Source organism: Gossypium hirsutum, chromosome A10 (genome assembly GCF_007990345.1).
Source record: "Gossypium hirsutum isolate 1008001.06 chromosome A10, Gossypium_hirsutum_v2.1, whole genome shotgun sequence".
Lineage (NCBI taxonomy): Eukaryota > Viridiplantae > Streptophyta > Magnoliopsida > Malvales > Malvaceae > Gossypium > Gossypium hirsutum.
This window is the reverse complement of record NC_053433.1, coordinates 26765471-26837559: the sequence shown is the minus strand read 5'-3', so window position 1 is coordinate 26837559 and position 72089 is coordinate 26765471. Positions and strand designations below refer to the sequence as shown.

Sequence of the window (72089 nt, the reverse complement as noted above, 5' to 3'; positions counted from 1 at the left end):
GAAACACATTTTTTAATACAAAAATAAGTTTTAAGTAAATGGGTAAGATTAGTACCTGAACTTGTCCACTTCTCCCAAATTGGTACCTATGATTTTTTTGTCCTAGATTGGTACCCAAACTTTTTTTTCGTCCATTGGTTTGGTACCCGAGCCTAACACCGTTTAAATTTTGCTTACGTGGCAGCGTTGGCCAATCACGAGCTACCACGTATCGCAATTTGGGAACCCCATTTGACTCTTTTTTTCATCTGCTTACTCGACCCATTTGAAAAAAAATTAAAAGAAAAAATTAATTAAAATTTGAAAAAATAAGAAAGAATTAAAAGTTTAGCATTGGGCTTTGAATCGTTTGGGTAAAATTTTGTCGATTCTTTATCTGAAAGAAAACAGTTAGTTTTTTTTTGTTGAAGATCAAACGCCAGATAATTATTATTAATAATCCATATTTAAGATTGATTCTTCATCTGAGAAACTATTTCGATTAATTTGTTTGAAAGAAAACCTTCAATTTATTTGAAACCTTCCACAATCTCAAATACCCTTTCGACTACCTACCCATTTGTCTAGAAAAAAGGCCTTGCTTCATCATCGACTAGTCATCCGTTTCGATTACCCAACTATTTGTTGTAGTATTCAATTCAAGATTTCCATATTTTGACCATTGAATACAGGTAATTTCACTTTATTTTTGTGGGTTATTTTTCATCATCAAATTAAGATTGTCATATTTTTAACATACAAAGCTTTTTTCATCTTCAATGGAGTTTTTGTTTTTATGTTTTTTTTTTAAATAAACCCTTTTGTTTGGACTCATTCTCACAAATTGATTGTTTTTGTACAAAATATATCTGACTTCTAATTTTTAATTCGTATTATATCTGCCCTTTTTTTTTGTTTTTGTTGGCATTCACGAGTGACGGGGATTTTCTTCAAGCATTTAAGAGATTGAGGGTGAAAGGTATGTCTATTATGTATGTTTCTTTACTATTTATGTATGTATGTTATGTTTTTAAACTATTATTATGCATATTATGTATGTACGTTATGTATGTTATGTTTACTGTTATGTTTGTATATTATGGATGTCATGTTTAATGTATGTATATTATGTGGTAGATTACTATTATGTGTATGACTATTTATTAATGTTTATGTATGTATATTATGTGGTATATTATTGTTATGTTTAACACTGTTAATAATTTGTATGTATATAATGTATGTATATTACAGATTATATTATGCATGTGTAGTTTGCTATAATGTCTTGGGATAAATGTGTGGTGCATATGCAATTGGGTGGAACTTCTGTTACAAATCCATGTGCCTCCTATGTCGGAAAGGAAGTGCTGCAATGGGACTTTGACCTTGATTTTTTGTGTTATTACATATTGTGTGAGATGGTAGTGGAAGCTAGGTATAGAGCTGTAAGAAAATTTGTATATTGTGAGGGTGGGATAGATTTTAGTAAGGCACTGTGTGTTTTTAATGATAATTCATCATTCGTAGTAATGATTAACCATATTAGACAAAAAGAGTCCATACATGTATATGTTGAATACGAGGTAGACACACTTGATGTTGTTGATGATACCATGTGGTTGCCTGGCAGTAGGGAAAAGGATGTAAATAGTGGCGTTGGGGCTGGGGAAAAAATTGTAATGAGAGAGTTAATGGTGGGGCTGGGGAAACATTTAAAGAGTTAAAGGAGGAATCTAATGTGGGACTAGACTTCATTAGGTGTAGGGATGCAAATTTTGAATGTAAGTAGTCAACCTTTAAACTGTTTATTGTATTTTGATGACATATTTTTTTAATTATGTATTTTATGCATTGTAGCTTGGTATGAGAGGGGAAACCATGATGAATGCACCAACCAAGTGCACCAATAAAAGGAAGGACAAGGAAATTGCTGGTAGGGCTTAGGAAAGTAGGAACACGAAAAAGGTTAAGTCCAAAAACCCACCTAAGCACAATCGTAAGCCATGGAGATACTTGATGTTAATCGAAGTTTAATTTGATGGTCCTATTTTGTTGACATACGAAGGATGGTTTTATTTTGTTGGATCTATTTTGATGATGGACGGTTTAATTGATGGTTGTATTTCGATGGATGCTTTATTGATGTTTGTATTTTAATGGATGGTTCAAATTTTGTTTGTAATGGATGGTTCAATTTATGGACAACAAAAAAATATTTTCCATGCTATTCAATTCATTCATTATTAACAACTAATGCATGAACAACATTTCACCATCTAGAAGCAAGATAACCAAAAAAAACATCATCCATGATACAATTAACAACAACTTATAAGCAACTATTAATTTGTTGTTATTGGACATTTTATCCTTTGTAACACTCCAAATCTGGGCCTAGAAGTATTGAGCCTTGAGTATGGGTCCGTAAGGAGGTTGTATATAAGTATTTAATTGTGCAAGGAAATGACAGAATTAAATGTCTGCTTTGGTGGTTAATGGCTCTGAGAAGTGTTGGAGAAATCTTGGGTTCAAACCTGGGCTTTAGCAAAAAATTTGATTTTAAGTGAATAAAACCCTAGATGCTTGCAAGAAGGCCTTTTAAATTATTGTGTTAAGTAAATGACACAATGATGCATGAGGTCTAGTGGTTGGGGCGTCATTAAGGCTGTAAGGGAGCTTGGGTTCAAGTCTTGGCTCTTGCAATTTATTTTGGTTTTTGTTTTAAAGGAACCTGGACTTTGGCCCGTAGACCTTATAATTAATTGAGGCAAAATGGTGATGCAAAGAGCCTTGTGATGTAGTGGAAAGGTGGCATCACAAGGGTACTAAGGAGGTCTAGGGTTCGAGCGTTGGCATGGGATATTGATGAGTATTTATTTTGCACTTGTAGACGGCAAGTGGTTGAATTAGAGTAAAATTCTATGTGGTGGAAGGTTGATTTGGTCATAAGAATTTGAATTGAATTTGAATGGGAAGTTGGAGTGATTTGTGGAGGAAATCAAGAAGAGGATTATAAATGGATTTTAGGAGAGAAAAAGGGAGTTTGAGAGTGGGTAAGTATGTCCCGAATTTGCTTGGGAGAAAGCTGATAATTTCAGCTTTTGGGGAGGGGAATGTTGATATCGACAATTGAGAGCCTTTAGGGGGATCTTTCGAGTTTTATTTTGTTCTCATTTTCTTCCCGTTTTCTCAGCAAATACTCTTCTTATGTGCTGTGCCTTTTGGTAGGTACTTTTCATTTTTCTCTCTTCTTTGTCCCCTCTTCTCTAAAGTTGAATACTCCTTTTCGGATTTCATTCTTCCCACTCCTCTGTTCGTTGGCTATCACTTCTTATTCTCTGCTCTCCTCTTATTCTCTCAACATAGTCGAATACATACTTCTTTACTCCTTTTCTATTTGTAACTGATTTCTGGATTCTTCTCCCCTCTTTATTCTATTTACGGTTTGGTAGTGGTGAGTTGCTTGATTACTACCTGTTTCTACTGTTCTTGCAATATGTTGAAGTCTATTCCTTCTTATACTTTTCTAAAATCGACTGCCCTTTTTTCCTTGTGTTCTCTTATAGCCGAACCTCTCTCTCTATTTCTGTTCTCGATTTTCCAAGTAATCTCTGTTAATCGAAATCACGATGAGCAAAGGGGGTTCTAGCAATAAAGCGATGACAGTGGTGCCGACTGGGAGTGGACGTGTAGCCTCTGCCCCCAAGTTTAAGCTACATAGGGTGTCTGCAGTTCGGGATTTTTCGCCAGGTTGCGGAAGGGTGTCTGCACCAAACTTTGGACTTAGTAAGCAAATCACAGTTGACCAAGGTAAGTGGTAGTCGATCCTTTGGCTAGGGGGTTTTTGTTAAGATTCTTATAACTGTATTGTTAAGTGATTAACCGATGTTATGTTGAATATAGGTTCTAGTGATTGTGAATTCTTAGTATTCTACGTGATTAGGTGTGTAACTGTGCACCGTAAACCATTACTATCAAAAGCCGGAAAAGGTGTGTAACCACACCCTTCCTTACTATAGATCAGCAAAAGCTGAAAAGCCAAAATGCCGAAACGTCGGCATTCGAGGCCTCACGAGTGTGCGAACGCATGTGGGGCGATCCAAACCCACAAAGCGTGGGCGATAGGCTGTAGAGGCCGCCATAAACGCTCTCGTGGACTTGGGCCTCGATGGGCCTCGATGGACCCGTGGGCCCACTTGTGTAAATTTAACTGTAGGTGAAAAGTAGTTGGTCTTGTCATGTCGTGTACATGGCACAGGCCGTTCTGGGCCATGTTGGGCTGAAGTGGGCCCCACACAGATAAAATCTACTGTAAGTGACAAATTATGAACTGGGCTATGGTGTTCACATAGCCGTGATTGAAATTGGGCTAAATGGGCCACACGAGCATGTGGGCCTACTTGGGTCGAGTAATGGGCATTTGGCCCATTTACACCGTTTTGACCATTTAGGTTACCTGAGTCGCTCGAGGCGACGGTAGACCTTCTATGAGGTCGTAATTTGTACTGGGACCCTAAAAATAGTAAAATTACCAAAATACCCTTGTAGGGTAAATTACTGAAATACCCTTATAGGGTAAATTACCGAAATAATCTTGTAGTGTAAAATGACCAAAATACCCCTAAAGGGTAAAGTGACTGTTTTGCCCCTCGAGGATAAATGACTAATTTGTTTGTGATTTGTATGACTGATTTTGTGCATGACATTCTGCATACATGACATACTGCTTGGGATTGGGATATTGTTATGGAGGAAGAAACCGTATTGATGGTTGTGCCACATATTCTAATATTAACAGCTTTGCTACAATTCTAGTTAGTGCCACAACCGGTGCTAACACTGTAAGTGTAGGGATGGCCTGGGTGATTTATTCCCCATAGGTAGTGCAGGGTTAGACGGAGGCAAATGTAGGGTTGGATGGGTTATCATGCATTATTCATATGGGTTGATTCTAATATGGGCTAGGCTCAACTGATATTGATTCTGAGATGGGCTAGGCCCAATTGAGATTGTGATGGGTTGAGACCCAAATGGTAATAAGTCGGGCTTTGGCCCACATATATTCTGAACTGGACTGTACTATTATTGGATAGGGCTCAAGCCCAGAATGGTTCTAAATTCTACTTTTGACTGACTGTTTGGATGCTAGGGGATTACACACTGAGTTTTCATAAACTCACCCCGTTTATTAACTGTGCAGGTAATCCCCAGCGATAGATGGATCGGTGCTGCGAGAGACTCGGAGATGGCTACACACTGCTTATGTTTTCAGATTTGTTTATTTACTGTTACGTATTTTTCATTTGGGTTGTAATAAGGCCTCTCTCAATTCTGGTTTTTATTTTTAAATTTTGGGATTTTATCTACTATATTTTATAATTGTAGAAGTAGATCGCAATTTTCCAAAACAACAACTGTTTTCAAAACACTACGTTTCCGCAACTTAACTTTTAAACATCATGTTTTCGTAAATTGCTTACTTTTAAAATTAGCTTCTGCAACCCAAAAAGGAATTTTGGGAATAAAATTAATGAGTTTTCAATGTACTACATTTTAAATAAGAAGGGTTTCTAATGAAAACGTGGTTTTCGAAAAACACTTCAATGTGACACGCCAAATTTAGCCATAACGTCTAGGCCGGGTTTGGGGTGTTACATCCTTGGTACAATTTTATCTTCTCTTCCAAACGAGTTACCCACGATCGCATTCTTCGCATTTTGTCAATATTGAGCTCATCGTTATCAAGTCTTAATCTCTTGTTCTCTGTCAATAACATCTTATTTTCTAGCATTATTCCATCAATTGTGCATCTGTAACACCCCTAACTAGTATCCATTTCCGGATTAATTGTTCTCTGTCAATAACATCTTATTTTCTAGCATTATTCCATCAATTGTGCATCTGTAACACCCCTAACCAGTATCCATTTCCAGATTAAGGTTACGAGGCATTACCGGTCATATCACAGTTCAGACAGATAATCATTACATTTCACAACTCGAAATTCAATCACATCAATGCTCGTAACTTAATCAAATATCAAGTCTTAAAATCATAACAGTCATAACATTGCATAATTAAAATATATTCTAGCATATATTTAAAACATATTGTATACAGAACATATAACAAAACAACTATTCCATTAGTTGAATATCAAACCTATTATTATAAGGCTTTTGGACATGTACAAATTAAACATCAAACGAACCATATTTTGCTACAAAAAATTTTCATTCATTTATGCGGCATTGGTGATATAAAAACATGAGCAAATATGCTTTAATTACCATTATACCATGAGCGTATTTCCTAATGTCAAAGCCATATCTAAATATATTTACTGAATCAATAATTCAATACTAATCATGAATTACAAATATTGTATACCTAAAACATGAACCAATCCAAACAATGAATCAAAGAAACATTTTTTTAAAAACAATATGGTCATTAAATCCATGATATTCGAACACTTAAATTAAAACTATGTATGTTTCATTCTATAAACTAAGCACATAAATAACCATACCAATCCGTATCATATGGTTATATAATCATTAACTTATAAAACCTTAACTAACTTTATAACATAATTCTATCTACATTTAACTTTATTGAAATATGCGCAAGTCACCATAAAAACCATAGCTATAATAAACTCCAATGCATAATTATCCATAATAACATTATAGGCTAATCATCATGTCAAAATTTATACACACTTAACAAATTCATTCCTTGCTTATTCGGCTATCATGGTTAACCACATAGATAGTACAAACTATGCCATTCAATCATAAGCTAAAATATGCCATTTCCTAATCATAACAAAGTTGATCATTTCACAACCAATGACTTCATAAGCATAAATTATTAATTAAACCTATTACTAGCCGAATATAAACATGCATTTAATTCACTTATTAACTAATCATATAACCAATACAACATGTGTATAATATAATCATGAAATCAAACCAATTCATCCTAATTCATAAGTACAAATGCTGAATCAAATCATGTTTATTACACATATTATGCATTGTACCAAAATATCACCCAAGACCAACTTGCTTCTTATCAATTCAGCTAGCAAAATTAACCTGAAACACTTTCCTCGATTGTCATTTAACAACCAAACCTATATAGCCAATTCACATTCAATATATACTCATCATATCAACTCATGCCAATCCATATTATAAAACCATACATAATACTTCACATTGCCGAAATAAATATCCATCCACCACACAGTTTATAGCATAAAAAACACTTCCAAAATAATCTTAGACCATGAGCGAATACACACAAGCCATAATATTATAATCAAGCCATTTTTACATGGCTATTGATATACATACAAATTCAAGTTCAAACATATTAAAACTAGCTTATACATATATATACACTTCAAAACCAACAAAAAAAATGCTAGACTATACATGCCATATGTTCATAATTCAAGCTTTTAAAATACCAAAATAGCATTCGATAGTGTGACTAATTTCCTTGACGATCCTTGAGCTCGTAACTAGCTTCCAAAATCTATAAAACAACGAACGAACAAACACACAATAAGCTTAAATAGCTTAGTAAGTCATAAGCAAATAAATTATCAAATGAACATTATCATTATAATTTCAACTTGGCCGAATATGAACAATCTCATGTACATATAAATCACTCTTTTAACATGCATAATTTATATCATCATCTCAAGTACTATACTTACGTTATTTTCATGAACATTTAACTTAGCACATACCTGAACCATTTAGCTTGATTTCACATTTGATCTTAACTCAACATTGCCCGTTGAACCATTCGGAATCAATAAGGATACTCGGATAGCTTGAAAAGCTCGTACAATGCCAACGTTCCAGACGAGGTCTTACATGTAATAAAATATCGATGCCACTGTCCCAGACAGGGTCTTACACGAAATCATATACGATGCCAATGTCTTAGATATGGTTTTACACGCAATTATCAAATCGATGCCAACATCTCAGACATGGTCTTACATGAAATCACGTACCGGAATCCTAGGTCCCTAGCAGCCCATTTCTTTCATTTAATTCTCATTTTGACCCTTCAATTTATAAATTTCTCAATTTAATCCTTAATACACATTTTTACCAAAAAATCACTTAATTAAACTTAATAATCTAACAACAAAAATTTATTTTTCATCATCAAACAACAAAAAAAACAAGCTCTCATCAATGGAAAATCACAAAATCCATAATCAATTCAAAAATTCAAGCATGGGCTAGCTAGTATTCAAAGCAACGATCTCAAAAACGTAAAAATTATAAAAAACCGAGCAAAGAACATACCTAATTTAAAGCTTCAAAGTGGTGAACCTAAAACAAAAAAAATAGCTTCTTTGTTCTTCAAGTTTCGACAAATAAAGATGAATATGCATGTGTTTCTTTAATGTTTTATTTTAGTTAATATACTATAAAAGCTATTTTACCTTTTTAACCTTTATAAATAAACATAAAAATCATATAATTTAAGTCCATTACCATCCATACTAATGTTCAATGGCTTAATTACAACATAAGGGCCCCACATAATAAAAGCCATAGCAATATAGCACTTTAAAAATTAGCAAGTCACTTTTTCATTTTACGCGATTAAGCCCTTTTAGCAAATTAAGCACACAAACAACAAAATTGTCATTCGAAAATTTCACACATTAATCACATACTGTAAACATAAAAAATAATATTAAATTAATTCTACGACTTCAAATTTGTGGTTCCGAAATCATTGTTCCGATTTAGCTAAAATTGGGCTGTTACAATACATTCTTCTTTTACAATTGAGTCTGTCCTCTCATTGTCACTTTCAACCCATCGAAAAAAACCATATCCCTCAACGTTCATTTTTCTCATATAATAAAAAACAAACATGATATTAAAAAATGACAGTATACAATAATTCTTTGCAAATTGCAATAGCAAATCAAAACCCTAAAGCCTAATTTACCTCTTTGAACTTCAAACACCCAAAGAGTTTTCTCCATTTATTCTTTGGAGTATTTGCGTTGCAAATGGGTGCCCTTAAACTGCAATGGTAGTACACAACACATTTCTACGTACTTGATTTTCTGTTTGTAGAAGAAGACATGGTAGAGACGTGAATGAGATAGAAAACGAAGAAGAGGAAAGAAAAAATAGAAAAGGAAGAGGGGAAATTTAAGAGAAAACCAAAGCTGAAAAAAGAGAGAGATGCAAGATACAAGATGTTGAAAACTGTTGAAAAAAGAAAAGAAAAGAAAATGACAAATCAGCCGATGCAGAGAGAAAATGAAAGAAAAGGAAATGTTAAAGAAGATGGTGAAAATGATGGAAAAATAATGAAATATAACTTTAAAGGAAAAGAAAATTAAAATAAAAAAAATCAAAGGGGTCAGTTCAGCAAATGAAAAAAAGGGTCAAATGGGGTCCCCAAATTTTGACATGTGGCGGCATGCAATTGCTTAGCGCTACCACATCAGCAAAATTTAAACGATGTTAGGCTCAGGTACCAAACCAGTGGATGGAAGAAAAGTTCGAGTACCAATCTGGTACAAAAAAAACTATAGGTACCAATCTAGGAGAAGTGGATAAGTTTAGATACTAATCATATATTTTTCCCTAAGTAAATTTCAACTGTATTTGTGTTCCATCAAATATAAAAGGGCAAAATAAATAAAAAAAGATAATAAACAAATAATGAAGCCAATTTTGGTTTTTAGTTGTATTTAAAAATAATATTTTATCATGCAATTTTTTACATTAATAATAAGGATTGAAAGTATAGTTGATCCTTATTCATGAGAATGGAGCATATTTTATGGTTAGTTGTTTACCTCTTTAGAAGGTACTCACAATGAAGAGAACAACTACTGCTATCGACGATAGATACCTTAATTTCCACCAATAAAATATGAATGTGGGGTACATGATTAGACTACTAATGAGGGTAAATTTGATAAAAATGCCAATTTTGAAAGTTAACTAGGGTTTTAGGCTAATTTTTCCAATATTTAAAGAAATAAGCCAATTTTGGAGAGAGAAATAGAAAAAGCATCCTGCAAGAAGCATTTTTTGTTTGTAATTTTTTTTATGTTGGGTGCTAAAAATTTGGGGAGAAAGCTTTATTTGTGTTTATGTTTGAGGTAGACATTGTGATAGTTTTAAGATATGTTTGAGTTCACGATAATGTGATGACGCTTAGAAACCTACACATTTCATCTGCTATGTGAGGATGAAGCCATCACCTTAGAAGCCCATCGTATTGTAACATAGGTTCCCAAATCACAGTGGTTATTGACTGCCTGCACTCGTTCACGTAAAAACAAATGATTTCAAAAAATAACCATTTTAAAGAGCGATTTTAACTGCAAGTGTATAGTGTTAGTTGTAATATTTATAGTTCTGATGGAACATGGAGTATTCAGAGGGGTCAAACCCAATGGAGGAGGCGATTGAATAATTCCTAGCTATGAGCATGCAAAAGAAGGAGTTTAAATGACTAATTACTAAAAACCATATTACAGCGAATCATAAAATGAAAAAAGATTAATCTAATTATTTATTAACTACCTGAAGGACTAAATCGTAAAGAATGTAAAGTTATGAAATTAAAAAATAACTAAAAAATAATTGTTGGTTGACTTTGATGTGGTTTCACTAACCATTTAATTAAGGTTCTAAATTGCTTAAACTCTTAAAATGGTTCTGTTTTACCTTTCGGTCTCAACTTTACCAAATTAGACAAATTAGTCTTATTTATCTCTCGATCTCATTAGCTAACCCGAGACTAAAGAATTGGTGCTCAACAAGATTACCTCTGGGTCTCACTTGCCTAAATCTTCCCTGAGGGTCGTCAATCCTAAGGTTTTATGCTTATTCAATTTAGACTAATTTGTTGCAATTTAGTCTCTTAACCAAAAATTACCTTACACACATCTCCGTCAACCAATCCTCTTAAGATTTTAGTTACTCATGTTAAAAACTAAGCTAACGAACATAAGAATAACAACCATTACAACCATTAAAAAAAAGCTCAAGAAAAAAAAAGTTGAGATTTTTAATGAAGAAAACTTAAAAGAAAAGTAGAGATGTACATTTAACAGTAAAATAAGAAATAAGAAACATTAAAAGGTAAAAGCTTTAACAACTAAAATTAAAGAGAACTGGAAATGCAGTAAGCAAAGATGAAAATGTTATTTCAAGTAAAGAAAATGGACTAAAAGTGCAAATAATCCCTAGCTACAATGATAACTAACTTAGCTAACAAAAAGAATATCAAGAACAAGCATAAAGTGCATGAAAAATAAACACTACACTAAGGATGAAGATGAAAAGAAGAAACCCTAGAAAAATGGATTAGAAAACCTAAAAGAAAACTAAGGAAAAACTAAAGAAAAAACTAAGATAATGTGGCCTCCTTTGTCCTCAACCAATTTTGGCTAATTTAACAAAAAATTTTAACCCAATTTGTTGACCAAAATACCCTTGAATAGGACTCCTTTGATTGGTTCTTTGGTTGGACAAACATTACCCTTGGCATCATATTTTGTCCCATTATGACAGTAATATCGTGATACCTAGGGTTGGATATCGCAATATTATCGTTAGTCTTGAAATGGGGTGTTTCTTGCCACATGGATATTGCGATACCTAAGGAGGATATCGCGATACCACTGTATGATGCCTTAATCTCAGGATTGATGGGGGTATCGCGATTCCAATGCTTCAATGTTGTGATACCCTTTCATTTGGTGATGTTTTTGAATGATTTCAGGTATCCGTCAAGTACCTACAACACTCAATCGAACGTTAGGGCCCCCAATGACACAATTGGCCAATTTGGGTCTAGAAAACGAGTATAATGAGACATTTACACTTATTCAATTGAAAACCTAAAAACTGTTAAAACTACGAAAAATATATGAAATTACCAGAAAACAAGCTCCTTATGTGTAACATGGAAGCCTAATTTGACATATCAAATTATGACAAATCAGTTATATAGTCATAGTTTGAAGTATAACTAGGGACCCCAGTTGACGGTGGTTATGTGGTCATGAGTTAAAGTATAACTCGAGCCCCTAGTTGACAGTGGTTATGTGGTCACAGGTTCAAGTTTCATGATATTAGAAAAGGATACTTTAGAAATCCCATACATAAGTTTGAGACCATAATCATAGGGAAAAACAAAGGGGCTTTCTAGTATAATCAAGTTATTCTTTTTCTCTATCTCTGCCAAAGCAATATCCTTAACCTAATTGTTTGGCTACCAAAAAACTTTCTGGCTGATTGCTTAATAGTTGCTTGCAGATTCCGCTTCAATCGCCAACGCCCACTACCTCTGTAACGACTGATCCATCCACTAATAAACCCAGTTGTAAAGCTACATCCTCATGTATAATTGTACAATCGCTGCACTTAAGATGGAATGTATGTGTCTCGAGTCTCCATCTTTCCACCAAAGCACAGATAAGTGCGGGAAAGAAAAACATTCCAACTTTCCATGTGTAGTTTGTAAGTTATTTATGAATTTAGTGATAAATATTTTAAAAATATATTAATTAAAATTAGATTTTATTATAATAGATATAATTACAATAAAAATGTTATAATGACATATACAAATTCAAAACTTTAATTCCTAAAAATCCAACGGTTATGTTTTTATTTATTTATATTATTTGATAATTTAAATAACTAATGTCTGAGGTGTCGACATTTTAAGAGAACAGTCAAACTTTGATTTCAACTAAATATTGGGTGTCTAAAGGTTTATTAATTTGAAAGAAAGCGATTATAAAATGTTTATTGTTTTGAAAAAAAAAAGACAATGTTTATTATTATTTATTATTTTTAAACAATTTTTTAAATAAAATGTATTTTTTCTTTAAAAAAATGAAAAAAGGTGGTTTACGTAGGACTAGATTGATAGGATGATAAGGAGGAATAATTAAATGAAACTGTGGAAAACGAAGGCCAATATATTTTTTATTAAAAAATTATAGTGTGGAAATAACACAAATATGCTATTAAATTTAATAATGTTTTATTAAAATTTTAAAAATATATAGAGGTGATTATTTTATATCTATACTAGTATTTGAGACACTTATAATAACATTTGAGATTCATATTATATATAATTTTGTTAAAATTTTCAAATTAAAAAATATTAATAATATTTAGATCATATTTTTAATCAAATTTAGAAATATAATTATATTTTTAAAGATTATTTTTATTTAATAAAATGTTATTAATATATTTTTATATAAAATTTAAATATTTTATTAAAATAAATCTTAACTAAAATTTATTATTTTTATTTCAATTATGAATACAACTAATTTTACTAAAATTTAAGATAAAAATGTTGCTATAAAGAACTAATTTACTAAAGTACTTCCACTTAACAATTGTTGTGTCGAAATGTGTGATAGATTATTTCTGTCCCAAATACACCCCACTAATAATGTCTGTTACTAAATTTGTGAAAAAAATTCCATCAGTATAATTTCTGAATCGAGCAACTGTCCATCACCATATTTCATCACAACTTTGTCACTATTCAAGTCACTACTTTTTGTTACAGTTTTTTGTGTGTCTTATAAATTTTGTTACATTTCTGTCACAAAAATCCTGTCACATTTTAAATGTAAAATGAAAACTAAAATATCTATTAATATAAATTTTCAATATAACATAATTAAAATTTATTATTAAATTCAAATATGAACTAAGTTTACATTGTCAATGTCTTGTACAATAATATGTTTAAATAAATTGTTCATGGACATGTAAATAAATAAACTTGATGCCATTTAAGCTAATATACTCCTAAAATAGCTAAAAGCTTCAGATAACTCCAAAGAATCTAAACAATTGGCTCAAGTGTTAAAAGGTACTTATATCTCAAGCATGTATTATTTTAACCTTAAATTACAGTGAACTTAATTTCAATAGATACTAAACTCTGAACTTCCCTTTTATTTGTAAAAAGCAAATTAGAAAATGATCTCAATATTTTCAAACTAGAAAGAAAAAAAAATAGATAGGTGATTGTTGAGTATTTTGTTGTGTGTCTTTAAGGTGAGGAGAATCGAGTATTTATAAGACATGGTTATTGTTCATTGAAGTGATGCCCTAGGTAAGCTCCATGTATGCTGACACGTATGCTGTCCTAGACTTAACATGTGTTCGCTAGTCCACTAGTTTGACTTTGCACCCTCTACCTACGAACACCTAGGGACATGCGAACTAGGCTTGCGAGCCCTCTCGTGAGCCCCTAATGTATGGGTCGCAAGTCGATAATCCGGGTTTCAGGTTATATTCAGGTTTTGGCCCTATGTGGCCACGTGAACCTCTCAGGTTATACCTCAATTATATCAGCTACTTTATTAGTTTCAGTCTATTTCCACCCGTTGGGGATAAGATTTTCTAGGCAGTGTTGGAATACATTTCTCATAGTCAAGACATCCTCCAAATTCAGAAGAGGCCCTTGTGAAGCCTCTCAAATTGCGCCCTACCTTATTATGTCGTAATGGTTTGCTAAGTTAAGCACACATCCTTACTCGACGAGGACCACTCAATGGGAAAATCGAAGCCATCAACAAGTTTACATTTCAACTGAATATACTTGCTCCGATTCAAATGGAGGTTGGAGTGCTTATTGGAAATGATAGATTCTATGTCTTCGTGAGGGGCAAAATAGTATAAACTTGATGACCTCCCTCGATTGTGGGCCTTCAATTGGTACAAGTGTTGAAAAACAATGAGTAATGGCACCTTATTGCGTTGACAACAATCAATAAAATAGGCCATCACAATCCACCAGGAGAACCCAGATAATTGGCCAGGGGTAATCTATAATCCTTGAGTAGGTGGTAGAAGAAACGGTGTAGAGGTAGCTGGAATCTGACCTCTGTTACATGGAGGGGGAGTAGAAAATTTTCGTCGTTGGAATCGCTCAATTGATGCGATCATACAGGAATCGAAAAGTCATATGCAAAATTGAGAATTTTAATTCCTCGCACAACTAGTTGAGGAATTCCATATTTCAGCTTAGTTGTGCAACATCGGTAAGGTGGTTTAGAGTAATGATTTAGATTAGTATACTTTATCAAATTTTGTGTTTTTTGTTGCTATTTTTAGTTTGTAATGCATACTTTGTCTCTGTTAAAGCTCCACATCAAGAGGAAAAATGTGCAAATCGGAATTGAAGCTCAAACTTTCTTGTTTGAACACTTTTTTTTGGCTTAAAGAGCTAAATGTGGAGGTGAGTGATATTAAGGGCAATATGGTAAATTGGCCTAATTATGTGTTAAATAAAGGTTTAATTAGTTTTATTAATGATTTAATTGCATATTGGATTGTTGGGCTTGCAAAAATAGGTTTTATTTTATAAAAGAGCAAAATGGCAATTGGTTTGGTAAGTTGTGTATTATGCTTTTAGCATGATTAAATTGTATGGAATAAATTGATATTTGGAGCATGAATTGCTGATTTATTGAAAATTTGATAAAGCAGTTCTAATTGGTATATGAATATTGGGAAAATGATATTTGCCCTGCTTAATTTTATTGATGTTAAAATTGCTAAGCAACATGCTTTTACTTGCAATTTAACATCCAAAATTTAGTGATTAAATAATAGATTTTATGGCTTGTATGTATGATTATATTGGTAATATTGCATGGTGGATCCATTGGATATAGTTGGCATGCCATAGGATTTGTGAGTACTCACCATTATTTGTGATATTGTGAGCATATGGCTCTTGGTGGACTGATTTATTTGGAGTAGATAAGGGAGTGTTGAGCTTGAGCCTCCACTCATCTGGTTATTTAAGGCGCTATAAAGGAGCGTGTGGCTTGGGGGCGCTCAATTCAGATGACTGTATTTGATTTGCAGTAGTTCAGGGATCCGTTTATCTAATGTAAGATCACATGTTTACTTATTTCCATGGATGTATTATGCCAATATAATTGATTGATTGTGCCGATATATTTGAATGTTTATGTGTTAAAAGATGATTTTACATGCCATGGAAAAATTCACTCTTAATTTTTAAAATAGCATGTGATGTTATGGTGAAATGTTAACATGTTTTGACTGAAAATTTAATGCTTAATTGCTTTGATTTATGCATGATTGTGTACAAATTACTTGATGTTTTTACTATCATTCACTGAGTTTTTTAAGCTCACACATCACATTTTGTGCTGAGAATTTCTGAGTGTAAGGAGTCGAGAAGTGAGTGTAAGAGCGATCCAAGAATAAGGCTCGATAGTGGCTTAAGAAATTTACTTTAGAGACTATATAAGGCGTTGTGATGCTTTTGGGATTAGTGTTATTCTACTTGTAATGGACATTGGACATTAAATTTTGGACTTTAATTTTGGTGATTTTATAATTGTTTTAATACATACTTTTATGTCTAATTGATGCTTGATTTATGGTATGTTGATGAGTGTTTATACGGTGGTTGATAACACGGTGTATGAAGCATGTATTTTATACAAACAATGTTTGATTAAAGCTTACCATGGAGTGGATTGCTTGCAACTAAGGTATGTAGCTTGTGTGAATTAATTGGTGTTTGCTAAGCGTGTAATTGGGTTTGATTAATTGTTACATATTTGTTGTAAATAAATTAAATTGGAGATGTGTGAATGTTTATGGTATTTAATTGTAGCTATTTCAAGTTTAATGTGTAAGTAAAATATGTAAAATCGGATAATTAAAATGAACTTTTGACAAAATAAGTGTAATGATTTGCACACTGGCGCGTGTCTTTTTACACGGGCGTGTAGGTTTTTGGGGGTTTAATTTTTGGTTTTGGAATCTAGTATTTTAATTTGCTTAATTTATAATTTAATCCTAAAACTTGATTAGATTAATTGAAGCCTTTAATGATAGGGAAACTTGGTAATATTTTAGGATTAGACTTGTAATTATTAATATTTGGTAGAAACTCTTAATTTTTAATTTGGAAAATGTACTAAAATTTTTTAAAAGTTATGATTTAGTCCCTAATAATAAAACTTGAATTAGACATAGTAAGTGAAATCGAATTAAGTTGAAATTTCTAGGGCTTGCATAATTTGACTAAAATAAGGTTGGTAGCTATTTAAAAATAAAATCAAGATAGTTTGACCTTAGGTGGTAAAATGACCAAAATACCTTTAGGTTTAAATACTTAAAAGAAGTTTTAAAATAGTTCACAAATGTCTTCCGCATTAATAAATGATAGTTAATTAGTCATAAATAAAGTGTTATAAGGTTGGGGTGTGCGTTGAGTTGTTGTTAGCTGGAGAGTCGCTTCGGTGGCTAATGTAACGCTTCGAATTTAGGCCGATCTGTCCTGGTCGACTATGGGGTGTCACAAGGACAGCATTTGTGCCCGTACGCATGGAGCCTACCTAGAACATCACTTTGATAAATAGTAACCATGTCTTATAAATACCTAATTCTCTTCACCTTAAAGACACACAACAAAATACTTAACAATGATGATGCTTTAGATATCATCTAACTAGTGAGGTTTCCCAGAGCTAAGTTGGAAAAAGAATTAGAATCATATCCAAATTCAGTTCTAGTCCTTTTCGAATCCTTGAGCTTGATATTTGGTTTAGAAATCATTAATGAGATAATAAAAAATTAAGCTGAAATAAGGAAAGGAGAATCTTATCCAAGAAAATATATATCATATAGCAAGCCAAAATGAACACATCTACTTTACCAACTACACTGCTCCATCAAGAAAATACCATTCTAAAAAAGAGAAAATTAAAGAACTCCCATCAATTTCTCAAGAATGTAATGCATAAACCTAACAAAGAGAATACTCTCATCTTTCTAGTCAATTTGAAAATCCCCTTATTTCATTAGCTTAGAATTTTGGCCAAGAAAAATAAATGTACTTATCCAAAAAACTTAAAAAAATAATTCAATCAATTATTTGCACTAATTATTCTGAAAGAAAAAGATTAAAAGTAATGAAGCAAACAAATACAACCATTGCAAGTTTTTGTTGCTAGGATGTGAGTGCATTCAACCACAAATGAAGCAAAAAGCACTAAGGCAGTATATTCTTTACTTTACCTAGCAAATGAATCAAATGTTTAAAGGCTCTTTGCTTTACCTAACATTGTGGAAGGAGAAATGACAAATTCTACTAATTTAAACAATGAAATCAGACAAGAAAAAGTTTGATATTGCAAGATATTCTAATTACACTACAGTAATTGCTTTACTTTAATTAAATTGAGGATCAACAAAGTTAAGTGTTAAGCTCGATAATCATCAAGAAGGGGATGAATTTGTGTTTAGAAAAATTAAGAAAATATGGAAAACAATGGAGACTAAAAAATTTGTAATGGTTTAGCGCCAATTGTCTACTTCCACTACCTTATCTTACCACAACTAAGGATTTCTCGAATTCACTATATTTGAACCATTCAAAGACAAGGTTTAACATTTACAAAATTCTATTTTTTCACCAGGCAAGATAAAGTCACTCCCCTTAAGGATTTCTACCCCAAAACCTTATGCAAACCCTTACAAATATGAGAAATAAGAATAAAGATTAACGACAACTCTCAAAGGAAGTTATTACAATTATAAGGTTCACTCAATGATAATGCAACACTTGAAAAGAATAAAAGAGATGGTCACCCGAGTGTGTGTATGAAGAAACAAAGAAAATATCAATGAAAAGATTGAGTTTTTGTACAATTCACTTTACAAACTTGTTTCCTGTCTTCAATATGGTGCCATTGGCTTGTATTTATTCCTTTTAACAACATTAGAGCCATTCGAAGACATTGAGAGTTAATTAGATCTATTGTTGCAATTAATTCAAACATTAATTGCAAACTGCAGGCCACTTGTATCAATACAAGTAAACTTGTGCCTGTAGAAATATTCAAAATTATGACAATTAAAGCCCGATGTATAGGTATAAAACCACTTGTTTTGATAAAAGTCTGAGGGTTTCAAGGGTTCATACTTGTACCAATAGTTGTATTGGTAGAAGCTGCAGGGGAACCTCAATATTGTTCATTGAATTACTTGTATCGGTAAAAGTCCCCCTAAGTATCAGTAGAAGTCTGGAAGAATGCTCGAAGTGCTCTCTAACTTCTACCGGTAGAAATCTTCTCAAGTATTGATACAACTACAAATGTGTTAGTAGAAAAGCTCCCAAGTATCGGTAGAAGTCTGGAAGAATGCTTGGGGTACTTTCTGACTTGTTTCTACTGGTACTTGTTTACGCTTATATTGGTAAAAGTGTTCCAAAGTTATAAAATTTATTTTGAATCATGATTTTTCAAAGGCATTTATAATTTTTGTCATTTGATGAGTTGGTAAATACTTTAAAAATAATTTTAGAAGTTTATATCAATTGATTGCAAATTTTGACTAAGAGAGAAGTTTTAAAGTTTGACTTTGTTATATTAAAACATTTGAAAAACTAGGGCTAACATTAAGAATTCATACGTATCAACAAGAAAATTAATTAACAAATGAAGTTTCTTAGTATAATTTGTGCAGTTTGTTTAGAGGCTAAAAGTGAATTTATCCTCGAATCATAAAATTGTTTGGTAATGGAAGACTAATAACGACTTTTTTTACATAAATAATATAAAATAAATATATATTTGATGCGAAATTAAATTATGCAATCATAAGAATTTTTTAACTTGAGAATTTGATAAAAGAATTTTTTTGAAAAATAAATTTGGAAAATCTAAGTGATTTTTGGGAAAATTAATTTTGATCAAGTAAAATTAAATTAATCAAATTAATTAAAATTAATATGATATTTTTGAAAATTAATTTTCAAGTCAGATAATTGGCTCAATAGGTAATTGAACTTGAAAATTGGACCTGAGATTGTAAATTGGTCCTAAGAGCCCAAAATCGAGACCAACACCCAAAAACTGGTCAAATCAGGCCTGATATGTGAAACCGGGTTGGAAAAAACTGGTGGCTGCAACGGTGGCCGAAAAATGGTTGGCGAGGGTTGTTCTTCGATGGTTGAGTAGTGGAGGAATTACACTCCTACTTGGACTCTGCCAAAGAATTTAATTTCAAATTAAGTATTTTAAAAATAATATTATTTTAATAGATTTAATATTTAATTAAATTTATTATTTATCTTAATAGTATTTTATTAATTTAATATTAAAATGATTAAGTTTAATCATAGTTGAACTCTCTAAACTCTCCCTATATAAATAGAGTCTTCGATCATTATTTACACACATTTGAAATCAAAAGAAAGTTGTAAATAGAAAATTCTCTGAAAAAGTTATTCCAAAAATTTTCTAAAGATATTTCTTCTTATTTACAACTTTGCCTAAAAGTTTAGAAAAATTATGAAATTACCCCACTAGAAATTTTTGTGAAAAGATTTCTGATTTGAAGTGAGCCCACACTCGATAGACGTGAGGTTGAGGATAATGGAGAAGACTACTCGGTCAAAGCGTTCATTCTAGACGAACTGAAAATGTACAATTTTGATTAAGTGTTTATTACTTTAGATATCACAACCAAGTTCTTGTTTTGGAAAAAAATTAAAACTCTGGTTTTTCTCTAAATTTATTTTTCGATACGTTTTCCAATCATGATTTTCTAATAGTTCATCGCAATACAGGAGACGTAGTAGACGGATCTTCACAGAACATCGGAAAGCCTAATCGCGACAACTAACCCTTTGGTCTATAAAAAATGATGCAAATTGTCTTGTCTAATAACATACCTTCGCAAGTTCATTAGAAAAAATTTCCACGATTCCATGTTCTTCGACTCCATGATGGCAAACGCTATTGGTAGCATGTTCCGATTCCCATCTTGTACAATTGAAACAAGGAGGATTTGCATATATTTCTCATACATCCAGGTCCTATCAACCTGCACAAGCAACTTGCAGTAGGGAAAGGCCTGAACCATAGATCAAATGTCAAGAACATCAAGTGGAAAATTATTCTCCCCGATTGTAGTTGGTCATCTGGGCTGTAAGAAGGTAGCGTCTACAAGTCAACGACAGTCCCTAACATATACTCCTGCATAGTAGCTATCCACCCTTAAAGTTCGTTATACGATGCATCCCAATCTCTATACAACTACTCCATGGCTTCTTGTGTGACACTCGGTACTGGAACCGTTCTTGTATTTCGACAATCAACACCGATATAGGAATTGTAATGTCCCAAAATTATGTCTTTGTTTTATTAGACAATTAACAAGTAAATTGTTATGGTTTGGTGGATAAGTGTTGCAGGAAGAATGTGGAGGGTCTGGGTTGGAGTCTAGGTACGTGCAAGTAGGAGTTATTTTTGTTAACAATAGAAATTGTTGCATGTCAAAGGGAAGTTGAATTAGATTACAATTGTTTTAAACAATCTGTTAGTTAGGGATTAGTTTGGGGTAGTTTTGGTTTGGTTGTATTTAATTAAAAGATATTGCTTTTATAATATTTAATTTTTTAAAAATAATTATTTTAATTTCTTTTTCCCAAAAATCCCATACTCTTACTTTTTTTCCCATTTGACTTCCACGTTCTTTTCTTTTCTCTTCCCTCTCAATTTCTATTCTTCCCCCTTTCTTTCTTTTGTTCAAACGGCATACCTTTCTTGGTGTTTGTGCATCGTGTGGGTTTGTGCGTTTAATTAGTGTACAACAGAATCAATTTGTAAGTCTTGTTTTACCCTTTTCAATTTGAAGAATCCTTTTTCTATGAATTTAGTTTTGTTGATTAAGCGAATGTTGGTTAATGTGTTTAGGATAAGTTCAAGGAACGTCTAATTCAACGGCAAGTTAAGTTTTGAGGGCGTTATTTGTTCAAAGGTAAACAATTCTTGTAGCTGAAACTGTGATATCTTTGTGGTGTGGGTAAGATTTTCGATTGATATTAGAAAATTGGGGGCCTTGTCCATTAAATCAATTGTTTGCGTTTAATTTAGTGTTTCAATCGGTGCATTTAGGTTCTAGTTATCTCGTGGGAGCGTTCACATCAAAATTGAGCCAGGTGTGTAACGAGAAACTCAAAAATCAGCAAACAGAGAAAGCCGAAATTGGGGTCTGTCGATGCCACACGGGCATGTGCCAAGCCATGCAGTAGGCCATGTGTGACATATGACCATATGATAAGCCGTGTACGAGGCCGTGTGTGACATAAGGTCTAGGCCATTTTGGGTTGTGTGGGCTAGACGGATAAGCCATTTTGGGTCGTGTGAGCCATACGGGTGAGCCATTTTAGGCCGTGTAGGCCACACAAGCAAGCCATTTTGGGCCGTGTAGGCTATAAGGGCTCGTGGGCCTAAATTTCAAATTTTTTTCCTATGGTCGTACATGTCGTCCCAATCAACTGTAAGCCTTCTGTGGAGTAAGTATGTGATTTGATAAGCTATTAAACATGAAATCTGTTAATCTGGTAGCACTAAACTTGACATAAATAAGGTTCAATATGTATGATCTGTTATATATAAAACATGTTCTACATCTATTATACGAGCATGTATGATATGTAATTTTAGTATCTGTTATTTCTGCTATATCTGACTTTGGGGTAAGACATGTATTATGTGAAGGAAGTGTTCTTGTAAGGCGATACCTTGCTATTATACTGGCAACACTACTGCAATTATTCTAAAATGTGTCGTATGGGTACTATGCCGTGTATAGGGCTGGGTGGGTGTTTTATACCCCATGTGGTGTGTTAGGATCGTCAGAGCTGGTGTGTAGAGGATGGAGGTAAGGTTATACATATCTATATCTACACTACTCTATCATGATTCTGATTCTGTGATAGATTTATGTCTGTATTTGTTTTTGCCATGTGATTAAATATGAATTTCAATTTACGTATGAGTTACAAACTGAGTTTTAAAAGAAAGTACACTTTTTGTTTGTTTGATAATTTCAGGTAACCCTCAAACTTAGGCGGATCGGTGCAGTAGGAGCTCAGTTGTGTCGACGTTTCTATAAAACTTTATTTACATGAATTTGGCTTATTTAAAATTTCATTTAATCAATTGTTTTAAACATAATTCGTTGCAGAAGCTTTTTAAACTGTTTCGAGTAAATTGTGTGTTTAGAGAGAACTTTTCCTTTTCGAAAACCTAGTTTTCCTACGTCTAGCAATTATAAATCCATAAAAATAAATAAAAACCAAATTTAATCAAAAGTCCCCAAATTACATCCATATAAACCACGATAACTAAAAACATAAATCAATAATTATAAATCGTATAAGTCTAAAAACTGTGGTCACCATCGAGTCCTCTGTCGCCTGACCAGATTAGGTTTGGGGATTACCTGTGCATTAAACAGAGAGGGGTGAGTTTACGTAAATTCAGTGTGTAATCCCACAGAATACAAACAACAGTAAACACAGTGCACCGTTAAAAATAGTCTTGGGCCTAAACCCGTTTTAGTATCAGTATCAGTATGCACAAGGGCCTTAGCCCATCACAGTATCAGTAACAGATATACAGTAACAAATTCCTACCCAACCAGCCTCTACACACCATCTTCATCCAACCCAACACTCCATGTGGGGATTAAATCAACCCACCCATCCTTACACTCCAGGTAGTACCGAATACAGCACCAAACAGTAGTTTGCAGCTGAGCTGGCAGTATATTAGGCTTAAGAGCCTTTCAGTACACTTCCTCCAAATAAAATCAACCCAACCCTATGCAATGCAACATACAATACATGACATGCTATCTCATGATATCAGTACATATAATCAGTGAATGTATACATGCATATTGTCATCATACTCAATATATATATCCATCAATCTATCAATTCACAATTAGAGGTCTAAGTGATACTTACCGACCCTATAGTAGGTTCACAGTCGACTTGGGCGACCCGTGCAACCTTAGCAATCAATTCAGAGAAAATGGGCTTACACGCCCATGTAGCCTGCTCGTGTGGCCCACACGGCTCAAAATTGGCATTGGACGTGTGGATCACACGGCCTAGCCCAAAATTCCACATGCCCGTGCGGACTAGTCGTGTGGACATGCACACCCGTGTGGCCCACATAGCCCAAATTAGTCTAGCCCGTGCATTGAACACGGCCTACTTGGCCATCACACGACCGTATCTTGGACACAAGGCCTGGCCTCGTCGATCACACGCTCGTGTTAGGGCACACGGCTTCCCACATGGGCGATCACACGCCCATGTGGCATCGATAGTGGGGTTTTTCAGCTTTTGCACATGGCCTACATAGCCATCACACGGCCGTGTCTTGCGCACAACCTCATCAACCACACACCCGTGTTAGGGCACACACCCTACCACACGGGCGACCACATACCCGTGTGGTGTCGACAGTGAAGTTTTTTGGCTTCTTGCCTAACCCCGTTTTCTGCGTTACGGGTACACACCTGATATCTTTTGATGCTAAAACGTTCCCTAAGCACTCTGGAACCTAAAATTGACCAGTAACTCATCAATTACTCATTCAACCAGATTCCTAAATGAAAACACAAGATGAAAACCAACTCCCAAACCAATGGAAAGCATTACCTACACTTGAACAATGGAAATTCCACGCACCTACTGCGACGATTCTAGACCTTCAGCCCCTCGAGTATCTTCTAAACACCAAAAAAGACCCTTAGCAAAATGATTCGTCAAACAAATGGAAACCGAACCTTCCAAACTTACCTATCAGGCGTGAATGGAGAGTGGAAGAAAGGTATAGTTTCGGCAACCAAAAAGAGGAAACGAAAAAAAAGAAGAAAAAGGAAAAAGGGATGAAAGGGGATATGATCAATTTTTCTGCAAAGAGAATTTTGGGAAACTGATAATTTCAATCTCACTACCTACTCTATCTCAACCACCCACTACTCAAATTTTCAGTACAACTCAAACTCCCAACCATCAAATCGAGCAAAAGTATTCCCCCTTACCCACGCAGGGATTTGAACACCAGACCTTCAGCATACTAATATTTCACTTAACCACCAGACCAGCAAGCCCATTCTGACATGTACTTACAAATACTTAAACTTAAACCTACTGAGCGGGGTTTACGCTTTATTCAGAAAAATACCAGAACTTTGCCAAAGACATGGCTTGAACTTGGGACCTTACACACACATCTAGAACACTTAATCACTGAATCAGATGCATATTTGTGTCACATTTTCACAATAACAAAAAATAAAAATTTTGGGGCGTTACAACTCTACCCCCAAAATGAAATTTCCGTCCTCAAAATTTACCTGGTCAGAAAAGGTGAGGATACTACTAACGCATCATATCTTCAGGTCCCAATAGCTTCCTCAGTGCTATAATTACATCAAAGAACCTTCACCAATGGAATGGACTTCTTCATAAAAACCTTAACGTCACAATCCAGAACCTGAACTGGCTCCTCCTCAAAGGTCAAGTTTGGCCTAACCTCAATTTGCTCAACAGGGACAATATACGTGGGATTAGAGGGGTAACGCCTTAACATCGAGACGTGGAACACATCATGAATACGGTCTAACTCTAGAGGTAGCTCCAACTAACAAGTGACTAGTCTTAATCATTTTAAAATCTGGTACGGCCCAATAAACCTAGGGCTCAGCTTGTCTTTACGACCGAACCTTAGAATCTTTTTCCATTGCGAGACCTTAAGAAACACGAAGTACCCTATAGAATACTCAATTTCGCGTCTCCTCAGATCCGCATAAGACTTCTTCTATCAGAAGCCGCCTTTAGACGATCCCTGATTAGTCAAACCTTATTCTCAATCTCGGAAACTAATTCAGGTCCTAAAACTTGACATTTACCTAATTCAGTCCAACACAGGGGAGTGCGAAACTTACGACCATACAGGACTTCGTAAGGTGTCATCTGAATGCTAGACTGGAAGTTGCTATTATAGGCGAACTCCGTTAGCAGTAGATACTCCTCCCAACTGCCTCAGAAATTGATAGCACAGCTCCTCAACATATCCTCCAGTATCTAAATCACCCTCTCCGATTGACCATCAGTCTGAGGATAGAATGTAGTACTGAAGTCCAACCTTGAACCTAGATCCTCGTGTAGTTTCTTCTAAAACTGAGACGTGAAGCGAGAATCCCTATCAGAGATAATCGAAACCTGTACTCCATGCAGTCTCACTATCTTAGAAATATAAAGCTTCGCTAACTTCTGCAGAAAATAATCTGTTCTAATCGGTATGAAGTGTGCAGACTTGGTCAATCTATCTACGATGACCCATACTAAATCCTTCTTAGTGGGTGTTAAAGGGAACCCACTAATGAAATCCATCGTTACTCGTTCCTATTTCCATAACAGAATCTTAATCGGCTGTGCAAACCTGAAGGCAATTGATGCTCAGCCTTAACTTGCTGGCATATCAGATATCTAACCACAAAATTAGTAACCTCTTGCTTCAATCATGGCTACCAATGCAATTGTCGAAGATCTCAGTACATCTTATTCCCACCAAGGTGCATAGCGTAAAGGCTTCTATGCGCCTCTCTCAGTATAAACTATCTTAAATCAAAATCATTTGGCACACATATCCGACCTTGGAAACACAAAACACCCTCAGAGTTCAACCCAAAGTCCGTAGTGCTACCACTCTCAATCAGTCAGAACCGAATATCCAAAGACCCATCCTCCAGCTGTTTACCGTTAATCTGCTCGATCTAAGTTAGTTTGAGTTGTAGCTCAACCAACAAACTCTCATCGTCAAATAGGTTAAGTCGAGCAAACATCGCTCTCAGATCTGTCATAGCCCTACTGCTCAATGCATGGGCCACCATATTAGCCTTGCCCGGATTGTACTCAATGGTACAATCGTAATCCTTAAGCAGCTTAACCCATCTACGTTGCCTGAGATTCAGCTCTTTCTGAGTAAAGAGGTATTTAAGGCTCTTGTGATCAGTGTAGATGAAAAACTTCTCATTATACAGATAGTGCCTCCAAATTTTCAGAGCAAAAACTATGGCGGCCAATTCCAAATCGTACATTGGGTAGTTCGCCTCATACGTCTTAAGCTGACATGACATATATGCTACCACCTTACCATCCTACATCAACACACATCCCAAAGTAACATGTGATGTATCACTATAAACCGTAAACTCCTTTCCAGGTTCTAGTTGAATCAGAATAGGAGACTCAGTCAGTACAGTCTTGAGCTTCTCAAAGCTCTCCTATTGCGCATCAGACCAAAAAATGGTACACCCTTATATAGCAGCTTAGTTAAGGGTGTTGCAATCAGTGAAAAGCCTTCCACAAACTGTCGATAATAACTTGCCAGTCTCAAAAAGCTACGGACCTCAAACACATTCTTAGGATGCTTCCAATCCAATATAGCCTCAATCTTTTGAGGATCTACTTGAATCCCCTCAGCAGAAACTACATGACCCAGAAAAGTTACTTCACATAACCAGAACTCGCACTTGCTGAACTTAGCATAGAGCTGCTTTTCCCTTAAAATCTAAAGAATAATCCTAAGGTGCTCGTTATGCTCCTCCTCAGTCCTTGAATAAACTAATAGGTCGTCTATGAACACTACCACAAATCGATCCAAATAGGGCTAAAATACTCAGTTCATCAGATCCATGAAAGATGCCAGTGCATTAGTCAGTCCAATTGGCATCACTAGGAACTCGTAGTGACCATAACTAGTCCTAAACATCGTCTTATATATGTTAGCCTCATTAACCCTCAACTGATGGTACCCTAATCGGAGATTAATCTTAGAGAATACCGAAGCTCCTCGAAAGTGGTCAAACAAGTCATCGATCCTCGGTAATAGATACTTGTTCTTGATGGTCAACTTATTCAGTTGCCGGTAGTCAACACACATCCTCATGGATCCATTCTTATTCTTAACAAATAGTACCGGTACTCTCCACGGAGACACACTAGGGCAGATGAACCCATGATCCAACACCTCCTAAATCTAAGCCTTAAGCTTCGTAAGCTCCTTTGGTGCCACTCGATAGAGAGCGATGAACTCCGGAGCTGTACCCAGAAAAAGCTCAATCCCAAACTCCACTTCCTGATTCGAAGGTAAACCAGGTAGCTTTTTAGGGAAGACGTCTAGAAAATCCCTTACAGTACAGATATCCTTTACAGTAGAGTCCCCACAAGCGAAAACACTTACGTAGGCCAAATACACCTCACATCCCTTGTGAATCAGTTTTTCAGCCACCAATGCAGAAATCACATTAGTCAGATAATTTCGATGTTCTCCAATCACGACTACCTCAACATCCTCCTCAGTTCCCAAGATGACCCTCTTAGTCATACAATCCAAGCTTATACGATGCTTGACCAACCAGTCCATCTCCAGAATCAGATCGAATTCCCCAAACAGAAGCTCCATCAAGTCAGCCACGAATACCGTTCCTTGAACCTCTAGTGGAACATCTCTATACAGTTTGCTAACCCAAACCAATTGCCCTAGTGGACTCAATACAGTCACCTCACTAGAAGTACTCTCAACCAAAATCCCCAGATTTTTGGAAATAGAACAGGCAACATAGGAATGCGTAGATCCTATATCTATCAATGTAGTGTAAGGCACATCATAAATAAGAAACGTACCCTTGATGACTCCTGAGCATCTCTTTCCTCTCGGTGGCGTGCAGTGTAAACAAGAGCAGACTCCATCACCTCAGTCTATCCAACACCTTTGCCCGGTACTCTCTGATCACAACCCATACTGTTACCACCTCTAGCCTAACTAAGGCCTTTCGGTGGCTGCTGTGCTACCCTCTATGACTGTACAGTACCAATACCCTGAGCTTGCATCTAATTAGCCCTCAATGGACACTCTCTAATGTGATAATCCAATGATCCACACCTCAAACACGACCCAATCCTCCTCCAAGACTAGCCCTGATGGCGTCTACCACAACCAACACACAGTTGCAACCCAGTAGGAGCAACAGGGGGCCCAACTCTAACTGGCCCATTAGCTCTGGCCTTTTTCTTAGGCCTCTGTACAGAACTCGAGGGCTTCGAATCCCTCTTTCCCTCTTTTTCTTACCTCTCTTTTTATCTCTATTTTGGCGCTTAGCATTCTTAACATCCTCGGCGATTTTTACCTTCTCAACCAGTGAAGAAAAATCACGCTCCTTCTACAGAGCTATCAGGACTTTCAAGTTATCCTTGAGGCTATCCTCAAGGCAGATACATCGCTTATTCTCAGTCACCATCATACCTCTTGCATAGCGACTCAGTCGTAGAAATTCAGCCTCATACTCGGCCACAGATCGATCTCCCTGAGTAAGGTTCAGGAACTCCCTCTTACAGGTATCTATAGAGCTCGCTCCCACATATTTCCTCTGGAAGGCAGTCTTGAAGAACTCTCAGGTCAGACGTTAGGGCTAAGTGTCCTCTTAACAGTCAGCCACCACTGCTAAGCCTTATCCCACAGCAGTGAGACTGCACCCTTTAATTTCTGCTCAGGGGTGCAATCTAGATCATCCATTATCCTCTCCGTGGCCTCAATCCAGTATTCAGCCACATTAGGGGCAACTCTACTGACACCCTTGAAAAACTCAGCTTCATTGGATAGAAGTCGTTCTGTAACCGACCCACAGCCTTCAGATCCTGTATTAGGCTTAGCGACCCTCTCCAATATCCTTAACATAGCCTAGGGCAATGCATCGTCTCCAGCCATGTGATCTTGAGACTCAGTCTTAGTAGCAAGTGACACTGGCGTCTCACTCATGTCCACATTTAGCATACTGCCTAGAGATGAGGACTCAGCTCGAGCCCCTCTATAGCATCTACCTTGACCTCTAGTACCATGTCCTCGGATATATCGTGCGCTCATGTCTATTCAAAATTATCTGTGTTATGAATTTTATGAATCAGTTACAATTCCAGTATTTATTAACAAATGTTTTATGTAATGCAGGATTATAAATTCAGAGTTTTTTTTCACAAGTACAGTCTCTATCAGTTTCACTACAGTTTCAGTACACACTAACTAGAGTGTTTGCAGAACAGAATAACTTAACAGTTTATCAGAATACTTACATAATTGGCACCGGTGACTCAGTGTACCACATTCTTATTCAAATTATTTCACATCATTTGAAAATCATTTCTTAAAACCAAGTTTTAAAACCCAAAATCCACAGTCGAGTTTTACAACCTGACTCTAATACCACTAAATGTAACACCCCAAACTCGGCCTAGATGTTATGGCTGAATCTGACAGTGTCACATGATAGGGTGTTTGAAAACTAAGTTTTTTACAATAAATCCATTTTCGTTTAATTACTTTTCTTATCTATTATTAATTCTAAAATCCTTACTCGTTTAATCGATTGTTTTAAACATAATTCGTTGCGGAAGCTTTTAGAACCGTTTTGAGTAAATCGTGTGTTTAGAGAGAAGTTTGCCTTTTCAAAAACTGAGTTTTCCTAGGTCTAGCAGTTATGAATCCATAAAAATAAATCCCCAAAAAGTCCCCAAATTACAATTCAAATAAACCACGGTAACTAAAACCATAAATCGATAATTATAAATCGTATAATTCCAAAAACTGTGGTCACCATCGAGTCTTCCGCCACCTGACCCATTTAAGTTTAGGGATTACCTGTGCACATTAAACATAGAGGGGTGAGTTTGTGTAAACTAATGTGTAATCCCACAGAAAACGAACAACAGTAAACACAGTACACCGTTAAAAACAGCCTTGGGCCTAAGCCTATTTCAGTATCAATATCAATATGTACAAGGGCTTTAGTCCATCACAGTATCAATAACAAATATATTGTAACAAAGTCCTACCCAACCAACCTCTACACACCATCTCCGTCTAACCCTACACTCCATGTGGGGATTAAATCAACCCACCCATTCTTACACTTTAGACAGTACCGAATGCGGCAACAAACAGTAGTTTACAGTTGAGCTGGAAGTATATTAGGCTTAAGAGTCTTTCAGTACACTTCCTCCAAATAAAATCAACCCAACCCCATGCAATGCAAAATACAATACATGACATGCTATCTCATGATATCAGTACATATAATCAGTGAATATATACATGCATACTATCATCATACTCAATATATATATCCATCAATTTGTCAGTTCACAATTAGGGGTCTAAATGATGCTTACTGACCCTATAGTAGGTTCACAGTCAACTTGGGCAACTCGTGCAACCTTAGCAATCAATTCAATGAAAATGGGCTCACATGCCCATGTAGCCTACCCGTATGGCCTACATGGCCCAAATTGGCCTTGGTAGTGTGGATCACACGGCCTAACCCAAAATTCCACATGCCAATGTGGATAACCCATGTGGACCCGCACACTTGTGTAGCCCACACGGCTCAAATCAGTCTAGTCCGTGCATTACACACAGCCTACTTGGCCATCACACAGTCATATTTTGCGTACACGACCTGGCCTCGTCGATCACACGCCAGTGTTAGGGCACATGACCTACTACACGGGCAACCACACGCCTGTATGGTGTCGATAGTAGGGTTTTTTGACTTTTTATCAAACCCCATTTTCTACGTTACGAGTACACACCTGGTATTGTTTGATGCTAAAATGTCCCCCGAGCACTCCAGAACCTAAAATTGACTAGTAAATCATCAATTACTCAATCAACCCAATTCCTAAACAAAAACACAAGATAAAAACCAACTCCTAAACCAACAGAAAGCATTACCTTCACTCGAACAATGGAAATTCCATGCACCTACAACCATAATTCCAGACCCTCAACCTCTCAAATATCTCCTAAACACCAAAAGAGACCCTTAGCAAAATAACTTGTTAAAGAAATAGAAACCGAACCTACTAAACTTACTTATCAGATGCGAATAAAAAGTGAAAGAAAGACAGAGTTTAGGTAACCTAAAGGAGGAAACGGAAAAAAAAAAGAAAAATAGGTGAAATGGGAGATGATCAGTTTTTCTATAGTGAGAATTTTAGGAAACTGATAACTCAAATCCAACTACCTATTCTATCTCTACCACCCACTACATTTTCAGTACAACTCAAACTCCCAGCCATCAAACCGAGCAAAAATATTCCCCCTTGCTCATGCAGGGATTCGAGCACCAGACTTCCAACATACTAATACTATACTTAACCACCAAACTAGTAGGCCCATTCTGACATGTACTTATAATTACTTAAAATTAAACCTACTGAACAGGGTTTAGGCTTTATTCAAAAAATACCAAAATTTTGCCAAAGACATGGCTCAAACTTGGAACCATTCACACACACCCAGAATACTTAATCACTAAATCAGATGTATATTTGTGTCACATTTTCACAATAACAAAAAAAATTAGGGCGTTACAAAGCGAAGGTTAGATTTATGACTACTTTACTTAACATTTCCAAATTTGGCTATAATGCCTGGGCCAAGTTTAGGGTGTTACAAGAATGGTAGGCATGTCTTTAACCAGTGAAATACAGTTGTAGATAGTTTTCGAATGAAGTTTGTGATGGTCTTGCATCATAAGTGCAAAAATACATATATAAAGCCCAACATATTTTCATATCGCCCATAGTTGGGACCTCTGGATAAATACAGCTCGTACCTATCACTTGCACCATTCTCTTGACCGTCAACATTCTCTAACATATATTGTCAGTTTAGAGTCCTTCATGCTATACCGCTTGATGGAAAATATGCAGTCATCCTTGTTTGTGAATTATTGGTCTACAAACAACTCTTTTGATTTGTGATCTACCTCCAACCGATAAGAAAGTATAATATCAGGGTACTCAAGAAACTCGAATGCATGTGCTACATCAGGATCACACTCAATATTTAGGCCCTAAGATCATTACGTATAATAATGCCATGACTCGGGTTCCCGACAAAAATGCGTAAACATTTTTATCATCATCCGCGCCTTCATCATCTATATTATCAGGGACCTTATCTACATCGAGGTCACTAAAATCTTCACCCTTTTAATCGAAATGACCATTATTATTCGATCCATGTTCACTATCTGCATCGGTCTCAATCACGACTAGATGTATCTGTAAAAGAGCATGGTGTGGATTTTCAACCTATCTCGATGTCACTCCACCACTTTATTTTTCTGCCCATCCAATAGTAAGATCAATGTCAAACCCATGCAAAGATGATCGCCTATCGAAAGACACTCCCAGAACCTTCTTACACGAGTTTTAATCTCTATATTGTTGACTTAATGGAGTCACATCTTCACGGACTCCACACCCGTTAACTCAACAAACAACTGAGTTGGTTTAGTGTTCACCCTCCCTGTCAAGAAATACAGTGCGGTCATTGTCTCCACGTCTTCAATGTCTAAAATTTCCATCTAAATAAATTTGATAGGATTTGACGAAACTGAAAATTTGTAGAATAATCTCGACATCCTTTTCCTACAATGTCGAGCAATTTTTGCACTGATCTTTTCTTTTATATCATTGATAGACACATTCTTATTTTCTGGTGAGATTCAAATATACAACAATTAGTTGTTTTTAAAATTACTCCATCGAAGTGAATAGCTGCAAAGATTTACTTATTTGTCTTCGATACTAACTTCAACAAATTGCTACAAAAAAAACTTCTTTTCTTCTTTGAAACTGCTAAAAAACACTTCAAAAAAATACAAACTTTCAAAACTAAGTGATTTTTTATTGGATTTGGGGTCAAGCAAGCAAAAGAACTAGTACTACCATTTATTATTTTACAAACATTAAGAATAAATAGTCCATTATTACAATATCCCTTACCCACAAAAATAATATTCTTAGTCATTATGACCTTATCGGATTCAAAGGAAACTTTTACCCCAACCTTTCCTAGTAGTCCAACTGAAACTAGATTGGTCTAAATATCTGGAACATAAAGCACGTCATTAAAGGCAAGGGTCTTTCCAAAAGTAAATTTTAGCATGACCTTGACTTTCCCAAGTACATTAGTTGTTGATGAGCCCCCAAGATAGATTGTTTCTTCTCCTTTCTCCACTTTGGAGTATAAGGTAAATGTATTTCAATTGACATAAATATGTCTCATGGCAATAGAGTCTATTAGCCACTCTTTCTCATTTGTCACAATATTGACTTGAGAAATGATTGTCGAAAATTTATCATCTTTTTCGACCAAATTAACATTTAGCCTAGCAAGATTATCATTTCTTCCCTTTTAGTGTCTACATTGATGTGCATGATGGCTAGATTTGCCACAAAAAAAAAGCAATTTCCTTTGTTCTTGAAGGTAGGTTTTTGTGTTTTAGGCTCATTATTATGTTTTTTTTAACCATACCTCTCTTAGGTTTATCATCAATCAACTTACCGAGTGTACTGATCTCTTTTCTCCTGGGAACTCTAGTTTTTTTGTAGTTAGTGTCTTTAATGATTCAATGGGTGTAAGTCCACCAAAAAAAGCTACTTGTGTTTGTGCTTGAGTTGTTATTTGTAGTCTTACCATGATCGTAAGAACTTCTCAATCAGTAAGTTACCATCAACAAACTCTTCTAGTAAGTTGACGTTCTAAGCTTTTAAGTCCTCCAATAGCTTGTGGTACTTGTTGATTTGTACCTTGACATATTTTTCATCAAACATCTCCCACATTTAGTATTTTCCAATAAAATTTTTTTGTTTACCAACATCTTCGATGGTTTACTTGAAGATCATTTTATCACATCTCTTTTTTGCTTCATTGTACAAACAATAAACATAAAAAAGTTCATTCAAAATAGTGGAAATAATTGCCTGTCTACATACCTTGTTCACGTGTACCCATAGTTCGATCTGTTTATCTGAGGCATTAGACGACAATTTTTCAATAAGGGTGAAAGCAACTTTATGCATATCAAAGACAGAGAATATGCGTTATTGTCACCATTTGAAATTGTTTCCATCAAACACATCGATCTTAGAAATTTCAAGAAATGGTTTGGCGTAAGAATAAAGGGGCATCATCAAGGATGAGGCAGTGACAACAACAACATCCTCAACGTTGGTTGAAGGGTGGACAACCGGAGCACTAGCAGTAGCATCAACAGAGGCAGGAGCATCAACGACAATGTTTGGATCTATAATATCCTAAATATTGTTGGAATTAAGCGGGTCAAAACAAAAAGGTGATGCTTGAGGCATGACTAGCATTATCCTTAAGGGTATTTCACTGATTGCATATCCCTTAGGATTCAACAAACACTTTTGTTTACCAAAATTAATAGGGAGCAAGAAACATGTACCAAAAACAAGTACTTATCTAAATGGAAGAGGAAGGGAGGAAGGAAAGAATTTTAAAGAGAAAAGGGAAAAGCGTATTGGTTGATTGATTTTAAAGACTGGTCATGCATGGTATTTATAGGCACCATGCATGCCTGCATTTAGAAAAACATAAACATTAGAAAATATGGATTAGTAAGTGAGAAAATCAAGGGATTCTTGATAAGCTTGTTTCAACAAAAATAATTTAAAAGAAAAGAAAAGAAAAAACAAAAACGAACTAAGCCTAGTATCGTGTGAGGGGGACCGTCTGATTTACATTGGACTGAGCTTTTGAGCTTAGTTCTCATATGTATAGTTTGTTTTAAATATTAAAATTGCGTAATTTTATTTTATTTCTAAATATAAGCATAAGAATGGAATGAGATTATTAATATAATAATTAATATTTATTTGATTAATTGAAGATGTAGAAGGACAAGTTGTTAGTTAGTAATAATGTTGAAAGGGAAGTGTTACCGAATTCATTATTTTATGCAATAAATTTTCAGAGGATGGAAATGTAAATTTAAAGAATCTAAAGAGACCATATATAAATTTACCTTATCATGAATTAATTATGCATGGTATTTTAAAAGAACGCTAAAGATGTAGGAGTCAAATATAAATATTAATTTTCTTTTCAAGTGATAATGAGAGGAAAAAGAAAAGGTTTGAAAATTTGAGGGTACCAACGTCCTCAGTTGACCCCAAATTACAAGAAAGAGCCAGTAGAATTTCAGACCCAAATATTATTTTTGGAAATTTGGGTACCATAGGATCACAATTAGTATGCAAATAATATACATATTCCCCGAAACTAAAATTCAAGCCACCAGCATGTGTGGCTCTTAATACTTTGTTTGACGTCTCCATTCACCTATATAAACCCTCAAGGCTCAAGCCTCTCTATTTAACACCCAAAACACCTTCATCTATAGCAAAGCTAAAGCAAAGTTTTGAAGAGCAACAGGGTTTAAGGCTTAGGAAGTTCCTTCCATTCAGTAACTGGTGAAGAGTATGACATGTTGGTTAAGTTAGTTCCCAAGCATGTTTGAGTTGGAAAGAGTGTTAGAGCACAGCCAATGATGAAGAACGTTAAGGGAGGGAAAGGATTGTTTGCTCCAATTGTGGTGGTGTCTCGCCAATTCGTTGGGAAGAAAGGTTCAATCAGCTTAGAGGAAAAGCAATTGCTTTGCACTCTCAGGTACATCATTTTATTTGAAACATGAAATTTATAAAATAAAATAAAAATTTATTTTAATCCTCCATTTAACTTTCGTCCTTTTTAGTCCTTAAATTTGTAATTTTTTATCAAATCACTCCAAAATAAATAAAAAGTTAATGTTTTCTAACTTCGTTAACGTGGATTGCTACATAGATGACATGTCAGCATTTAATTTATTTTTTAAAATTTTTAAAAAAATTAAAAATCATTAATATTATTAAAAAGTATAAAAATTATTTTTTTATATTTTAAAAATTAAATAAATTAATTAAATATTGACATATTATCCACATATATGCTAAGTTTGTAAAGTTAACAAACTTCAACTTTTTCATTCATTTTAAGGTGATTTTGACAAAAAATGTAAGTAAATTTAAGGACTAAAATAAAAAAAAATTAAATGAATGAATAATATAATTTTTTTTGTAAAATTATAGCGCCTTTATTTTATATTTTTTAAGAGCAGGAAATGGAACCAACAATCGTGATAGTGTTAATGAAATCATGTTTGTTTCTTATTTCAGATAATTAATGAATTCTGCAACTCGATAGGGGCTGATATTAAACAGAAGCAAGGATTGATTCGACTGGCCAAGAAGAATGGGGAAAGGCTTGGATTCCTTGCATGATGATGATGATGATCGAATGTGTGCAATTTTGTGCATAATTATTACAGATATTTCAAGTTAAATATGCTGTTCTTCTTCCAAAGACATCCACTGTCTGGGTTATTTCGTGTGAGAATTAAAACTAGGAAAAAGTTAAATATATGTTCTTTTGATTTTTTATATACTTGTAAACCCTTTTATGATTTAGTAATCATGTGGAGTTGGATATCTGTAATTTTTGGATTATATGAATTCGAATTCGCAAATTATTATTCAAATTTGAATCCAAAATAAATACATTATCCATCGGATATTCGAATCCGTAAAAAATTCAACTTTAACATTTTTAGTCATATGTTATAAGAGTATAGGAAGTAAAACATATTTTAACTAGTATAATTAATTAATATATTATATACTATGCGATATAATATTACATAATGTAATAATATGTTTTAAAACTATTAAACATATGTATATATAACTATTAATTGGTCTAAAATCAAAAAGAGAATTTGTCAACCGATTTGTTTGAATTGGCCTGGTTTGGTCAATTTTTAATAGCTAATTGATAAACTATTACATAATACAATAATATAATATATAACTATGACTAAAACTATTAATACATATACTTATATATAATTATTATATTATAATTTATAATAAAAGATATACAATACATGTTGATAACTAGTAATACATAGAATATTATTAAAATTTTAATATCTTAATACAATATTGTTTTTATTAAATTGGATTTTGAATTAGATTTTAACTTTTGCATATTGTATTTAGGTATTAGATTTAATTTCATTTTCTTTTGGACTTAAGATTCGGCTATATTTAGTTTATTTCGAGTTAAGAAAATAAAGAGTATATTATTTGGGTTTAGACTTAGTATAATATATTTGAGTTTTGGAATAAATATTTTAGAATGCGAGTATTATTTTATAAATTTAATTAAAAAAAGTTATGTAATTATCGATATAATATAATAATAAACAATAAAATATATTTTCATCAATTCATATACATATGGTATAATAATAAATTTTACATACAATAAACACTTTAATTATTTTATATAAAAGAACTCTATTAAATATATATGATTTATTTTTTTTATAAGATAAACTTGAACTGTGTTGTTATATAAAAGTAAAAAAAAATTATTGTCTTTGGAATTAAAATATTTAAAATTTAGAAATTCACAATTATTTTAATCCACCAGAACCCGCATGACTAGATTCGAGCTTGAAATAAAAAAATATCCCATTCAGACCCGCTTGAATGTGCGAATTTAAAATATAAAACTTACGATCGTGATACCCACGATGATAGCAAAAACAACTGTTATGTCCACTATCGCAATAAATATGATGTACAACTACAATTAAATTGATTTTACTTCTAATATTCTTTTGGATGAAAAAGATAATCAATATAAATACATATAAACATACACATTCTTTGTAGAGAAAAGGGGGTTAGACTTTTGCTTTAATGACTTACTGTAACAACCCATTTTCAGTGAAACCAGAACAGTGGTTTTGGGACCACAAATTCGAGTCAGAAAGAAAATTTATTTTAATAATATTGCATAATCTTCATTATGCTAAGAAAGATGTATGAAAATTTGATAAGAAAATTTTACTGATTACATGTTTAATTATAGAAAGGACTAAATTGCATAAAATGTTAAAGTTGAATTCTAATAGCTAGAAGGATCAATTAGCTATGGAATTCAAAACTTGAGGTCCTTATATGGTAATTAGACCATTAAGAAAAGTTAGTAGATATTTTTGATGACTCATCCATGGAAATTTAGAAAAAGAAAAGGACTAAATTGGAAATAAAAATAAATAAAGATGATAATAACTTAATATCATATTATTATTATCATCTTCTTCCCCAAGTTCTATGGAAACCCTAGGAAAGAGAAAGAAAATCAAGCAAGCCTAATTGGGTAAGTAATCTTGTCCCGTTTTTAGTAATTTTTATATTTTCGAGATCGGAATAACCTAATCTAGCTATTTTTGGGATCAATTTGTAAAGTTATCAAAGTATTAAAATTTTTCCATGGATGAATATGCTGAAATTTTGAAATTTATGGTACAATATGAAAAATTGTTGATAGATAAACAACTTTTGTAAAGGGAATTTTGATGAAATTGTGATTTATAGACTAAATTATAAATATGTAAAATTCATGGAAAAATTTATGAATTTTATGAATTTCATGGGCTGTAAATGTTATATATAAAAATCGGTTAGCCTTGGAATAAGAATTGAATTGCTTGAATTTCATTTTCTGAGCCTAGGGACAAAATCATCATTTATGGAAAATACAGGGGCAAAATGGTAATTTTGCATAGAATGTGAATTGAATTGAGCATGAAATGAATTAAATTTATTATTAAATTCATTTATATAGATCCGAAAAAACCTAATACCGAGTTGGATTGAGGAAAACAAAAAGTGTCAAATTAGTAGATCCTCGAAACGAACAAGTATTGAGGTAAGTTCGTGTAACTAAATTATGTACATTTATATGTTTAAATTAAATGTTTTATATGTGAATTATGAATTTGTTATGTATGTGATAATGATTATATATCTGATATGCTCGAGAATTTTTAAGTTCCGTTTGAATAGATGAAATTTGATGGATACAAGTTTTCCTGAATTAGTTGTGGTCTTGCATATGTTGCAGACACACCACAGCTCGAAAGAGCATTCTGTTATTAGCCCTCTCTAGCTTCCCATTATACAGTTCTTACGAGCTTCCCGTTAATAACTCTTCGGAGCATCCCGATTGGTTGTGATCCTGTATGTGTTGTGGACATGCCTAGCTCTTATGAGCATCCCGTTATAGGGCTCTTTGTGAGCTTCCCAATAGTACTCGCTTGAACTTCCCGATATATGGTTATCCTGAGCTTCTTGTTACATGGCTCTTTGTGAGCTTCTTGATAGGCTCTTCATGAGCTTCCCGATATGATTCTTTATGAAATTCTCGATTATGGCTCTTATGAGCTTCCCGTTATATAACCCGGATAAGCTGCTCTTTATGAGCTTCCCAGTTATGTGCTTTAATGAGCACCCCCATATATAAATTGACGGATCATTGATAAGTACACCTTGTGTGAGTATCTATTGATATTTCAATGATTTAACGGACAAAATTCCTAATATGGGAAAATATGAGGATTAAATGAATTATATATTAAATATCCATGAAATACTTGGAAATGGTTGCATGATGAGCTCATATATGTTTTCTTGATATTCATGTAAATTTCATGACTAACTTGTTTGATGAAAGCATGTGTTTAGGCAATTGGCCAAAATGTTTTGGATGCATATTTGTATGCTTACTAAAATGACCATGATTGGTAAGTTAAATTCTTATTATGCAAACTTATTAAGCATTAAATGCTTACTCTGTTCATTTTCTTTGTTTTATAGTACTCGAAAGCTCGTAAAGGTTAGAGCGGGTCGGAGCAAGATTACACTATCCTACAGCTCACTTTGGTATAAATAACAAAGCTACTTTTGGTATAATTGCATGTATAGGCTAAAATAGATCAAATGATGAAATGTTTGGGTTGTAACTAACCATTGGAATGGCTACTGATATTATAGTTAATGTATGTGTATGAGATTATATTATGTTTGATATGTAAGTGTGCATGATTGGTATTATAGATTTAAACATGTTTAAGTAAGAATATGTTCAATTGAGTAAGTTGAATATTTGAATCAATGTCATGATATATCATGCATAAGAAATTGATTTTGGCTTGATTTAAATGTTTTGAATTGGCTTGGGAATGTGTTAAAATGTGAATTATGGGTACAAGGCAAATTTGGGTGAGGAATAAGGATTGGAAATAGCCTTATTTTGTCCATACGGATAGACAAACGGGCATATGTCACAACCGTGTGTGACACACGTCCTAGCACACGGGCGTCTATCTTGGCCGTGTGAATCCTACACCTATTTACAAAAATTTATTTTGTCCACACGACCTATCACACGGACATGTGGCTGGCCGTGTAACCCAAGTCAGAGAGTTACATGGGTATGAATACGGGCTGGGACATAGTCGTGTGCCTTACATCGAATGCCCACACAGCCTAAGACACGGGCGTGTGTCCCCTGTATCTAGGAAATTTTTTTGAAATTTCACAAAAAATTCTCTAAATTTTTGATTTAGTCCCAATTTGTTTCTAATGTATAAATTAGACCTCGATGGTCCATTTAAGGGACAACATGATTGAATTATGATTTGTTTTGGATATGAATAGTAAATGACATGAATTAATTTTATTTGTTCTGTAAACTTTGGTAATAGTCTATAACTCTGTTCCGGCGACAGGTATGGGTTAGGAGTGTTACATTTATTGGTATTAGATCTACGATTTAGTCGATTATCGGACTAACGTAACAAGTACGAGTTTAGCTATACATGCTATTATAAAATTTGTAATAGTGTGATATCTCTTGACTATTTTAAACATGTTTTTCATATAGTAATGTCGTCCAATCGAGTTAAAGTTGAATTTGAGGAAGCTGAGAAGTATTTTTCAATACTAAACACTTAAATCTTAAATTAAACTTTTCAAAAATATTTTTGAAAAGTATTTCATAAAAGCAATACTAAGGAAAAAGAAAATTAGGGTTTGAAGTTTCCATATATTTTTCCTTTTCGCCGACTATTGTGGTCGGTCGTTAGCCTTAAAAAATGGCATGTTGTTCACATTCAAAGATGGTAGCTTACAAGAAATAGGGACTTGAAATCAAACTAGATTCTGACCCTGGAGATAAAAGAATTATATAGCAGTCATAAAATACTAGGTTTTGGCGCTTCATTTCTCAAATGGATTATGAATGGTTAGTGGGTCAGCCATAAATTTTCATTGGAAATTTTGGGACCATAAGCTTACATTCGTATGCAAATGATATACGTGTACCTCCAAAATTAAAATCCAGCCCACCACCATGTGCGGCTCCCAATGCTTTATTTGACTTATCCCATCACCCATAAAAAACCCCAAGGCTCTCTAATTAACACCCAAGCTTATATAAGAAAAAACAACCCATCAAGCTTTACAACCATCATCTCTAATGGCTATTTCAATTTCGGCAACAGGGTTTAAGAGAGGTTTAGGAAGTTGCTTCCATTCAGTAGCTGGTGAAGAGTATGGCATGTTGGCTAAGTCAGTTCCGAAGCATGTTGGAGCTGGAAAGGGTGTTAGAGCACAGCCAATGATGAAGAACGTTAACGAAGGGAAAGGGTTGTTTGCTCCAGTTGTGGTGGTGACTCGCCAAATCGTTGGGAAGAAAAGGTTCAATCAGCTTAGAGGAAAAGCAATTGCTTTGCACTCTCAGGTAAATCATTTATATTACATGTATTAATGGAAGCAGGGTGGTGATAGTGTTAAATGTTTTGTGTTTCGACTTTCGATATCAGGTAATCAATGAATTCTGCAAATCAATAGGGCCTGATACGAAACAGAAGCAAGGATTGATTCGACTGGCCAAGAAGAATGGGGAAAGGCTTGGATTCCTTGCATGAATTGGTGATGATCAAATGTGTTCTTCTTCCAAATATTTCTTTTCTTCTTTTTATGTAAACTGTAAACCCTTCACTGTACTTCTGCTACTATTTGATTGTTAGACACTTGAAATAATACATGCCTTGAACGCATATCGTCTGCCCCAAGCCCCTGCCCGCGTATCAAATTTAGCCACGTCTTTCTTCTTATAATTGCTTTTTTCAATTCTATATTTATTGTAGAATAATTAAATTTAATAATAAATAAGAAATTAAATAAATTGAATTAATTCATCGTATATACTTTTTTAGGGTTTTTAAGTATAAATCTCAAAATTATATATAAACTTTGATTTAATATGTAATTAAAAAAGTAAACTTTAATTTGGTGCAATTATACACATCAAATTTTAATTATGATTTAAGTGTATACTTAAAATTTTAATTTTGATTTAATCATACACATTTAAAGAGAATAAAAAAAATGTGTGGCGTAATTTCATACAAAGGACACAAAATGAGGTACTGGCTTGGAAAAGATAATTTGTCTTTGTGTAGAGGTGAGCGGTCAATCGAATCGAGTAAAATTTAGCAAAAAAATTTTAAAATTTTCGAATTGACGAGTCTCATTTTATCATCCTAACTCAACTTAAATTTTTTTTCAAATTGAGTAAAACTATTTGAGTTAAATTAAAAAAAATTAAACATGTCTAATTAACATCTTGTTGTCATATAACCAATTATATTTTAGAGTATATACATTTAAAAACTCTTTCAAAGTAAAATAAGAGAAAAAAATACTTTAGTATAATAAATTTGAATAGTTAAGTTACTTATTTAAGTCCCAAATTATTCTTTTTGAATTTTTTATTAACTTTAATATAATAAATTTGAATCGTTAAGTTACTTATTTAAGTCCTAAAATTATTCTTTTTGAATTTTTTGTTAACTTTTTCTATATATTCTTTAGAATTTTTTGAATTTTTATTTTTATAATATTTTTAAAATATAAATTTTGAAAATTTTAGAAATATTTAGATTTTTAAAAATTATTTTAATCTTTTTGAAACTTTTTAAATATTTTTATTAAAAGAGAGATCAATTTGCTTATTCAATCTGTTGATTGAATTATTCAAATTATTGAAGTTATTTGAATTATAAAATTCAATTCAACCCAAGCTCAAAATTCGGATTACTTAATCAAACTTACTAAAAAAAATCAAAATTTTAAAAAAATAATAACTTTTTCAAATCAAATCAAACTTTATCACCCCTACCTTCATGATATACAAATACATTCTGTCTATTATTTATTTAAATTTAAATATTATAACCAAATTTGAAATTTGAAATAAAAAATTATATTTATTTAGATATGGAAACGGAGAAGAAAGAAAACTGAAGTAACAAAAAAACAGAAAACCAACTTTTTATTAACCAATTTAGATGAAAGAAAATATTTCAATCAAAACATTCTTTAACTCTGACCATACATCGTTAAAATCCAGTCCCTTTCCTCTACTGATTTGATCTAAACAATATATTTTTTATCCAAACATAAAGGTAAATTATTTTTACAATTAAAAAAAAGCAACTTGAATGTCACATTAATTTTCAAATACAATCCCAAAAATAAAAAATCAAAGTGGACTCAAATTGAAACTAGTTCAACCTTCCAAGTTAAGCACCAAAAACGTTGCCAAGTACATAATTCTAATGGCCCCCAGCTATGAGATTCAGCAAATTAAGTATCCAAGGAATAGGGTAAAATTCTCAATGTGTTCAAATATCAAAACTGTCTCTAACATAGAACTTGATTGTTGGTGGTATCACATAACATTAACTCACATGCAAAATAGGTAACAAATAGAGAGTACACTGCTGAACAAAGAAACCTGCAAATGGCTCAAACATTGTATCGACCTTTCACTGATCTTTCCCTTCGAAAGTCATCCTGCAACACACAATGCGGTCAGTCGTGGTGAGAGAATATGCACCCAAAATCACATGTACCGCTCAAATGAAACTTACATGGAAGCTATATGTAATTTTATCATTGATATCAATGATCTCCTTCCACTTCCTTCCAATACCCATCTATATCACACAGTTTCAATTAACATCATCAGAACACAAGCCATTCACTAAATTTCGATTGGACAAAAATCAATCAACAAAAGCAAGCAGTAAACGACAAGTGGCCATGCGACTTGCTGTTGCAATATGGACATGTGAGAGGATAATTTATAAGCTCACATGCAAAAATCACGAGGTTAAGATAAAACAGAATTAAAAATGTAAGAGAAAACATCACAAATAAAATATGGCCCTATTGAAATTTTGAATAAATGGATAAAACATGCACTGAAAAGAGGCGCCTAGTTGTCACATCAAGAAAAATAATCTTTAAGTATCATACATTCTAAATGAATACACGAAGCCATGGTTGCAACTAATGCTTTAGCCCATCAAATGTGAAAACAAATTTTCTGCAATGCAATGCAGAACTATGTTATTCCGACTCTGGGTGTCAGTGTGGGATATGGGTATGTATCCAACACAGGTGTGGTTAGATTTTTATAATATTTGGAGGAACCTTGAAGGTCATATCCTTGTATCCATGTGTCGAACACAAGTACTCCAAGAAAAATGAAAAGCCCGAGTAACATAGATACAGAAGCAATCAAATAGATTTAAGCATTTTAATGACTTGTTTGAATCGGAACACATCATAATTAGTATGAGCATATATTTTCATGCACATAAAAGAGAACAAATTTCTCGCAGCGTGATCACTAAAGAAAGTTCTAAGTAGAAATTAGAACAGTTCATGAGCATAAGAATTCAATGGTAAGATGATAAAAAGATAGGTTTCTTAAAGAACAGAATTCCTAATTCAACTAATAGGTTCAGATTCAAAATGTCAATAGTTACTAAGATAAAGACCTGAGCAGCCTCATTCGTTGCAGTCTTGGTCCACAATGCAAGTTTGTCCTGCCTTTGGCGAACACTGGCAACTACACCACAAATCTCATCTGCCTCATCAAATTGCTCCCCGATCAATGCCATCAACTGCCCACAAAATACGACCAGCCAGTCAAATAGGAGAACAAACCACCCATACCGCACACAATACATAATATATACAGATAAGGGCTCAAGACACCTACACTTTCAAGCCACATGTTCTCAAGATTAGCCTTTCTGTTGCTAGTGACAGACCATTTTCCTCCATTAGCACACTCAGGATCTTCCCATTTGGGCTCAATTCCAGCCTTAAACAAGTGGAAATCAGCATTTCCAGGCAACTTACTAGGCTTGAATATTTGATCATACAAACTGAAACATATTTGAGCTTTTATTTTCAAAACACACGATAACATATGACAAGGAAAATTGCAGAAACCAACTCAAGTTCCCTCAATACAATTTATAAAAGAAGTCCGTTTTTAAGAACCCGTTTATGTTATTAAACAAAACAAATCTCCAATAAATCAATAGTCAGAGAACATTAAAAGCCAGGAAAAGCACATCATTATCTACAGAGAGCAACCCAATAATGAAAGCCCAAATTGAGAATATTCTCTCTCTCTCTCTCTTTTTTCCCAATAGACAGAAAATCCATCCAAAATCAACAAAGGGACAATCAAAAGTAGCAAACAAAAATCAACAGATCTTTAAAGTATTGATAAAAAGAGAAATGGGTTTTTGGTTAAAAGTACCACCAAAATTCTTCTACAGTGTCAAAAGTGTAAACTTTGCGTAAAGAGGAACCCCAAGCAGCGCCTTGTTTAGCCTTTGATTGGCTATCAAACCAAAAGGTCCACTTTCTTTCAAGCTTATGTGGTTGCTTCTCGGTCCCTGTTGTGGGTGCTTCCGCCGCAGCCGCTGCAGGGACGTTAGCTTCCTCCGCCGCCTCACTTGCCATACGTTTTCTTTGTTTCTACTTTCCCCCTCCTAAAGCCTATTGAAGAGGAAGTGGAGATGGAGAGAGAGAGAGACACAGGAGGAGGGGTTTCAGTTTAGGATATAATCTTTTGTAGTTTTGGGCTTTCGATTGTTGATGGACTTTAGGCTTCATGGGTTATTCTCACTCTCTCCGTTGCAACTGCTCGGATTTGCTTCATGGATTTTGAAATGTAATCCTATAATCATCAATGATGCATGAAAATAAGTAAAACAAAAAAAAAAATTGATTCAGTTTTAGTTTGATTGGTGTTTATATTATTATTTATATAAGAGGATTTAAGTTCAAGTACACTTAAGCGCATTATTCTCTTACTTAAGGGTCAAAAGGGACTATAGGTAGTTCTAAATTTTATGTTAAAAAGAAAATATAATAAGAATTTATAATAAATTCAATAAAAATAATAATAAATAAAAAGAAGCATAATAGCATGAAAAAGCCCTCTACTTTGGGTTTTATTCTAATATAGTATTTATATTTTTAAAATATCTAATTTGATATTTGTATTTGTACTTTGGGTTAACTATTATAGTACCCTAAACCCTAACCGCATTAGGTTTTCTAATGATGCTTAATCAAAGGGTTACTCATGATGACCTTTTTTCTATTAAGTAACTTTGCAAACACTTCTAAGCTATTTGTATTTTTTTCTTTATCAAAATTAAATTAAGGATGTGTTCTTTCATGGAAAAATTACTTATGATCAATGTTTTCTACATTTTTTTATGTTTGTTTCATGGAAAATAGTTTAATTTTTTTTTGTAAAATGACTTACTCTTTAGAAAAACATAAATCATTTTTCAAAAAATAACTCTATTTGAATTTTATTTTTATATAAAAATTAATTTGAATCAATCCTAATATTATTATATTAATAATAAATTTTTAATTTTAAAATATTTAAAATATTTAAATATTAATATCATATATTATAATTTTCAATAGTATTAATACTTATTTAATTATTTATATTTAATAATATAATAAATTATTAATTAATTAATATCATTTATTTAATAATACATATTAAAAATAACCATTCTAAATTTGCAACGATATTCTTCATATATTTGCCACATCCTAAAATTCGGCTTAATAGTTTTGGGTTAGTGAACTAGGTTTTGTCGACTTGGCCCAGGATTAGTTTTTGGCAATTAGAACCAAAATTAGGTTCGGGAATATAGAATTAAGTAACCAGAAAATATTTTTCTTAAAACGACTTTCAAAAATAAAATAAATAAACTTTTAATTAGAAAAAGGGTCTGATTTGTAAAAGGGTAAAATTTGGGAGTAGCCCAAATGAAATTGTACCAATGTTTTTAAATAAGCCTATTTTCCCCCTGCGCCCTGCCGTTCACACAGGTCTCTTTCCTCTTCCATTCCCAACATTTGAAAATTTTTACAAGCACCAAAACTCTCAATTTTCTTTCAAGCAAATTCTTCAATTGATTTTTACTTCACCTAAACACTAAAATCTTTCTCAATTTTTAAGAAAATCATCAAGAACATCACCAATCTCTTCATTCTTTTTCTAGAGGATTTTCACGAAAATCAGACAACTGTTTGCTTTCATTCTCAATCAAGGTAAAGTTTTATTTCTCTATTAAATTTTGATGTATTCAGCCTTACAAATCAAGTTTTGATCTGTTGTAACAAGAATTCTATATTTTAGCCGAAATTGAGATCAATAATGGAAAAATTCAGGTTTTCAAGCTAAACCGCTATTTCTAAGTATTTTTCAACTTGTTTTGAAGAGATTAGAAGTTTTCTAAACTTACTTTAATAAATTTTTAAAAGATTTGAAAGATTTAATGATTTTTCACTCAAGATGTTCATGAACGTCGAATTTTTTGAAAACTTTAAATCTAAATTTCTAGGTGTTTTAATAGGTTAGATCTATTCTAAAGTGAATAATTAGATGATTAGAATTGATTCTAAACAACAGAAACAAGTCCAGATCAAGAAATCTAAGTTTCAGCTAAATTAGTAAAATAAATTGGTTTAAGAGAAGCTAAATTGAATCTAAGCTTTTGTTCAATTTCTAATGTGTTTGCAACTATTGATGACCCATATATATTATGTGTATTATGTCTGAGAAGTCTCAGATCTATCGGAGCCCCCTACGAGCAAGGCGAAAGGTAAGACGAAGCTTATTTAAGCTTTCGACTAGCAAGCGAAAGCAAGACTAATGAGTGTTCTGGAGTCGCTGCTGGTATGCACGATTCATAGTATTAATCGAGAGCTTAGGATTAGCCTAAACCCCTATCTTAAGTTTCGAGAGTAAGTATTTCCTATACTTTTGCCTTGTTTGTAAAATTATATATGATGCTAATACAACAAGTAATATGTGAAAATACATTAATGTGACATGTGATTTACTAATTTTAACGCACATATATAAGGTTTAATATATGATAGCTCAATTATCACTATTGTGACACTTGTAGTGCAGTTAAATGGTATCCGATAAGCGGCTAATACAACAAGTAATATGTGAAAATACATTAATGTGACATGTGATTTACTAATTTTAATGCACATATATAAGGTTTAATATATGATAGCTCAATTATCACTATTGTGGCCCTTGTAGTGCAGTTAAATGGTATCCGATAAGCATATATTATGTATAAGGTTGTGATGTGAAACTGATGAATATGAACAGAGGTTATGTGCATTAAAATGGTAAATAAAGATGTGTAATTGTGGATATTTTGGCCTTGTGATCTCTTGAAACCATTGGATATAGTTGGCATGCCATAAAATGGTAAGTACTCACCTTTGTATTTTTTGATTTGGGCATTGAGGCCTCGGGATAGGCTAGAGAGATAAGGTAATGTCAAGTTAAGCTCCATTCATTGGGAAATGTTGGTGTGTTGGAGAGGGTTTAGCTTAATGCTACATTTTTGGGACATGTTAGACTCTTTGAGTCATTAGTGTGATGAATATCCGTTTATCCAATGTATAGTGATAGAGTCCACTTATATGTTTCATAATCTCAAGTTGCTAAATTATCATTATTTGAATTATATATGAGTTATGGTGTGTGTGAATATTTGTAAAAGAATATGCCAAACTAGTGAGATAATGAAGCATGAAAACATTTTTTTTTACTTGATGAAAATGAGGTTGCGAATGTGCTTGGTATGCTCTTGTTTAACTTATGCTATTGTTTATGCATAGTAGTACTTTTGAACATTCACTAAGCTTGAAAAATCTCACACTCTTTTCCCAAAACTTTCAGGCTAGTGTGCATCCAATGAGTGAGGAGTAGGCAAGTGTAGTGATCTATCCAAGGCATAACTCTTGAATAGGTATTTTTCTAGTTTTGAACACTTTTGAATAAAGGCAATGTGGGTTATTATTTTGGGATTAGACTCATGACCTGTTGATAATATTTTGGACTTTGATTTTGGATATTTAAATGCTTGAGAATGATATTGATGATGTGTGCTATGGTTTCTTGATGAATATGTATTAAAGTGGCATGTAAATTGGTCTAAAACAGTTAATAGGCTTAAAACAATATTCTAGAAATTTGAGCATGTTTAAAATGTCCAAATGGTTAAAAATGGACATTTAGGATCCTTAGGAAACCTTGAGATGCTGATTTGATATGTTGAGTAATGATCTTTTGGGGTAAAGGTATGGTTGCTAGCATGATTGTTACATAGTATGTCAAATTTTGCTACGATATGTTATGGTGTATGTGAGCATGTTCTAATTCATGTATGAATGTATTATGACTTGTTGGATTGAGTTTAGGCCTTTAATGCATGAAATGGTAAGTGGGGAAGTGTCCAAACTTTGGTTTGCCAAATTGCAGGTCTGATTGCTGCAAAATTGCAGGGCATGTCAAGACGATGTTTGAATGTCATCAGGAGTGGGTTCGACGTCGGGGAACCTTTATCGCGCCATTAGAATAAGGCCTCCCTCCAGGGCACATTGCGACATGAGCATCGTGTCACCACGACGTGATGCAAAAAAGGCCAGCTTTCTAAGCTTTGCAATTTAGTCATTAGATTTTGGTGATGTAATTGGAGTCTCAATCGTTTACGAAATGCTTTGAAAATTCACATATCAAAGTATTAGATGTTTAATTTTGTAAATCTACTAATAATTCTATAATTTGATTAATTTTAATATTTTGTTATTACTTCGATTTAGTCCTTGAGATACTTATTTCTAAAAATTAATTAAGAATTTCTAATCGGGTTAAACTGATTCTTTACCAAATGTTCCTAAAAATATTTTAGAATTATAATGTACCTTTAAATCGATGTTACACATGTATTGCATAAATTGAACATGAATTGACATTTTTTCCCTTATGCCTCGTTTGAATAAATTTTGATAGAAAAAGCATGCAACTAGGTTTCAATTCTTTATTTCTGTCTATATATGAGTTGAGTTCATGTATGAGACTTCCTCTGTTGATTGAAAAAGAAAATGATTAATTAATTTCATGCAAAAATGTCATGCGAAGTTCTGGGTCACTTCGGTGACTAATGTGACATTCCAAATTTGGGTCAAATCGTCCCGATCAGGTTTAAGGCACCACATTTGGTGTTATTAGAGCTATAGGTTTTCAAATATTCGCACCTAAGTTGTAAAAATTCAAGACTAGGGTGACATAACCCTTAGGCCTAGGTTTTCATGGTATGTAAACTGTTTGACTTAAATATCTCTAATTGAATTATTGTGAAATTGTTTGTTTTTGGGGTATGATTGGGAACGCATTGCCTTTATTGAAATGTTTTTACAGTAATATGCCTTTGATCGTTGCTACTCACACTCTTGGTTTGTTTGTGTGTTTATAGTATTTACAATATGCCTCATAGACGTGTTAATGTGAATGCAAATGCTCCGGAGGGTGATACATCCTCCGCACCACCTGTGCCTCATCGGATAGTAAATATATGGAATAAGGGTGTTGACACTCTGATGCAAGCCATGATTAGGGCATTTCAGCAGATTGTTGGTGCCAACTCTGCTCTTTTCAGTTGAGGACTGTCACTCGAGCGTCTATGAGTGTTAGGTGGTAAGGAGTTTAGTGGAGTGAAGGGAGTCGATCCAACTATAATGAAGTATTGGCTCAAAAGTGTTGAGAGGACCCTCGATTAGATGCCCTGCACTGATGAGGAACTAATGAGGAGAAGTTGGGCTTTATTGTATCCCTACTCTATTACGAAGCCCATCATTGGTGGAATACTGTGAAGAGAGGAACAACTACAGACCGTTTGACTTGGGATCATTTCCTAGAATTGTATAATAGGAAGTTTATGGGTGAGCATGTAACACCCTCAATCTGATCCGCTATGTTGGATCCAAATCTTGGTTATTACCAAATGAATACATACAAAAACTTAATCTACTTAAACAGGTTAAAATTAATTATACCTTCTTAGTTATAGATTTCAAACTAAATTACATAAGTATATACAATAAGAAAATACAACTACCACGTATGGTAATTAAATTACAAAGGTATCTAAATTAAAATCTTAATCTATTGCAGATAGCCTAAAAATGTAACAATTCAGACTTCGAACTCGCTACCAGACTCACTCTGTATGCATAATAACCTGATAAGCCACTTCTTCGTGTAGTCCTGACATCGTCCCTCCTGGTGCAGTCCCACATCAACTTACCTGTAACATAACATACACAGATAAGTTCATAAGAACTTAGTGAGGAAAACATCATTTACCTGAGTCATATTTGCACATTGCAATTGATTTATATAAATGATTTAATCGTTCTTAACATTCAACTTTCACTTTGGCAAATGCTTCCTCAAGTGCTATCTCTTTATACGTGTCAATTATTATACCTTACTTTGAAACTATTTCCTTATCATTCAATGTTTTCGATACATCACTTACATCCTTCAAACTCTGAGCTAACACCTCATCATGATTCAAGAAGTAACACATATATTTCCTTCGAACATACCAAGTTCACATCCTTATTCAGTATACAATTTCAATACTAACCCATTACTTCTCTATATCCCTTCAATTTGTTATTTTTAATTGTGTTTTAGTCTTATGAAATACTTTACCATATAGTTCGTAGATAGATTTTGTCCTTATTGGTTTCACTGATTACGTTTAGGAGCTATACAGAACTCGCCACAAGGGTAATTCATTAAAATATGCCACGATGTCCTTATCGTGATACGCCAAAAAGAATATCCTTTAAAGTTTTTCACCGAGAGTCCTATTAAGACACACCACAAGGGCATTCCATTCAAATTATACCATAAAGACTATCCTTGCAGGATTCGCCACAGAGGCTATCCCTTCATAATTCGCCACTAAGGTTATTTTTTCTTGACGTGCTTACGATATAAATTTGCCTAAACTAATGTTATATTAGGTTTGCCAACCATTGTCCTAGGACACGCGGAGAACTTCATTGGGAAATCACCATTCTTCGGTTCCTTCCGAAATGTGCCATTGTCGTGGCCTAATATTCATGTAAGGTTACCAGTCAAAGCTAAACTTTTAAAACAACAACAGATTACCAATCCAAGCTAAATCAGTGTCACATGTATCTTCGAGTTCGCAAAATAGAGCTCAGTTTCAAAACATATTTACTTGCAGACACTTCGTACATCAAAACAAACTAAGCCCAATATTCTTAATCCACAATAAGCAACCAATATAACACATACATCTCATAACATACATTTTGAACATTCAGCTACAATCATGCTTCACCTTACATTACTCATGCATCATAAAACACATGCTTGAACTCATCAGACCTTCTACCAGATTTGGATATTATTCTTAACAATATTCACTCAATCAAAAATATCCTTTAGAATTGTATCGACCCAAAAATTAGCGGAGTCCAAAAATTATGGATTTGGAATTCTATTTTTTGATGATGGAGTCAGTGAATATTATTTATTAATAATTACGAGGGTATTATAGTATTATACTGAAGTTTAGTCTAATAATTTTGGTTATTTGGAAAGTCAGACAAGGTACAAGTGTATCAGTTCTAAAGTCAGTAGTTTTGAAAATTGAGGTATCAAGACCTCGTTTTTATAAATCAGACTTCTAAATATTTTTAATAAATATTTTAATAACTTATTTAATCATAAAATTATTCAATTCAACCCAAAAACACACTATGGTAAAAATTACATTTTTACCCCTAAACTTTTGACATTTTACATTTTTGTCCCTAGGCTCGCAAAATTAATTTCATTCGATTTCTTCATTACCAAAGCCTAGCTGAACCTTTTTCATGCTCATGAAAGCCCAAATTTTCCATTTATTCACACTTTACCACACATTTTACAACCTTTTACAAATAGGTCCCTTTTTTACATTTTCATCAAAAATCACTTTGTAAATGTTGTTTAACTAACAACAAACATGCATTTCCTACCATTAAATATCAAAATGCAAGCTTATTCAACATGGATAAAATTTTATACTTTGATTTTCTTTCAAATTAGTCCTTAAAATAGCTAGATCAAGTTACAACATTCACAAAAACATAAAAATCATTAAAAATAGGACAAAGACGGACTTACAATCGAACTTGGAAGCTTGGCCAAACCCTATCTATGTCTTCTCTTGCAAATTTAGGCTATGGAGGACTAAATTGAAGAAGATGGACACTTTTATTTGTTAATTTTGTCTTTATTTACTAGATTACCAAAATACCCTTCACTTAAACTTTGAAATTTTTCCCTAATCATGTCCATTTTTGTCCATACTGAAGTATAATGGTCTAATTACCATTTAAGGACCTCTAATTTAGAATTTCATAACAATTTACTACCTTTAGCCTATAGAACTCAAAATTTGCACCTATTGCAATTTAGTCCTTCTAGTCAAATTGAGTACTCAATCGATAAAATTTCTTAACGAAATTTTCACACGATTATTTTATCATGCTGTAGACATTAAATAAATAGTAAAAAAATATTTCTACTTCAAATTTGTGGTCCCGAAACCACTGTTCCGATTTGACCCAAAAACGGGCTGTTACATGCAAAGTTGAGCAAGTGCGAATTCTAGCTAAGAGATGTGACATTCTTAGGCCATGTTGTATTGACAAATGAAATTTGTGTTGATTTAGAAAAGTTTGAGGTAATTTTGGAATGAAAACCACCGAAAAGTGTTACCGAGGTTTAAAGTTCCTTGGTTTTGGCTAGTTATTATCATAGATTCATTGAGGGGTTTTCCATTATTCATGCACCATTAACAAAGCTACTATAGAAAAATGCAGTGTTTGAATGGACGAATGAAAGATAGAAAACCTTTGAGCAGCTTAAGGCAGGTTGGATCAAAGCACCTGTGTTGATTCAATAGGAGTCCGAGAAAGATTTTGTAGTTTATAGTTATGCTTCGTATATAGGACTCAGTTGTGTGTTGATGTAGGAGGGTAAGGTTGTGGCATATGCCTCAAGACAATTGAAGTTACATGAGCGTACTTACTCGACCCATGACTTGGAATTAGTTGTTGTGGTATTTGCACTTAAGATTTGGCATCATTATTTTTATGGTGAGAGATGTGTTATCTACATGGATCACAAGAGCCTTAAGTATCTCCTTACTCAGAAGGAGTTGAATTTAATGCAGAGGCGGTGGATTGAACTGCTAAAAGATTATGATTGTGTGATAAAATATCATTCCAATAAAGCGAATGTAGTCATAGATGCCTTGAGTAGAAAGTCGATGACTGAGTTGCGAGCTATGTTTGCACGTTTGAGAATAACCGGTAATGGTGGGTTATTGGATGAGCTTCAGGTGAAGCCAACTTTGTCACAACAAATTAAAGAGAAACAAATAATATATGAGAGTTCGGTAAAGATGATTCAACTGGTAGAGCAAGGTGTTAGGGGAGATTTTGATCTTAATGCAAATGGTATATTGAGTTTCCGAGGGAGACTTTGTGTGTTGAATGATGGAGATTTAAGGCATACAATTCTTACCGAGGCACATAGTAGCCCTTACACCATGCATCTCAGTAATAATAAGATGTGCAATGACCTCCGAAAGGGATGTATTGGTGGCTTGGTTTGAAACGTGATGTTACGGAATTTGTTTGAAAAACATTTTTTCAAAAACCGAAAACTAAAAATTTTGGTTTTTTTACCTGGATTAAAATCCTAGTTTAAAATTAGGGTTTGGTTTGAAAAGTCGTTTGTTTATAAAATTTCTTAACTTGAGATCAAGGTTTGAGTCGAAGCCTAAATCAGGAATCCACAACCATTTTTTAATGACTTAATTTTATATATTCTAGGTTTTTATATTTATATTTTTATAAAATTTAAAGTTTACATATGTTTAATAAAATAAATTCTATATATTTTTATTAAAATTGCCACGTACTATTTTATTGGCTAAAATAATCGTCAATTTTTTTTATGTTGGTTAAAAATTTGAATAAAAATAAAAAATAATTTAAGTACCTAAAAGATTTTAAATACTAAAATAAAAGAATAGTATATTTTAAAAATTAATTCATAAATTAAGCTTTTTCTAAATGTGCTACATCTATAAACATAAAATATAAAAACAAAACAAACAAACATTTACATGGTACTATTTATTGTGTAACCTAATCTGTCATAATGTAAATGATTATGCCTTACATAAAAATACAAATGTTTTATTTTCATTACGAGAGTATAAACATATTTTATTTTAGCAACCGAAATCATTGATATTGGCATAATGACTTAGTTGGTCTTCTAATATTATAAAAAATTTATTTTAACTTTCCTTTTAATTTTTAAATTTGTGTTTTTTATTAAATCACCTCAAAATGAATGAAAAATTGACATTTCTTAACATTGCATGAATTGCCATGTGAATGACACATCAACATTTAATTAATTTTTTAATTTTAAAAAATTTTAAAAATTATTTTAAAAATCATAAAAATTATTAAAAACCTGTAAAATTATAATACTTTTAAATTATTAAAATTTAATTAAATGTTGACATGCCACTCACATGGCTATTAATGTGTATGCCACGCCAGCAAAGTTAACAAATATTAAATTTTCCATCCATTTTAGGGTAATGTGGCAAAAAAATACAAGCTCTAAGGTTAAAAAAGCGAAAAAAAAATAAATAAAGAGCTAAAATGATTATTTTATAAAGTTGAAGGGTCAAAAAAGTCATTATGCCTTATTTCATTTATGCTTTTTGTCACCACCCTTGTTCATTTTGGCATACTGCTCAAACAAGCTCCCTTCACAACACGTTCTAGCTGCTTCTTTAGATAGAAACCCCTCGTCATCCCTGGCAAGCGAATACAAAATCAACCATTCTGCCTTGGCCAAAATCCTGCAAATCCATTATCAAACAACAACTACTGAATCCTACGTTAAAAGGCTTAAGGACTCAAACGAAATAAAATCAAGAGTTTGGGGAAAAAAGCAAAAAACCGAACCATCCCAAGAAGTCAAAAGGCACCCGATTTTCCTCAGTCAATCGCAACACCTCGAAGAATGTTAACTTGCCGGGCTCTGTGCGAGCATACTTGGTGAACACGTTCTCCAGGTTCACTGGCATAAACCTGCATTCAACAACTCTGTAATTTTAGAGGGTATAAAAGAATTTTCAGCGGTTGAAATATATAACTGATCTCATATGCAAACCTTCCTTCAGTGTCAAATGTTGCTGAATCACTCCCATGCTTCGCTTTATGTATTCTGTCTATGTATATGGGTAATAAAATATTTGGTATCCACCCCTTCCAAATTTTCCAATCAAACCATATCAGCAATTTGTGGGATATATAAGGTATAATCGTTTATTTGGCCCTCCAATTTTACAAATATATATATTTTAGTTTTTCATTTATTATTTCTCCAAGCACCTCAAAATGGATGAAAATGTTAATGTTTATTAACTTTGTTAACATACATCCACATGACACTTCACATGTATACTATGTTAGCAATTAATTATTTTTTTAAATCTTAAAATATATTTCTTTATAATTTTTATACCTTTTTAATATTTTTTTTAAATAATCTTCATAAATTTTTTTGAATTTTTAAATTTTAAAATATTTAATTAATTGCTTACATGCAGTCAATGTGGAAATTGACGTTTATGTCATGTCAGCAAAGTTGACAGGCATTAATTTTTCCATTCATTTTAAGGTGATTTGACAAACAATGCAAATTTAAAAGCTAAAAAAAAAATTAATGAATAGCTAAAATGATTTATTTTGTTAAGGTGGAGGGTCAAATAAGTCATTATAACTATATATAATATATGAGAAAGATCTAATTACAACCATTTATATTTTTATAACTTTTTATGCGATTAATATTTTAATAATTCAACTATTGAATTTATTAATGTATTTGTATTTGTCACATAAAATTTTGAAAGAATTATTTATCATATCAATCCAGAATATTGCCTTATCAATATATATTTAATGACATCAAGTATATAGTTTGATGTTTTTAATTTACTCAAAACTCAACATGTATCATTTACATGAATAGAACATGAAATATGATATTGGATTGTTAAAATCTTAATAATAGAATATATATATGTAAAACTACTTTAGTCCCCCTTATATGTGTATTCATTCACATAGATTATATAGATTGAGATTTGAGTAAATTAAAAATTTTATAGTAAAACTTACAGGCAGAGTGGGATAACTCATTGCTCCATTGATTAGAACTCCTAAAATAAAAGAGGATATTGGACCGAAACCAATATCTCGCAAACCTAGTTTACACAAAGTGAAGATAAATTTAGGTTAAATCATGATTTTAGTCCTTCTATTATGTTCAGATTTGAAATTTATTTTATATATTTTAATTTGACATAATTTAGTTTGCTACTTTGACAATGCAATTAGTTAATTCAAATAGCTAATACCATTATACTTTTTTTCGTAAACCATTCTTTCTAATTCATCACACAATATTCATTTTAGTCCTTGGAATAAATATTCAAAAATAGGGTAAATTATGTTTGGTCTCCCAAACTTTAGGCTTTCTTTTTTGTTTGGCCTCAAATGTTTTTAATTTGTTTTTAAGTTGATAACATTTTCGGTTTAGAACACATCCATGTTATTAGCTCAATATCTCTATTACCTTTTTAATCAATTATGGTATTGATATTTTTCATTATATATTCATAAAAAAAAGTTTAAATCATTATAATATTTGATACAATTTTTAGTATTATAAAATAATACTTTGTCTATTTTTTATTATTTTATTTTAAAAATAAAACTTTAATATTTGTGAAAACATTATACATGCAACTTCTTTGAATTATGATTATAATTTAACCTATAATTTATGTTAATAAATTTTAAAAAGGGAGAAAAAAGAATGCTCATATTAATGTGGAAATTGGAGGAATAAATATGAAACAATCTCTTTAATTAATATAGTATTGTCAAAATCGAGCTGAATTGATCGATTAAATTGAGAATTGATGGTCCAATCAATTCGACATGTGTATATAATCAAAACTAGAATAACAAGTGTAAGTCAAAACTCAATAAATTAAATAGTAGCAAAAGTGGAAATTAACATGCGTAGAAAGTGTAATTTTAGATTTGATATAACATTTTAATATTCAAATTTTAACAATAACTATCATGTGTATTTTTCTATTTCATTAAAGATTGCATTTTTAGTTCATGTAATTAGTATTAATTTTATATTATTAAAATATGATTTAAAAGTGTAATAATTTAAATAATAGTGAATTTGTAATTTAATACGGATCTTTTAATATTTCAAATTTAATATTAATTATAAAATATTATTTAAATTCTATAAAAGAATAAAATTTAAATTTTTATTTCAAAAGTTTTTCTATATATTCTATATTCTATAGATTATAGATTATGATGTATTTTATTTATTATAATTTAAAATTTGAATGTATCTCAATTTCAAAAAAGTAAAAAGAATTTGACTGGACAACTCACTTTTACTGTTTAAATATTATAAAAATTTTATTATTTAATTTGCATTTAATCTGGTGCGAGGTTAAAAATAATTTGCAGAAAACTTTTATTCATGGAGAATAAGTGCGCATAGTTAAGTTAAAATTGAAATAATTGTTGGATTAATTAGTTGGTCACTAAAATTAATTTAATCGCAATTGATTAATTTTTTTTTTAAAATTTGGGTTATCGAACTAAATTAAAACCGAAATGGTATATGATAGTGAGCTGTGGACGAAAGAAAAAAAATTAAATAAAATTAAAATATAAAAAAGAGAAAAAAATTCCGAAAAAATTAAAATTAACCCAAATTAGTTTGGTTTAATTAATTAATTTTATAAAAAAAGTTTAATTTAATTAAGGTTAAGCATTTTAAAATACTGGTTAATTTGATTTTTGGTTTGGTTGGTTTGTCAACTAAATCAAATATTTGAATAATTTTATTATTGAGAGATCTGGTATGTGTATATGTGTATGTATATATATCAAATATGGTTTGCTTATTTAAAATGTTAAAAAGAATAGATTGAACATTTTTAAGGTGGTGAAAATAAAAACTTTAAAAAACAAAATATATATATATAAAAGTTTGATTAATTTCAAAAAAATAAAAAATAAAATACCATTGTAAGTGTCCCAGGGATAAATAATTCCATCGTTATCTCGATCAAAGAAGGCAACATGCTGTTGAAGTACACTCATTCCATTGTTCACACGTCCTTCCGTTCCTTTTGGATGTTCCACGTCAGGTGCTACCAGTGCTCTTGCCAAATCTGTTTCAAATATGGGTTAATTATTTTTGCATGAAAACTGGAAAAATAAATAGAATTAGAAAATTACAGGGCTTTGGTAATTTTTCGTCCAAGTTATCTAGAATCTTTCTTTCACTAGTTACTGGTGCTTTGGGTGCTACAGTTGCCAACGATTCATCTTTCTCCATTTTCGATTTTTTCTTCTTTCGCCCTTCAAGTTGTGACCTTTTGGATCAAGAAGTTATTGTATTTATAAAAAAAAAAAGAAAAAAGAAAAAAGAAATCCAATAATTGGTTGTGCCAAATAATAATTTGATTTTTTCAATTCTTAGACAACTCCATCTTTTCGTTAATATATATATTTTCATTCATGCATTAATATGTTAGGATTTATTTTATGGACATAATATGTTAGGATTTAGTTAGGTTTTTATGTCATCTTTTTTCTGTGATTAACTGATCCCTTGAATTAAGGGATCATGTCTTCTGCGTTCCATTGACATCATTATCTATAATGTGAATTTTAACTTTTACTATTTATGTTTTTTTTTAATTTAGTTACTAAAATATAATTTTATGGAAATGTTGATTAAAATATATTTTCTAACCTTATTGATATGGCAATTTACATGTACTTCACGCTAATATGGTACTCTTTGTATTATACATAATTAATTTATAAATTATAAAATATTCAAAAAAAAACTACAAAAAGTTAATAAAATTCATTAAAAAAATTAGTATGAAGTACATGTAGATTTCATGTTAGAAAATTTAATATTTTAGTCACTATTTCTATTGAAAAACAACATTTCGACTCTTTTTGAAAGGATGATAGTAAAGTTTGTCACTTCTTAAATGGTTGGGGACCAAATTAATTCAAAAAAAAAAGAATAAGGGTCAAAAAGACAAAAAAAAAATTGTAAACATTAAGGGCTAAATTTGGTATTATGCCTATCATTAATTTTAGGCTGATACACTAAAAAAGCCCTTAAACTACATTTTGTTTAAACAAGCTCTAATACTATTTTTTTAGTTAAATAAGCCCTTAATCTATTATTTTTACCCATGAAAACCCATGATTTTAATATTGAAGGACAATCTTTTGAACTTTTGAACTAATTTGTATTGAATGCTTATATTAATTTGATGAGAATAGTTTATTAAATAAAAAATAAAATAATATTTTTTTTAAAAATTCAAAGTGCTTATATACATAACACACATAATCACTCTTTTGAAAATTCTAATTACTCTTTTAAATTCTTTTTAGTAAATTGCAATAATAGAGTAAAGTCCAAACAATCAACGCGACTTAAACCCAGACCACACCTGAGACAATGAACACTCTTGACTACCCGACCATTACATGGGGTTCACTTTTTTAAATTTGATGTTGATATTAAAGTGCATATCATTTCTATTGCATAAAAATTAAGATATAAAAATTCTGAAATTCAAAAATTTTCACTTTACTTTATTTGAAACAATGCTAAAGAATCTTACCACCTTAAGTACAGAATCAAAAACCTTATAACCATAAATTAAACTTTGATTATTAAATAAAAAAGTAAAGGACTAAATTTTTAATATTAAAAGTGAAAGGATACAATCTCAGATATATAAAATGTAGAAAGACTAAAGTATAATTAGACCTTTAAAAATTTTAGTTACAATCTTGAGATATTAGCCAACCAGATCACATGATTCTTGTGATCAGTTAATCACACTAAAAACATGACATAAAACCCAAGTAAACTCTTAACGTATAATCAATGTTACCTATAAAATTTTGGATTAGAGGATGAATCCATTGGCATTGGATAATCTTCGATTTTAAAAAATTAAAAGGAATAAGTTCATAATAACAAAAAACTGAATTAAAAACATAATTAAAATATAATGAAAAATTTTAAAAAATTAAAAATCATAAAATAATTTTTTTTAAAAATTAAGAATTTTCGACTTTCTAACTGATTTTTTAGGTCGAAATGGTTATAGTTATTTCCAATTATAGTTTATATGGCACTGGTTCGACATCCAATTCTCAATTCAACCAATTTAATCAATCAATCCTATCTGATTTAGACAATATTGATGATAATTTAAAAATTATTTAAAAACATGATAAAAATAATCAAAATATAATGAAAAATTTAAAAATAATTTAAAAACCATAAAATCATTTTTTAAAAAATTAAGATTTTCCAATTTTATTACTAATTTTTCAGTTTGAAATGGTTATAGTTATTTTCAATTATAATTTATATGGCATCGGTTGAACATTCAATTCTCGATTCAACCAATTCAATTAATCAACCCGGTCTGGTTTAGACAATATTAATGATAATCATTTATCATTTCAATGCATTGAAGAAAGACTTTTTTTTAGAGAAAAACAAAGAAATGGTGAAATTAAAAAGATAGTTAAAAATAGAAAATCTAACCAACAAATGATTGGACATTGCACCCCTATAAGGAGAAGTTAGATTTGAATGTAGGAGATGATATTGTTGTAAAAGACAAGCCATGAACCCCAAACATGGACCATAAAATGGACATGAAGAATAAAAAAAAATGGAAAAGCTAAAGTATTAATTAGTAGAAGCAAATAATTGTAATTGTGGAAAGTGTGCTTATAAATATGCATTCATTGTTTGTGCATAAGCTCATAACTTGAAAGAAGAAAAGAAAAGAAAAAGAAGAAGAAGAAAATGGAGGACGGTGAATGCATTGCAACAGAAGCACCCAAGGCACCGGTGACTAAGGAAAGAAAGATCGGAACGGACTTGGAAAAATATATAGCAAAGCCATGTAAATGTTCTATTTAGTGATGAAATAATATGTTAGTTTATGGAATTAAAATAGTAAAACTGATTGTGGTATCAGATGTGGCAAGAGCACTGCAAGCTGCAGATGTGGGAAATCCAGATGGGACAAAAGGATATCCGGACAATGGAATGACTGTTCTTCAACAACATGTTGCCTTTTTCGATCAAAACAACGATGGAGTTGTTTATCCTTGGGAGACTTTCAAAGGTATAATTATCCTTCTTTTTTCTTTCTTTCCCTTTTTACGACTTATAATAATAAAAAAGTTATTTTAATACTCCTTCATTTAATTTTTCATATGTTTTAACTTTTAATTTTGTTATCACTCTAAAAAAATAATAGAAGAGTTAACATTAACTTTGCCAACAATTAATTAATTTTAAAAAAATTAAATATTTTTAAAAAGTATAAAAATTATAATTTTTTAATATTTAAAATATAATTAAATGCTAACATGTTATACACATCAATTACCACATGAATGCCATGTTAGCAAAGTTAACAAATATGAACTTTTAGATTTATTTTAGATGATTTGACAAATAATATAAATTTAAATGCTAAAAGAGGTAAAAATTTAAATAGAAAGTATATATATTTTTCTTTTGTAAAATTAGATTGCTAAATAAGTCATTATACTCAAAATAAATAGACGTAAAGGTAAGGAGTAGAATAAGCGGTTTGAAAAATGCCCAATTTTTTTTTGGGGGTAATATTGGAATTTCATGTAATGGAGAATAATGTTTGGTTTAGTTTTAATGGTTTAGTCAATTTGTTCATTTATTAAAATTTAAAAACCAAATGGATCGAGCCAATTAAATGCGACCGATGCCCTTCTTATTCCGTGTTTGCCAACCCTAACCTCCTTATTACTTTTCCAATAAGATATGATATCTATAATATATATATTAATATATATATATAACCACGAGTTTGAAAAACTTTTAAATTGACAATAATATGAAATTACCAATAAGTCATTCATTTTAAAAAGCAACAAGCATTAACAAATATTATTTTGAGGGTACCTGTCTTTTTATATTTGATAAATCTAAAAAATATATACTCATGATGAGATTTGAGCTAAAAACTATTTAGGTATATGAATTTTTATTATTGAATTTTACAAGTATTGAATTTTATATTAGAATACTGTTTGGTATATTAATAAAATTAAGTATTGAATTTAATTATGTTTTTTTATAAAATTAATGTTTTTTTAATTATTTATTTCTTAAATTTAATCTTATTAATATTAATATTGTTTTATTTTATATAATTTTTAATAAAATTATATATAATAATTTGGACATCTTGCTTTTAACAAGAAAAAGGAAAGGAGAGAGAATTTATTTTTAAAATAAAATTAAGTGATAAGTAATTGTCTATCTACTTATCTTATTCAACATTTTTTTTTGAAATTAAAAAATATTAGTAAGATATTATTAAACACATTTATAACAGAATAAAATGTTAAAAATTTTAATTTTCAAAAAAATAAAAAAATTAAATGATTTATTTTAATTTTACTATTTTAACATTTGATTTACATAGTAAATAATTATAATTTTATTATAAAATTTAATTAAGGGATTGTTTAATATTTAGGCCTAATTTTTCCAAATTTCAATCTTTCCCCTTGAATTTAGTTTCATTAGTATTCATTTGCATAAAATTTATGTTGACTTTGTGAAAATCAGGTATTCGAGATCTTGGGTTCGATCCATTTTCCTCTTTTGTCATAACTTTTGTAATTAATGCAGCATTTAGTTATCGCACTCTCCCGGTAAGTTCTTCTCACATTCATGCAAAGTTTTGATATTTTTTATTATATCAAACCACATTCTTGTATTTAATAATTAAAATTCTTTGTGTCAAACGTTTTCAATATGTTCAAATCTCCACAACTTTGAGATATAATAATCAAATTATTAAACTAAATGCTAAAAGAATTTGGTACTCAATCAATTTCAAATTTGAGAAAATAGTCCTCATCTGTCCAATTTGAAAGTGAGCAATTAAAGACAATTAATCACAGTGTTAATATCTTTTGTCAATAGTACATAATTTTGATTGGAATAATAACAAATTTAGTTCTCGATGTTTACATATTTTGTTAATTTGGTCCCGTTTCTATAAAATTCAACAATTTTAGCATCTACATTTACACATTTATAAAAATATAGCGGGCTAAATTTGTTAAATTATGACCAAATCGATAGAATATATAAATTATGAAAGCTAAAATTGTTATTATACTAGTCAAGTTTATGTAAAATTGATGAAAAATATCAACACCGCGATTAATTATCTTTAGTTGCTCACTTTCGAAATTGATAAGAATTCAATTACTCCGTGTTTTTTAGAGAGACAGAATTTGCTAAGGCTAGAGAGGTGTTTTTACCAAATTGGTGTATGAAACTAAATTAGTCATACATGGTGATACTGTTAATGCATTTCAAAGGGGTGGGTGCCAAATCCGTTACTTCCGATATACATAGAGAGAATACACAGAGATAAGCATGGGAGTGATTCAGCAACATATGATACTGAAGGAAGGTTTGCATATCAGATTCTTATATATTTCAACCACTGCAAACATATCTATTAAGATTCTTATAGGGAAAATGTTGAATGCAGGTTCATGCCAGTGAACCTGGAGAACATGTTCACCAAGTATGCACTCACAAAGCCCGACAATTTATCACTCAAGGAGTTGTGGCAGATGACTGAGGGAAATCGGGCCGCTTTCGACTATCTTGGATGGTCTCTTCAAACCACCATCCTTTCTCTTCAAACCTCCACCCTTTTTCTTTTCTGAAGCTCTTAACTGTGACTTTCCGGGTTTGCAGGTTGGCATCCAAGTTGGAATGGTTGTTGTTGTATTATGTAGCCAAGGACAAGCAGGGTTTTCTGTCCAAAGAAGCTGTTAGAGGGTGTTTTGATGGGAGCTTGTTCAAGACCATTTCCAAAATGTACAAGGACTCAGATAGAAAGAGTAAATAAAAACACTACCCATCACCTTTCATTTCCTACTTATATCCCAAAATAAAGGATTTGTATTTGATACCATATTTATGCTTACGTTCATACATTAAACTTTAACCAATACTGCGTAATTCATTGTTTCTATTTTTATATCCCCCAAATAAAAGTATGTATTTGATACCAACCCAACCCCTTACTCCAGACCGATAACCCAACCTATCCACGATCCAACCACAACCTATTCACGATCCAAACAGTCAACCGGCTGGTCGGGTTCGGAGAGTATGAACTGAGACTTGAGATAAATATAACCGACAGCAGGATTTAAAAAATGAAAACACCAGTAAACATTAAAAAAGCTCTCCACAAACTACAATTTATCTCCAAAATCAAGATCAAATCAAAAGATACCATCCAAATGATGTTCTGAAGGAAAAATAAAAATAAACAAAATCTTGATCCAGCAAACTATATTAGTCCCATGCAGAGAAACACAATGACTAAAATGTGAGTTCCTAAACAATGGCATTAGCCGCACTTGCAATTCTTGGCCATAGATCAGCACACTCTTTTCCAATTGGACCAGTTATAGCAGAACCTAGAAAACCAGAGAACAAAATGTCAATTGTAATATCATTTAATCTATAAAATTTAAAAAGACTGGATCCACTGAATGGTTGAACTGGCTTTGGGTTTGTCATTGTACCTTTCATTTCTCCCTTTGGGTTCACAATGACACCAGCATTATCTGCAATGAAACAAGATTCATTTTGACTTAGGAATTTAAAACAGGAAAACATGGATGTGAAACATTTGAAGATTCGTAAATGGACCACATGCAAGGCTCAATGGATAACAAAGGATTCTAGACTAGTAATAGTATCAACCATGACATTTAAGTAGCTACGAGACTTATGTCTTGCAATACAACATTATTTTAACTAAACATGCAACCATAAGGGGATAGAGAGACGATCATAATAAGAACATTTTACATCGAAAATGTCCCAACCTGGACAGGGATGATAACAATGGTTACCACCTGGTATTGGGGTAAGGCTGGTACGTCAATTTAGCTGGCTATGGAAGGTATAGAGAGACCCTGAACATATAAATTCTCCACACCACATCACCAACATATCAAACAACAACAAAAAAAGAGGCAAGAAATACAAAGGGAGACTCCATGGATGAGGAAACAATGTTTCAAACTGCAAAAAGGGAGATTCCAAACACAAGAAATCTCACTCAATAAAATAATTGAACGCTAAGATAATGTGCACATCACAACACCAGTTAACCAGTAAACAGGCATGACTTGCATACCTATAACATCAAACAATTACATCCACCCTAAACAAAATTATGGAGTATAAACAACCATAAATAGATCACCAAATTCAAGCCCCCTTGCAATGTAATGGAACTACATAAATATAACAACACTGGTTCACTAGTAAACTGCTTAAACATATTTTATGATTTGCAAACCAAGGGTACCTTCTACACACCCTAACTATGAAACATAAACAACTATCAATAGATTACTATATTCAAGTCCTTTTACAACGAAATGGAACTACAAACAATCTATAAATCAAGAAATCCACACGAAAGTCTACCTTCAAAGTACATGTAAACACCATCCTTTCTGCGCCAGGGCTTGCGCTGTCTCACAATGACAGCAGGCAAGACCTTCTTCCTAAGATCAGGCTTCCCTTTCTTGACAGTAGCCATTACCATATCTCCAACACAAGCTGATGGCAATCGGTTAAGACGGCCCTTGATTCCCTTCACCGAAATGATGTATAAGTTCTTAGCGCCAGTGTTATCAGCACAGTTCACTGTAGCTGCCACTGGCAGACCCAGTGACATCCTAAACTTGTTACCAGCTGAACCTCCACGCCCTAATAAAAATATCACAACTTTATCAACTATCAAACAGCTTATGAGACATAAACAATACCCCAAACAAAGAGATTTCTGTAGGAAATAAAGAAAACAAAATAAATAAAATCTGGGTTTTGTTTATAGAATTATGAAAGAAAATATAAAAGGTGGATCTTGTCTTCATTTGGCTTGCTCTTTTTTTTTTCTCGGGAAACAAACGGAAAGAGAGAAATATACAAACTAACCTCGCTTCGACATTTTCGACGGCTGGAGAGAAACAGAAAGCAAGGACTAGGGAGATTTGAGCTTTATATAGATGGTGTAGTTAGGGTTTCTTTGGGTTTTGCATTTCAGGTGACTGAACTGTTCCCGATGGGCATGAAATTGGGCCTGCCCATAACCTTGGGCATCCACCTAATAGATTTGAGAAATTCAATTATATTTGATTAATAAATAGTAAAATCAATTTTAGAATGTCTTTGATAAATTATTAAAAATATATATTTTATTGAGAACATTTAATTTTTTTAATGGTGATTAATAATAATAATATTAAAATTTTACTTAATATATAATTTTTTAAAAACTGCTAATATGATAAATAAGTAGATAGATAACTACTTACAAATGTAACGTTGAAAATATTATGTTTAATTCTTTTATAATAAATCATGATCCCTCATATTATTTATAGATAAAAATAATTAATTTTTTAGTGCATTAATTTTAAATAAAAATAATTTTTTAATATTTCCCAGTGTTCACGAAAATACTAAAAATATGATTGAATCATTGATCAAATTAATTCGAAGATATTACCTCGTTTAAAAATATATATATACACAAAAAAATTCAACTAAATATTCTAATTTTTAGTTTTGAAATTATAATAAAATTTAATGCCTCAACGGAAACACTACCACATTCCGTCAAATACATTGTCGATACTTTTTTCTTTTGTTTCTAAAAAGCAATTTTAATTTTCTCAGATCTAAATTAAAATTAGATATTAAATAGAGAATTAAAATAGCTAAAAATGGTAAGAATGCACCGAGCTACCCGCGTGTACCATCTAACCCGTTTCCCTGAAATGCAAACAAACAAAAAAAGTTAGAGAAGAAACTTAAAATTACAGGGCCTAAAGTGCGGTTTACCTCCAAAAAGGTTGATGGACTAATGCTGGAATTTCCTCTGTCTTCCCTTTTCTCGTGTAGAAACTGCCAAAAGTTTTTTCTTTAACAATTTGCCCTTTTTCTTTTTCCTTTTATTTTCTCTCTTCTTTTTTCTCCTTTTTCTTCTTCTAGTAGCCCTAGTTGCCGCCTTCACACCGCCTCACTACGGTTCTGTCACTAGCACACCATCGCACCAAAATGCTCCTCTCTATCTCCTCTCCTCAAGTTCCCTCTAATTTTCTAAAAGAACTTCTAAAAAAATCTCAAAATCAACCTAAAAGCTTTTTAATCTTCACGCTTTTCGAGCTCCATCATCCAACGAGCCACAATTTTTGGTATATTCTTCTCAACGACGCCTCCCCCCTTACCGTTCGGATTCACGAATGGAGTCCCCAAGTTATGGCTTCATTATTATTATTATTTTTAACTTTGATGTTGTTTGATAAACTGAAAAAATCAAATACTAAAAAAATTTAGTGTTAAAAAATTAAATATAAAAAATATAAATATTAAATTTAAATTATAAAATTCGTTTTAATCAAATGGATGAACTAGTGATGGTAATAATGGAGTTGGGAACCCCAATAAATGATCTAAGAGAATGATGGTGAAAAAGGCCCAAACTTAGTTTTGATTTAAAATCAACTCCCTTTCAAAAGGTCCAAAAACAAGCCCATAATTGATTTTATAAAATGAATTCAGTTAAACCTAAATTTAATCAAACTTAAAAAAGACTTTATTATTTGTGATCTTTTTCAAGTAAATTCATCAAATGTAAATAAGTCAATAAATTAAGGATTTTGTGAACTTTTAAAATTAACAATTAAACTTGAATTAAATCAAATTTAACGTTTTGGGCTCAAATATCTGTTATGCACACATCTAGAAAATATGAGAAATGTTCTTTATGCTTTTGCAATAGGAAGTCTCATGTATGTTATGTTATGCATACGTCCATATATCTATTTGGTAGTAGGGTTGATGAGTCGATATCAGACGAATCCCGGTCCAAGACACTAGTAAGCAATTAAGGATATACTCAAGTATTTATGGAGAATGAGGGATTATATGCTTGTGTATTTTGGAAGAGATCTTATTCCTATCGGATATACTGATTCTGTGTCTGTGACATGTGAATTTATATCTGCGAAATTTCTGTGATTTAATTTGTCTGTTTCTATGCTTAATTATGAAAAAGGACTTAATCGAAGTGAATGCAAAAGTAGCTTTCTATTTGATTAAGTGCCTAATTGATTTGTCTTGTTAAATATGAGGTCTTTAAGATGCAATTAGACCATTGTTATATGATATGGACAATTATTGACATTAGTGGATGGAAATTAATGTTTTATTAACAATGTTAAAAAGGTAAAAAGCGTATAAATGATATATTAAATAAAAACAAACATTTTTAATATAAACATGAAATGTGTCCATAATAGGTTGTTCTTGCCGAAAATTAAAGGAAAAAAGAAAGAAATAAGCTTATTTAAGGTTCGGCCCTTGTTCATCTTGATTAAGGTATGAATTTTTGACCGTTTTTAATAATTTCTACGTTTCTGTGATCGTTGTTTCGTGTTCTTCAGAGCCCATGTCTGAATTTCTGTTTCTGTTAAAGATTTCATGAAATGCCATTGTTGATATCATGAGTTTTGTGATGTTTTTGAATGAATCATAAAGGCTTGGTAGATGACTTATAAATTTTGTCTTTGAAATTTTGATGAAATAGAGCTATTTGGGTTAATTTTTGAAAATGAGGTTTTGAAATACTAAATTGTGAAGTAAATATGTTATTTGGGCTTGTATGGAAACCATGTATATTCGGCCAAGCTATAGTCTTGGTGAATTTTTGCATATTTGTGATTTTGTGAAAAATAGACTAAATTGTCAAAGTGTGAAAATGTAAGGGCTAAAATGAAAAGTGCCCTAAATATGTGTTCATGGATTATTTTGAGTGAAATGAATGATTGAATGGTTGAATTTGAATTGTATTAGATCAAGAACAAAGAAAATCAGACTTAGATCGAGGGAAGTCCAAAAATAGTTGAATTGTCGACTCATTCAATCTGAAATCCGTACGAGGTAAGTCAAATTACAATTACGTGTTAAACTGATTAAATTCTACATATACAAACTTTAATTTGTATTGGATGGCCTTGAGAGCCTGATGAATACCTTTTGAGTAAATTCTGTTAATATGTTGGTGTTTGAAAAGCTCTGTATACTTCTAAAGGAACATTGACAACTATCTGAGATATCGTGTAAGACCGTGTCTGGGACATAGGCCTCGATTGAGATTTACGTATAAGACCATGTGTGGGACATCGGCATCGTATCTGATTTTGTATAAGACCTTGTCTGGGACAGAGGCATCGATATTGAATTACATGTAAGACCACGTCCGAGACGTCGATGTTGTACTTGTTTACGAGTATCTGTATCGTTTCTGAACTGTCTGATGAAAGAGTACAAATATGAGAATGAGTTTATGAAATGTATAACCTATACAGGAACGTATGAATCGTACTAAAATTCTGAATATGAAAGACTCTATCTTTGTGAAATATGTATGGAATTTGGAAATGAAGCATGACATAAATGCAAACAAAGGAGCACTGTTAAGCTTATGAATTATTCTATGAAATGGCTATGAATCTTTATGGTTGAATTGTACTTATATGCTTTAGTAGTTAAACCAATTGTATTTGGCTTATTAAGCTCTTTGTAGCTTACTCTATGTGATTTCTGCCTGTTTTACAGTTATCGTAGCCACTAAAGGCTCGGGGATAGTCGAGGATCGTCACTATACTATCGAGCTCATTTTGATACTTTTGAAAGTGTAAATATTTTAAAGTATGGCATG

At 32.4% G+C, this 72089-nt stretch overlaps 5 protein-coding genes, 1 long non-coding RNA gene and 1 pseudogene across 6 annotated transcripts; 4 read left to right on the top strand and 3 right to left on the bottom strand.

Moving 5' to 3' along the window:
- Positions 1–35255: 35255 nt before the first annotated feature.
- Positions 35256–37364, top strand: LOC121207970 (protein PROTON GRADIENT REGULATION 5, chloroplastic-like; annotated as a pseudogene).
- A 4693-nt stretch (positions 37365–42057) lies between these two features.
- On the top strand, positions 42058–42800 carry LOC107896168 (protein PROTON GRADIENT REGULATION 5, chloroplastic). Its single transcript, XM_016821285.2, has 2 exons — positions 42058–42481; positions 42564–42800. Exons 1-2 carry the CDS (start codon positions 42218–42220, stop codon positions 42666–42668), a joined length of 369 nt encoding a protein of 122 aa, XP_016676774.2. The 5' UTR covers positions 42058–42217; the 3' UTR covers positions 42669–42800.
- Positions 42801–44280: 1480 nt separating this feature from the next.
- LOC107897739 (eukaryotic translation initiation factor) lies at positions 44281–46789 on the bottom strand. Its single transcript, XM_016823302.2, has 5 exons — positions 46370–46789; positions 45818–45986; positions 45594–45719; positions 44679–44744; positions 44281–44601 (listed from the first exon to the last, which is right to left on the bottom strand). Exons 1-5 carry the CDS (start codon positions 46573–46575, stop codon positions 44554–44556), a joined length of 615 nt encoding a protein of 204 aa, XP_016678791.1. The 5' UTR covers positions 46576–46789; the 3' UTR covers positions 44281–44553.
- A 1197-nt stretch (positions 46790–47986) lies between these two features.
- Positions 47987–50594, top strand: LOC121208497 (uncharacterized). The gene is made up of 2 exons (XR_005903591.1): positions 47987–49928; positions 50441–50594. It is a non-coding gene; the product is annotated as an uncharacterized lncRNA (long non-coding RNA).
- Positions 50595–56547: 5953 nt separating this feature from the next.
- Positions 56548–60687, bottom strand: LOC107896166 (probable peroxygenase 3). The gene is made up of 6 exons (XM_016821284.2): positions 60433–60687; positions 60216–60365; positions 58267–58352; positions 57254–57348; positions 57046–57171; positions 56548–56939 (listed from the first exon to the last, which is right to left on the bottom strand). The coding sequence occupies exons 1-6, from the start codon at positions 60530–60532 to the stop codon at positions 56786–56788; spliced, it is 711 nt and encodes a 236-aa protein (XP_016676773.1). The 5' UTR covers positions 60533–60687; the 3' UTR covers positions 56548–56785.
- A 2222-nt stretch (positions 60688–62909) lies between these two features.
- On the top strand, positions 62910–66281 carry LOC107897737 (probable peroxygenase 3). Its single transcript, XM_016823300.2, has 6 exons — positions 62910–63158; positions 63234–63383; positions 64877–64962; positions 65641–65735; positions 65817–65942; positions 66029–66281. The coding sequence occupies exons 1-6, from the start codon at positions 63059–63061 to the stop codon at positions 66180–66182; spliced, it is 711 nt and encodes a 236-aa protein (XP_016678789.1). The 5' UTR covers positions 62910–63058; the 3' UTR covers positions 66183–66281.
- A 206-nt stretch (positions 66282–66487) lies between these two features.
- LOC107897738 (60S ribosomal protein L23) lies at positions 66488–69615 on the bottom strand. Its single transcript, XM_016823301.2, has 6 exons — positions 69209–69615; positions 69114–69139; positions 68300–68468; positions 67787–68071; positions 66871–66912; positions 66488–66762 (listed from the first exon to the last, which is right to left on the bottom strand). The coding sequence occupies exons 3-6, from the start codon at positions 68310–68312 to the stop codon at positions 66680–66682; spliced, it is 423 nt and encodes a 140-aa protein (XP_016678790.1). The 5' UTR covers positions 68313–68468; positions 69114–69139; positions 69209–69615; the 3' UTR covers positions 66488–66679.
- Between the last annotated feature and the right edge of the window lie 2474 nt (positions 69616–72089).

Bases quoted from the DNA above. Each gene is read 5' to 3' on its own strand.
- LOC107896168 (XM_016821285.2), top strand. From the start codon at position 42,218: ATGGCTATTTCAATTTCGGCAACAGGGTTTAAGAGAGGTTTAGGAAGT. The intron at 42,482-42,563 runs GTAAATCATTTA...TTTCGATATCAG, and splicing joins CAATTGCTTTGCACTCTCAG to GTAATCAATGAATTCTGCAA.
- LOC107897739 (XM_016823302.2), bottom strand. From the start codon at position 46,575: ATGGCAAGTGAGGCGGCGGAGGAAGCTAACGTCCCTGCAGCGGCTGCG. The intron at 45,720-45,817 runs GTAGGTGTCTTG...TTTTGTGGGCAG, and splicing joins AGAACATGTGGCTTGAAAGT to TTGATGGCATTGATCGGGGA. The intron at 44,745-45,593 runs GTCTTTATCTTA...TGTGTGATATAG, and splicing joins CAACGAATGAGGCTGCTCAG to ATGGGTATTGGAAGGAAGTG.
- LOC107896166 (XM_016821284.2), bottom strand. From the start codon at position 60,532: ATGGAGAAAGATGAATCGTTGGCAACTGTAGCACCCAAAGCACCAGTA. The intron at 57,349-58,266 runs GTAAGTTTTACT...AAAATTTGGAAG, and splicing joins TGAGTTATCCCACTCTGCCT to GGGTGGATACCAAATATTTT. The intron at 56,940-57,045 runs GTTCGGTTTTTT...ATGGATTTGCAG, and splicing joins CCTTTTGACTTCTTGGGATG to GATTTTGGCCAAGGCAGAAT.
- LOC107897737 (XM_016823300.2), top strand. From the start codon at position 63,059: ATGGAGGACGGTGAATGCATTGCAACAGAAGCACCCAAGGCACCGGTG. The intron at 63,159-63,233 runs GTAAATGTTCTA...TTGTGGTATCAG, and splicing joins AAAATATATAGCAAAGCCAT to ATGTGGCAAGAGCACTGCAA. The intron at 63,384-64,876 runs GTATAATTATCC...TGTGAAAATCAG, and splicing joins TCCTTGGGAGACTTTCAAAG to GTATTCGAGATCTTGGGTTC.
- LOC107897738 (XM_016823301.2), bottom strand. The intron at 66,913-67,786 runs GTAGACTTTCGT...GTTTCATTGCAG, and splicing joins TGTTTACATGTACTTTGAAG to ATAATGCTGGTGTCATTGTG. The intron at 66,763-66,870 runs GTACAATGACAA...CTGGTTTTCTAG, and splicing joins CCCAAAGGGAGAAATGAAAG to GTTCTGCTATAACTGGTCCA.